The sequence below is a fragment of the Engystomops pustulosus genome, chromosome 3 (assembly GCF_040894005.1).
Source record: "Engystomops pustulosus chromosome 3, aEngPut4.maternal, whole genome shotgun sequence".
Lineage (NCBI taxonomy): Eukaryota > Metazoa > Chordata > Amphibia > Anura > Leptodactylidae > Engystomops > Engystomops pustulosus.
The window spans coordinates 5620842-5692620 of NC_092413.1; the positions used below are offsets into that span (position 1 = coordinate 5620842).

Here is a 71779-nt window from a genome sequence, read left to right on the forward strand (position 1 = left end):
ATACGATCACCCAGGAACAATACATAACACTGGCTGCAGAGAGCACAGAGCACAGCAGTGTGAGGTCTGATTACACCTCTCCAGGGACAATACATAACACTGGCTGCAGAGAGCGCAGAGCACAGCAGTGTGAGGTCTGATTACACCTCTCCAGGGACAGTACATAACACTGGCTGCAGAGAGCACAGAGCACAGCAGTGTGAGGTCTGATTACACATCTCTCCAGGAACAATACATAACACTGGCTGCAGAGAGCACAGAGCACAGCAGTGTGAGGAATGATTACACATCTCTCCAGGAACAATACATAACACTGGCTGCAGAGAGCACAGAGCACAGCAGTGTGAGGTCTGATTACACATCTCTCCAGGGACAATACATAACACTGGCTGCAGAGAGCGCAGAGCACAGCAGTGTGAGGTCTGATTACACATCTCTCCAGGGACAATACATAACACTGGCTGCAGAGAGCACAGAGCACAGCAGTGTGAGGTCTGATTACACATCTCTCCAGGGACAATACATAACACTGGCTGCAAAGAGCACAGAGCACAGCAGTGTGAGGTCTGATTACACATCTCTCCAGGGACAATACATAACACTGGCTGCAGAGAGCACAGAGCACAGCAGTGTGAGGTGTGATTACACATCTCTCTAGGGAAAATACATAACACTGGCTGCAGAGAGCACAGAGCACAGCAGTGTGAGGTCTGATTACACATCTTTCCAGGGACAATACATAACACTGGCTGCAGAGAGCACAGAGCACAGCAGTGTGAGGTCTGATTACACATCTCTCCAGGGACAATACATAACACTGGCTGCAGAGAGCACAGAGCACAGCAGTGTGAGGTCTGATTACACATCTCTCCAGGGACAATACATAACACTGGCTGCAGAGAGCACAGAGCACAGCAGTGTGAGGTCTGATTACACATCTCTCCAGGGAGAATACATAACACTGGCTGCAGAGAGCACAGAGCACAGCAGTGTGAGGTCTGATTACACATCTCTCCAGGGACAATACATAACACTGGCTGCAGAGAGCACAGAGCACAGCAGTGTGAGGTCTGATTACACATCTCTCCAGGGAGAATACTGGCTGCAGAGAGCACAGAGCACAGCAGTGTGAGGTCTGATTACACATCTCTCCAGGGACAGTACATAATACTGGCTGCAGAGAGCACAGAGCACAGCAGTGTGAGGTATAATTACACATCTCTCCAGGGACAATACATAACACTGGCTGCAGAGAGCACAGAGCACAGCAGTGTGAGGTCTGATTACACATCTCTCCAGGGACATTACATAACACTGGCTGCAGAGAGCACAGCAGTGTGAGGTCTGATTACACATCTCTCCAGGGACAATACATAACACTGGCTGCAGAGAGCACACAGCACAGCAGTGTGAGGTCTGATTACACATCTCTCCAGGGACAATACATAACACTGGTTGCAGAGAGCACAGAGCACAGCAGTGTGAGGTGTGATTACACATCTCTCCAGGGAGAATACATAACACTGGCTGCAGAGAGCACAGAGCACAGCAGTGTGAGGTCTGATTACACATCTCTCCAGGGACAATACATAACACTGGCTGCAGAGAGCACAGAGCACAGCAGTGTGAGGTCTGATTACACATCTCTCCAGGGACAATACATAACACTGGCTGCAGAGAGCACAGAGCACAGCAGTGTGAGGAATGATTACACATCTCTCCAGGGACAATACATAACACTGGCTGCAGAGAGCACAGAGCACAGCAGTGTGAGGTCTGATTACACATCTCTCCAGGGACAATACATAACACTGGCTGCAGAGAGCACAGAGCACAGCAGTGTGAGGTCTGATTACACATCTCTCCAGGGACAATACATAACACTGGCTGCACAGAGCACAGAGCACAGCAGTGTGAGGTCTGATTACACCTCTCTCCAGGGACAATACATAACACTGGCTGCAGAGAGCACAGAGCACAGCAGTGTGAGGTCTGATTACACATCTCTCCAGGGACAATACATAGCACTGGCTGCAGAGAGCACAGAGCACAGCAGTGTGAGGTCTGATTACACATGTCTCCAGGGACAATGCAGTCTGTAGGGTGACACTTAGTGATGGATTTGCTGTTTCTGTGACTGGTGCTAATTACTGGCAGAAATCTTCTCAGGTTGAATGCCTCTCTTATACATTGTACTGTATTTCTCCTGCTAGGCCTGCAGCCACCACCAGGGGGCGCTCACTGCATAGAGCAAACATTGGAACTTCCCTTCAAGCCAAATGTATGATATACAAGGAGGTGATGGCCTGGAAATCAAGACATCCTGGAGTGCGCCCCCTCTGGCAGGATCTGCTCTTCACTTAGCTTTTTATGCTTTGGTTTTCACAAAAAAGGCTTTACATTTATGCAAATTAACCTGAGGGGCTCCAGTTCTATAGGTGTTAATGGAACCTAGAGCTTCTCAGGATCATTTGCATAATTTTTAAAGCCTTTAAAAAAAAAAAAAACCAGGGCATAAGAAGCTTAAAGAAAACCAGATCCTGCCAGAGGGGGCGCACACCCGGATGCCAGTGCTGAGTTTACAACCCTTCATCCCCTGTGCCACCCCATCATAGCACCATAGATAGAATGTGGATTAAAGGCAATGTCACCTGCCTCTCCCAAAACCCCCCACAAGGTGTCCTCCCCCGTCCTGCTGCTCTGTAATAACACATGCCCCCCAGAACTTCTCCCAGGATGAGTTACAGGAGGCGATGAGTCCTCATACCCGGAGCCTCCATCACTGTCAGGAGCAGGACGAGCGGCCGAGGGGCGGGGCCATGGAGCGCGGGCGGGCGGATAGGGGCGGGGTAATGGGAAGGAGGCGGAGATTGGGAGCGGAGACAGGGCGTGGTTATGTATAGAGGCGGGGCTCCCGCGGCCGCCGCGGTCAGTGATTGCCGCTCTGAGGTGACGCTATGAGCTCCCCGTGCCCGCGCTGCCGCAAACCCGTCTACTTCGGTGAGTGACAGTGTGAACAGCGACCAATGCACCGGGGAAAGGGATGGAGCCGCTATATATACGCTGTGTATAACTGATAGTATGAGGTATATACTCTGTGTATAAGGGATGGGGATGTATATAACTGATAGTATGAGGTATATACTCTGTGTATAAGGGATGGGGATGTGTCTAACTGATAGTATGAGGTATATACTCTGTGTATAAGGGATGGGGATGTATATAACTGATAGTATGAGGTGTATAAGGGGTGGGGATGTATATGAGGGATAGTATGAGGTATATACTCTGTGTATAAGGGGTGGGGATGTATATAACTGATAGTATGAGGTATATACTCTGTGTATAAGGGGTGGGGATGTATATAACTGATAGTATGAGGTATATACTCTGTGTATAAGGGATGGGGATGTATATAAGGGATAGTGTGAGGTATATACTCTGTGTATAAGGGGTGGGGATGTATATGAGGGATAGTATGAGGTATATACTCTGTGTATAAGGGATGGGGATGTATATAACTGACAGTATGAGGTATATACTCTGTGTATAAGGAATAGTATGAGGTATATACTCTGTGTATAAGGGATGGGGATGTATATAAGGGATAGTATGAGGTATATACTCTGTGTATAAGGGATGGGGATGTATATGAGGGATAGTGTGAGGTATATACTCTGTGTATAAGGAATGGGGATGTATATAACTGATAGTATGAGGTGTATACTCTGTGTATAAGGGATGGGGATGTATATGAGTGATAGTATGAGGTATATACTCTGTGTATAAGGGATGGGGATGTATATGAGGGATAGTATGAGGTATATTCTCTGTGTATAAGGGATGGGGATGTATATAAGGGATAGTGTGAGGTATATACTCTGTGTATAAGGGATGGGGATGTATATAACGGATAGTATGAGGTATATACTCTGTGTATAAGGGATGGGGATGTATATGAGGGATAGTGTGAGGTATATACTCTGTGTATAAGGGATGGAGATGTATATAACGGATAGTATGAGGTATATACTCTGTGTATAAGGAATAGTATGAGGTATATACTCTGTGTATAAGGGATGGGGATTTATATGAGGGATAGTGTGAGGTATATACTCTGTGTATAAGGGATGGAGATGTATATAAGGGATAGTATGAGGTATATACTCTGTGTATAAGGGATAGTATGAGGTATATACGCTGTGTATAAGGAATAGTATGAGGTATATACGCTGTGTATAAGGAATAGTATGAGGTATATACGCTGTGTATAAGGAATGGGGATGTATATAAGGGATAGTATGAGGTATATACTCTGTGTATAAGGGATAGTATGAGGTATATACTCTGTGTATAAGGAATAGTATGAGGTATATACGCTGTGTATAAGGAATGGGGATGTATATAAGGGATAGTGTGAGGTATATACTCTGTGTATAAGGGATGGGGATGTATATAAGGGATAGTATGAGGTATATACTCTGTGTATAAGGAATAGTATGAGGTATATACTCTGTGTATAAGGGATGGGGATGTATATAAGGGATAGTATGAGGTATATACTCTGTGTATAAGGAATGGGGATGTATATAAGGGATAGTGTGAGGTATATACTCTGTGTATAAGGGATGGAGATGTATATAAGGGATAGTATGAGGTATATACTCTGTGTATAAGGAATGGGGATGTATATAAGGGATAGTGTGAGGTATATACTCTGTGTATAAGGGATGGGGATGTATATAACTGATAGTGTGAGGTATATACTCTGTGTATAAGGGATGGAGATGTATATAAGGGATAGTATGAGGTATATACTCTGTGTATAAGGGATGGGGATGTATATAACTGACAGTATGAGGTATATACTCTGTGTATAAGGGATGGGGATGTATATAAGGGATAGTATGAGGTATATACTCTGTGTATAAGGGATGGGGATGTATATAAGGGATAGTATGAGGTATATACTCTGTGTATAAGGGATGGGGATGTATATAAGGGATAGTATGAGGTATATACTCTGTGTATAAGGGATGGGGATGTATATAAGGGATAGTATGAGGTATATACTCTGTGTATAAGGGATGGGGATGTATATAAGGGATAGTATGAGGTATATACTCTGTGTATAAGGGATGGGGATGTATATAAGGGATAGTATGAGGTATATACTCTGTGTATAAGGGATGGGGATGTATATAAGGGATAGTATGAGGTATATACTCTGTGTATAAGGGATGGGGATGTATATAAGGGATAGTATGAGGTATATACTCTGTGTATAAGGGATGGGGATGTATATAAGGGATAGTATGAGGTATATACTCTGTGTATAAGGGATGGGGATGTATATAAGGGATAGTATGAGGTATATACTCTGTGTATAAGGGATGGGGATGTATATAAGGGATAGTATGAGGTATATACTCTGTGTATAAGGGATGGGGATGTATATAAGGGATAGTGTGAGGTATATACTCTGTGTATAAGGAATGGGGATGTATATAAGGGATAGTGTGAGGTATATACTCTGTGTATAAGGAATGGGGATGTATATAAGGGATAGTGTGAGGTATACACTCCCCGGCCACTTTATTAGGTACACCTGTCCAACTGCTCGTTAACACTTAATTTCTAATCAGCCAATCACATGGCGGCAGTGCATTTAGGCATGTAGACATGGTCAGGACAATCTCCTGCAGTTCTCCCGAGCATCAGTATGGGGAAGAAAGGTGATTTGTGGCCTGTGAACGTGGCATGGTTGTTGGTGCCAGAAGGGCTGGTCTGAGTATTTCAGAAACTGCTGATCTACTGGGATTTTCATGCACAACCATCTCTAGGGTTTACAGAGAATGGTCCGAAAAAGAAAAAACATCCAGTGAGCGGCAGTTCTGTGGGCGGAAATGCCTTGTTGATGCCAGAGGTCAGAGGAGAATGGGCAGACTGGTTCGAGCTGATAGAAAGGCAACAGTGACTCAAATCGCCACCCGTTACACCCAAGGTAGGCAGAAGAGCATCTCTGAACGCACAGTACATCCAACTTAGAGGCAGATGGGCTACAGCAGCAGAAGACCGCAGCGGGTGCCACTCCTTTCAGCTAAGAACAGGAAACTGAGGCTACAATTTGCACAAGCTCATCGAAATTGGACAGTAGAAGATTGGAAAAACGTTGCCTGGTCTGATGAGTCTCGATTTCTGCTGCGACATTCGGATGGTAGGGTCAGAATTTGGTACAACAACATGAAAGCATGGATCCATCCTGCCTTGTATCAGCGGCTCAGGCTGGTGGTGCTGGTGTCATGGATCCATCCTGCCTTGTATCAGCGGCTCAGGCTGGTGGTGGTGGTGTCATGGATCCATCCTGCCTTGTATCAGCGGCTCAGGCTGGTGGTGCTGGTGTCATGGATCCATCCTGCCTTGTATCAGCGGCTCAGGCTGGTGGTGGTGGTGTCATGGATCCATCCTGCCTTGTATCAGCGGGTCAGGCTGGTGGTGGTGGTGTCATGGATCCATCCTGCCTTGTATCAGCGGCTCAGGCTGGTGGTGCTGGTGTCATGGATCCATCCTGCCTTGTATCAGCGGCTCAGGCTGGTGGTGGTGGTGTCATGGATCCATCCTGCCTTGTATCAGCGGCTCAGGCTGGTGGTGCTGGTGTCATGGATCCATCCTGCCTTGTATCAGCGGCTCAGGCTGGTGGTGGTGGTGTCATGGATCCATCCTGCCTTGTATCAGCGGGTCAGGCTGGTGGTGGTGGTGTCATGGATCCATCCTGCCTTGTATCAGCGGGTCAGGCTGGTGGTGGTGGTGTCATGGATCCATCCTGCCTTGTATCAGCGGCTCAGGCTGGTGGTGGTGGTGTCATGGATCCATCCTGCCTTGTATCAGCGGGTCAGGCTGGTGGTGCTGGTGTCATGGATCCATCCTGCCTTGTATCAGCGGGTCAGGCTGGTGGTGGTGTCATGGATCCATCCTGCCATGTATCAGCGGCTCAGGCTGGTGGTGGTGGTGTCATGGATCCATCCTGCCTTGTATCAGCGGGTCAGGCTGGTGGTGGTGGTGTCATGGATCCATCCTGCCTTGTGTCAGCGGCTGAGGCTGGTGGTGCTGGTGTCATGGATCCATCCTGCCTTGTATCAGCGGCTCAGGCTGGTGGTGGTGGGGTCATGGATCCATCCTGCCTTGTATCAGCGGCTCAGGCTGGTGCTGGTGGTGTCATGGATCCATCCTGCCTTGTATCAGCGGCTCAGGCTGGTCGTGGTGGGGTCATGGATCCATCCTGCCTTGTATCAGCGGCTCAGGCTGGTGCTGGTGGTGTCATGGATCCATCCTGCCTTGTATCAGCGGGTCAGGCTGGTGGTGGTGGTGTCATGGATCCATCCTGCCTTGTATCAGCGGGTCAGGCTGGTGGTGCTGGTGTCATGGATCCATCCTGCCTTGTATCAGCGGCTCAGGCTGGTGGTGGTGGTGTCATGGATCCATCCTGCCTTGTATCAGCGGCTCAGGCTGGTGGTGGTGGTGTCATGGATCCATCCTGCCTTGTATCAGCGGGTCAGGCTGGTGGTGGTGGTGTCATGGATCCATCCTGCCTTGTATCAGCGGCTCAGGCTGGTGGTGGTGGTGTCATGGATCCATCCTGCCTTGTATCAGCGGCTCAGGCTGGTGGTGGTGGTGTCATGGATCCATCCTGCCTTGTATCAGCGGCTCAGGCTGGTGGTGGTGGTGTCATGGATCCATCCTGCCTTGTATCAGCGGGTCAGGCTGGTGGTGCTGGTGTCATGGATCCATCCTGCCTTGTATCAGCGGGTCAGGCTGGTGGTGGTGTCATGGATCCATCCTGCCATGTATCAGCGGCTCAGGCTGGTGGTGGTGGTGTCATGGATCCATCCTGCCTTGTATCAGCGGGTCAGGCTGGTGGTGGTGGTGTCATGGATCCATCCTGCCTTGTATCAGCGGCTGAGGCTGGTGGTGCTGGTGTCATGGATCCATCCTGCCTTGTATCAGCGGCTCAGGCTGGTGGTGGTGGGGTCATGGATCCATCCTGCCTTGTATCAGCGGCTCAGGCTGGTGCTGGTGGTGTCATGGATCCATCCTGCCTTGTATCAGCGGCTCAGGCTGGTCGTGGTGGGGTCATGGATCCATCCTGCCTTGTATCAGCGGCTCAGGCTGGTGCTGGTGGTGTCATGGATCCATCCTGCCTTGTATCAGCGGGTCAGGCTGGTGGTGGTGGTGTCATGGATCCATCCTGCCTTGTATCAGCGGGTCAGGCTGGTGGTGCTGGTGTCATGGATCCATCCTGCCTTGTATCAGCGGCTCAGGCTGGTGGTGGTGGTGTCATGGATCCATCCTGCCTTGTATCAGCGGCTCAGGCTGGTGGTGGTGGTGTCATGGATCCATCCTGCCTTGTATCACCGGTCAGGCTGGTGGTGGTGGTGTCATGGATCCATCCTGCCTTGTATCAGCGGCTCAGGCTGGTGGTGGTGGGGTCATGGATCCATCCTGCCTTGGATCAGCGGGTCAGGCTGGTGCTGGTGGTGTCATGGATCCATCCTGCCTTGTATCAGCGGGTCAGGCTGGTGGTGGTGGTGTCATGGATCCATCCTGCCTTGTATCAGCGGCTCAGGCTGGTGGTGCTGGTGTCATGGATCCATCCTGCCTTGTATCAGCGGCTCAGGCTGGTGGTGCTGGTGTCATGGATCCATCCTGCCTTGTATCAGCGGCTCAGGCTGGTGGTGCTGGTGTCATGGATCCATCCTGCCTTGTATCAGCGGCTCAGGCTGGTGGTGGTGGTGTCATGGATCCATCCTGCCTTGTATCAGCGGCTCAGGCTGGTGGTGGTGGTGTCATGGATCCATCCTGCCTTGTATCAGCGGGTCAGGCTGGTGGTGGTGGTGTCATGGATCCATCCTGCCTTGTATCAGCGGCTCAGGCTGGTGGTGGTGGGGTCATGGATCCATCCTGCCTTGTATCAGCGGGTCAGGCTGGTGGTGGTGGTGTCATGGGTCCATCCTGCCTTGTATCAGCGGGTCAGGCTGGTGCTGGTGGTGTCATGGATCCATCCTGCCTTGTATCAGCGGCTCAGGCTGGTGGTGGTGTCATGGATCCATCCTGCCTTGTATCAGCGGGTCAGGCTGGTGGTGGTGGTGTCATGGATCCATCCTGCCTTGTATCAGCGGCTCAGGCTGGTGGTGGTGGTGTCATGGATCCATCCTGCCTTGTATCAGCGGCTCAGGCTGGTGGTGGTGGTGTCATGGATCCATCCTGCCTTGTATCAGTGGGTCAGGCTGGTGGTGGTGGTGTCATGGATCCATCCTGCCTTGTATCAGCGGGTCAGGCTGGTGCTGGTGGTGTCATGGATCCATCCTGCCTTGTATCAGCGGCTCAGGCTGGTGCTGGTGGTGTCATGGATCCATCCTGCCTTGTATCAGCGGGTCAGGCTGGTGCTGGTGGTGTCATGGATCCATCCTGCCTTGTATCAGCGGCTCAGGCTGGTGGTGGTGGTGTCATGGATCCATCCTGCCTTGTATCAGCGGCTCAGGCTGGTGGTGCTGTTGTCATGGATCCATCCTGCCTTGTATCAGCGGCTCAGGCTGGTGGTGCTGGTGTCATGGATCCATCCTGCCTTGTATCAGCGGCTCAGGCTGGTGGTGCTGGTGTCATGGATCCGTCCTGCCTTGTATCAGCGGCTCAGGCTGGTGGTGCCGGTGTCATGGATCCATCCTGCCTTGTATCAGCGGGTCAGGCTGGTGGTGCCGGTGTCATGGATCCATCCTGCCTTGTATCAGCGGCTCAGGCTGGTGGTGCTGGTGTCATGGATCCATCCTACCTTGTATCAGCGGCTCAGGCTGGTGGTGGTGGTGTCATGGATCCATCCTGCCTTGTATCAGCGGGTCAGGCTGGTGGTGCTGGTGTCATGGATCCATCCTGCCTTGTATCAGCGGCTCAGGCTGGTAGTGGTGGTGTCATGGATCCATCCTGCCTTGTATCAGCGGGTCAGGCTGGTGGTGCTGGTGTCATGGATCCATCCTGCCTTGTATCAGCGGCTCAGGCTGGTGGTGGTGGTGTCATGGATCCATCCTGCCTTGTATCAGCGGGTCAGGCTGGTGGTGCTGGTGTCATGGATCCATCCTGCCTTGTATCAGCGGCTCAGGCTGGTGGTGCTGGTGCCATGGATCCATCCTGCCTTGTATCAGCGGCTCAGGCTGGTGGTGGTGGTGTCATGGATCCATCCTGCCTTGTATCAGCGGGTCAGGCTGGTGGTGGTGGTGTCATGGATCCATCCTGCCTTGTATCAGCGGCTCAGGCTGGTGGTGGTGGTGTCATGGATCCATCCTGCCTTGTATCAGCGGCTCAGGCTGGTGGTGCCGGTGTCATGGATCCATCCTGCCTTGTATCAGCGGCTCAGGCTGGTGGTGCTGGTGTCATGGATCCATCCTGCCTTGTATCAGCGGCTCAGGCTGGTGGTGGTGGTGTCATGGATCCATCCTGCCTTGTATCAGCGGCTCAGGCTGGTGGTGGTGGTGTCATGGATCCATCCTGCCTTGTATCAGCGGCTCAGGCTGGTGGTGGTGTCATGGATCCATCCTGCCTTGTATCAGCGGCTCAGGCTGGTGGTGGTGGTGTCATGGATCCATCCTGCCTTGTATCAGCGGCTCAGGCTGGTGGTGGTGGTGTCATGGATCCATCCTGCCTTGTATCAGCGGGTCAGGCTGGTGGTGCTGGTGTCATGGATCCATCCTGCCTTGTATCAGCGGGTCAGGCTGGTGGTGGGGGTGTCATGGATCCATCCTGCCTTGTATCAGCGGCTCAGGCTGGTGGTGCTGGTGTCATGGATCCATCCTGCCTTGTATCAGCGGCTCAGGCTGGTGGTGGTGGTGTCATGGATCCATCCTGCCTTGTATCAGCGGCTCAGGCTGGTGTCATGGATCCCTCCTGCCTTGTATCAGCGGCTCAGGCTGGTGGTGGTGTCATGGATCCATCCTGCCTTGTATCAGCGGCTCAGGCTGGTGGTGCTGGTGTCATGGATCCATCCTGCCTTGTATCAGCGGGTCAGGCTGGTGTCATGGATCCCTCCTGCCTTGTATCAGCGGCTCAGGCTGGTGGTGGTGTCATGGATCCATCCTGCCTTGTATCAGCGGCTCAGGCTGGTGGTGCTGGTGTCATGGATCCATCCTGCCTTGTATCAGCGGCTCAGGCTGGTGGTGGTGGTGTCATGGATCCATCCTGCCTTGTATCAGCGGCTCAGGCTGGTGTCATGGATCCCTCCTGCCTTGTATCAGCGGCTCAGGCTGGTGGTGGTGTCATGGATCCATCCTGCCTTGTATCAGCGGCTCAGGCTGGTGGTGCTGGTGTCATGGATCCATCCTGCCTTGTATCAGCGGCTCAGGCTGGTGTCATGGATCCCTCCTGCCTTGTATCAGCGGCTCAGGCTGGTGGTGGTGTCATGGATCCATCCTGCCTTGTATCAGCGGCTCAGGCTGGTGGTGCTGGTGTCATGGATCCATCCTGCCTTGTATCAGCGGGTCAGGCTGGTGGTGGTGTCATGGATCCATCCTGCCTTGTATCAGCGGCTCAGGCTGGTGGTGCTGGTGTCATGGATCCATCCTGCCTTGTATCAGCGGCTCAGGCTGGTGGTGGTGGTGTCATGGATCCATCCTGCCTTGTATCAGCGGGTCAGGCTGGTGGTGCTGGTGTCATGGATCCATCCTGCCTTGTATCAGCGGCTCAGGCTGGTGGTGGTGGTGTCATGGATCCATCCTGCCTTGTATCAGCGGCTCAGGCTGGTGCTGTCATGGATCCATCCTGCCTTGTATCAGCGGGTCAGGCTGGTGGTGCTGGTGTCATGGATCCATCCTGCCTTGTATCAGCGGGTCAGGCTGGTGGTGGTGTCATGGATCCATCCTGCCATGTATCAGCGGCTCAGGCTGGTGGTGCTGGTGTCATGGATCCATCCTGCCTTGTGTCAGCGGCTCAGGCTGGTGGTGGTGGTGTCATGCATCCATCCTGCCTTGTATCAGCGGCTCAGGCTGGTGGTGCTGGTGTCATGGATCCATCCTGCCTTGTATCAGCGGGTCAGGCTGGTGGTGGTGGTGTCATGGATCCATCCTGCCTTGTATCAGCGGGTCAGGCTGGTGGTGGTGTTGTCATGGATCCATCCTGCCTTGTATCAGCGGGTCAGGCTGGTGGTGGTGGTGTCATGGATCCATCCTGCCTTGTATCAGCGGCTCAGGCTGGTGGTGGTGGTGTCATGGATCCATCCTGCCTTGTATCAGCGTCTCAGGCTGGTGGTGGGGGTGTCATGGATCCATCCTGCCTTGTATCAGCGGCTCAGGCTGGTGGTGGTGGTGTCATGGATCCATCCTGCCTTGTATCAGCGGCTCAGGCTGGTGGTGGTGGTGTCATGGATCCACCCTGCCTTGTATCAGCGGCTCAGGCTGGTGGTGCTGGTGTCATGGATCCATCCTGCCTTGTATCAGCGGCTCAGGCTGGTGGTGGTGGTGTCATGGATCCATCCTGCCTTGTATCAGCGGCTCAGGCTGGTGGTGGTGTCATGGATCCATCCTGCCTTGTATCAGCGGCTCAGGCTGGTGGTGGTGTCATGGATCCATCCTGCCTTGTATCAGCGGGTCAGGCTGGTGGTGCTGGTGTCATGGATCCATCCTGCCTTGTATCAGCGGCTCAGGCTGGTGGTGCTGGTGTCATGGATCCATCCTGCCTTGTATCAGCGGCTCAGGCTGGTGCTGGTGTCATGGATCCATCCTGCCTTGTATCAGCGGCTCAGGCTGGTGCTGGTGTCATGGATCCATCCTGCCTTGTATCAGCGGGTCAGGCTGGTGGTGCTGGTGTCATGGATCCATCCTGCCTTGTATCAGCGGGTCAGGCTGGTGGTGGTGTTGTCATGGATCCATCCTGCCTTGTATCAGCGGGTCAGGCTGGTGGTGGTGGTGTCATGGATCCATCCTGCCTTGTATCAGCGGCTCAGGCTGGTGGTGGTGGTGTCATGGATCCATCCTGCCTTGTATCAGCGGCTCAGGCTGGTGGTGGTGGTGTCATGGATCCATCCTGCCTTGTATCAGCGGCTCAGGCTGGTGCTGGTGGTGTCATGGATCCATCCTGCCTTGTATCAGCGGGTCAGGCTGGTGCTGGTGGTGTCATGGATCCATCCTGCCTTGTATCAGCGGCTCAGGCTGGTGGTGGTGGTGTCATGGATCCATCCTGCCTTGTATCAGCGGCTCAGGCTGGTGGTGCTGTTGTCATGGATCCATCCTGCCTTGTATCAGCGGCTCAGGCTGGTGGTGCTGGTGTCATGGATCCATCCTGCCTTGTATCAGCGGCTCAGGCTGGTGGTGCTGGTGTCATGGATCCGTCCTGCCTTGTATCAGCGGCTCAGGCTGGTGGTGCCGGTGTCATGGATCCATCCTGCCTTGTATCAGCGGGTCAGGCTGGTGGTGCCGGTGTCATGGATCCATCCTGCCTTGTATCAGCGGCTCAGGCTGGTGGTGCTGGTGTCATGGATCCATCCTACCTTGTATCAGCGGCTCAGGCTGGTGGTGGTGGTGTCATGGATCCATCCTGCCTTGTATCAGCGGGTCAGGCTGGTGGTGCTGGTGTCATGGATCCATCCTGCCTTGTATCAGCGGCTCAGGCTGGTAGTGGTGGTGTCATGGATCCATCCTGCCTTGTATCAGCGGGTCAGGCTGGTGGTGCTGGTGTCATGGATCCATCCTGCCTTGTATCAGCGGCTCAGGCTGGTGGTGGTGGTGTCATGGATCCATCCTGCCTTGTATCAGCGGGTCAGGCTGGTGGTGCTGGTGTCATGGATCCATCCTGCCTTGTATCAGCGGCTCAGGCTGGTGGTGCTGGTGCCATGGATCCATCCTGCCTTGTATCAGCGGCTCAGGCTGGTGGTGGTGGTGTCATGGATCCATCCTGCCTTGTATCAGCGGGTCAGGCTGGTGGTGGTGGTGTCATGGATCCATCCTGCCTTGTATCAGCGGCTCAGGCTGGTGGTGGTGGTGTCATGGATCCATCCTGCCTTGTATCAGCGGCTCAGGCTGGTGGTGCCGGTGTCATGGATCCATCCTGCCTTGTATCAGCGGCTCAGGCTGGTGGTGCTGGTGTCATGGATCCATCCTGCCTTGTATCAGCGGCTCAGGCTGGTGGTGGTGGTGTCATGGATCCATCCTGCCTTGTATCAGCGGCTCAGGCTGGTGGTGGTGGTGTCATGGATCCATCCTGCCTTGTATCAGCGGCTCAGGCTGGTGGTGGTGTCATGGATCCATCCTGCCTTGTATCAGCGGCTCAGGCTGGTGGTGGTGGTGTCATGGATCCATCCTGCCTTGTATCAGCGGCTCAGGCTGGTGGTGGTGGTGTCATGGATCCATCCTGCCTTGTATCAGCGGGTCAGGCTGGTGGTGGTGGTGTCATGGATCCATCCTGCCTTGTATCAGCGGCTCAGGCTGGTGGTGCTGGTGTCATGGATCCATCCTGCCTTGTATCAGCGGGTCAGGCTGGTGGTGGGGGTGTCATGGATCCATCCTGCCTTGTATCAGCGGCTCAGGCTGGTGGTGCTGGTGTCATGGATCCATCCTGCCTTTTATCAGCGGCTCAGGCTGGTGGTGGTGGTGTCATGGATCCATCCTGCCTTGTATCAGCGGCTCAGGCTGGTGTCATGGATCCCTCCTGCCTTGTATCAGCGGCTCAGGCTGGTGGTGGTGTCATGGATCCATCCTGCCTTGTATCAGCGGCTCAGGCTGGTGGTGCTGGTGTCATGGATCCATCCTGCCTTGTATCAGCGGGTCAGGCTGGTGTCATGGATCCCTCCTGCCTTGTATCAGCGGCTCAGGCTGGTGGTGGTGTCATGGATCCATCCTGCCTTGTATCAGCGGCTCAGGCTGGTGGTGCTGGTGTCATGGATCCATCCTGCCTTGTATCAGCGGCTCAGGCTGGTGGTGGTGGTGTCATGGATCCATCCTGCCTTGTATCAGCGGCTCAGGCTGGTGTCATGGATCCCTCCTGCCTTGTATCAGCGGCTCAGGCTGGTGGTGGTGTCATGGATCCATCCTGCCTTGTATCAGCGGCTCAGGCTGGTGGTGCTGGTGTCATGGATCCATCCTGCCTTGTATCAGCGGCTCAGGCTGGTGTCATGGATCCCTCCTGCCTTGTATCAGCGGCTCAGGCTGGTGGTGGTGTCATGGATCCATCCTGCCTTGTATCAGCGGCTCAGGCTGGTGGTGCTGGTGTCATGGATCCATCCTGCCTTGTATCAGCGGGTCAGGCTGGTGGTGGTGTCATGGATCCATCCTGCCTTGTATCAGCGGCTCAGGCTGGTGGTGCTGGTGTCATGGATCCATCCTGCCTTGTATCAGCGGCTCAGGCTGGTGGTGGTGGTGTCATGGATCCATCCTGCCTTGTATCAGCGGGTCAGGCTGGTGGTGCTGGTGTCATGGATCCATCCTGCCTTGTATCAGCGGCTCAGGCTGGTGGTGGTGGTGTCATGGATCCATCCTGCCTTGTATCAGCGGCTCAGGCTGGTGCTGTCATGGATCCATCCTGCCTTGTATCAGCGGGTCAGGCTGGTGGTGCTGGTGTCATGCATCCATCCTGCCTTGTATCAGCGGCTCAGGCTGGTGGTGCTGGTGTCATGGATCCATCCTGCCTTGTATCAGCGGGTCAGGCTGGTGGTGGTGGTGTCATGGATCCATCCTGCCTTGTATCAGCGGGTCAGGCTGGTGGTGGTGTTGTCATGGATCCATCCTGCCTTGTATCAGCGGGTCAGGCTGGTGGTGGTGGTGTCATGGATCCATCCTGCCTTGTATCAGCGGCTCAGGCTGGTGGTGGTGGTGTCATGGATCCATCCTGCCTTGTATCAGCGTCTCAGGCTGGTGGTGGGGGTGTCATGGATCCATCCTGCCTTGTATCAGCGGCTCAGGCTGGTGGTGGTGGTGTCATGGATCCATCCTGCCTTGTATCAGCGGCTCAGGCTGGTGGTGGTGGTGTCATGGATCCACCCTGCCTTGTATCAGCGGCTCAGGCTGGTGGTGCTGGTGTCATGGATCCATCCTGCCTTGTATCAGCGGCTCAGGCTGGTGGTGGTGGTGTCATGGATCCATCCTGCCTTGTATCAGCGGCTCAGGCTGGTGGTGGTGTCATGGATCCATCCTGCCTTGTATCAGCGGCTCAGGCTGGTGGTGGTGTCATGGATCCATCCTGCCTTGTATCAGCGGGTCAGGCTGGTGGTGCTGGTGTCATGGATCCATCCTGCCTTGTATCAGCGGCTCAGGCTGGTGGTGCTGGTGTCATGGATCCATCCTGCCTTGTATCAGCGGCTCAGGCTGGTGCTGGTGTCATGGATCCATCCTGCCTTGTATCAGCGGCTCAGGCTGGTGCTGGTGTCATGGATCCATCCTGCCTTGTATCAGTGGGTCAGGCTGGTGGTGCTGGTGTCATGGATCCATCCTGCCTTGTATCAGCGGGTCAGGCTGGTGGTGGTGTTGTCATGGATCCATCCTGCCTTGTATCAGCGGGTCAGGCTGGTGGTGGTGGTGTCATGGATCCATCCTGCCTTGTATCAGCGGCTCAGGCTGGTGGTGGTGGTGTCATGGATCCATCCTGCCTTGTATCAGCGTCTCAGGCTGGTGGTGGGGGTGTCATGGATCCATCCTGCCTTGTATCAGCGGCTCAGGCTGGTGGTGGTGGTGTCATGGATCCATCCTGCCTTGTATCAGCGGGTCAGGCTGGTGGTGGTGGTGTCATGGATCCATCCTGCCTTGTATCAGCGGCTCAGGCTGGTGGTGGTGGTGTCATGGATCCATCCTGCCTTGTATCAGCGGCTCAGGCTGGTGGTGGTGGTGTCATGGATCCACCCTGCCTTGTATCAGCGGCTCAGGCTGGTGGTGCTGGTGTCATGGATCCATCCTGCCTTGTATCAGCGGGTCAGGCTGGTGGTGGTGGTGTCATGGATCCATCCTGCCTTGTATCAGCGGCTCAGGCTGGTGCTGGTGTCATGGATCCATCCTGCCTTGTATCAGCGGCTCAGGCTGGTGCTGGTGTCATGGATCCATCCTGCCTTGTATCAGCGGGTCAGGCTGGTGGTGCTGGTGTCATGGATCCATCCTGCCTTGTATCAGCGGGTCAGGCTGGTGGTGCTGGTGTCATGGATCCATCCTGCCTTGTATCAGCGGCTCAGGCTGGTGCTGGTGTCATGGATCCATCCTGCCTTGTATCAGCGGCTCAGGCTGGTGCTGGTGTCATGGATCCATCCTGCCTTGTATCAGCGGGTCAGGCTGGTGGTGCTGGTGTCATGGATCCATCCTGCCTTGTATCAGCGGGTCAGGCTGGTGGTGCTGGTGTCATGGATCCATCCTGCCTTGTATCAGCGGGTCAGGCTGGTGGTGGTGGTGTCATGGATCCATCCTGCCTTGTGTCAGCGGGTCAGGCTGGTGGTGGTGGTGTCATGGATCCATCCTGCCTTGTGTCAGCGGCTCAGGCTGGTGGTGGTGGTGTCATGGATCCATCCTGCCTTGTATCAGCGGGTCAGGCTGGTGGTGCTGGTGTCATGGATCCATCCTGCCTTGTATCAGCGGCTCAGGCTGGTGCTGGTGTCATGGATCCATCCTGCCTTGTATCAGCGGGTCAGGCTGGTGGTGGTGGTGTCATGGATCCATCCTGCCTTGTATCAGCGGCTCAGGCTGGTGGTGCTGGTGTCATGGATCCATCCTGCCTTGTATCAGCGGCTCAGGCTGGTGGTGGTGGTGTCATGGATCCATCCTGCCTTGTATCAGCGGGTCAGGCTGGTGGTGCTGGTGTCATGGATCCATCCTGCCTTGTATCAGCGGCTCAGGCTGGTGGTGGTGGTGTCATGGATCCATCCTGCCTTGTATCAGCGGGTCAGGCTGGTGGTGCTGGTGTCATGGATCCATCCTGCCTTGTATCAGCGGCTCAGGCTGGTGCTGGTGTCATGGATCCATCCTGCCTTGTATCAGCGGGTCAGGCTGGTGGTGCTGGTGTCATGGATCCATCCTGCCTTGTATCAGCGGGTCAGGCTGGTGGTGCTGGTGTCATGGATCCATCCTGCCTTGTATCAGCGGGTCAGGCTGGTGGTGGTGGTGTCATGGATCCATCCTGCCTTGTATCAGCGGGTCAGGCTGGTGGTGGTGGTGTCATGGATCCATCCTGCCTTGTATCAGCGGCTCAGGCTGGTGGTGCTGGTGTCATGGATCCATCCTGCCTTGTGTCAGCGGCTCAGGCTGGTGGTGCTGGTGTCATGGATCCATCCTGCCTTGTATCAGCGGGTCAGGCTGGTGGTGCTGGTGTCATGGATCCATCCTGCCTTGTATCAGCGGGTCAGGCTGGTGGTGCTGGTGTCATGGATCCATCCTGCCTTGTATCAGCGGGTCAGGCTGGTGGTGGTGGTGTCATGGATCCATCCTGCCTTGTATCAGCGGGTCAGGCTGGTGGTGGGGGTGTCATGGATCCATCCTGCCTTGTATCAGCGGGTCAGGCTGGTGCTGGTGGTGTCATGGATCCATCCTGCCTTGTATCAGCGGCTCAGGCTGGTGGTGGTGGTGTCATGGATCCATCCTGCCTTGTATCAGCGGCTCAGGCTGGTGGTGGTGGTGTCATGGATCCATCCTGCCTTGTATCAGCGGCTCAGGCTGGTGGTGGTGGTGTCATGGATCCATCCTGCCTTGTATCAGCGGCTCAGGCTGGTGGTGCTGGTGTCATGGATCCATCCTGCCTTGTGTCAGCGGCTCAGGCTGGTGGTGCTGGTGTCATGGATCCATCCTGCCTTGTGTCAGCGGCTCAGGCTGGTGGTGCTGGTGTCATGGATCCATCCTGCCTTGTATCAGCGGCTCAGGCTGGTGGTGGTGGTGTCATGGATCCATCCTGCCTTGTATCAGCGGCTCAGGCTGGTGGTGCTGGTGTCATGGATCCATCCTGCCTTGTATCAGCGGGTCAGGCTGGTGGTGGTGGTGTCATGGATCCATCCTGCCTTGTATCAGCGGGTCAGGCTGGTGGTGGTGGTGTCATGGATCCATCCTGCCTTGTATCAGCGGCTCAGGCTGGTGGTGCTGGTGTCATGGATCCATCCTGCCTTGTATCAGCGGCTCAGGCTGGTGGTGCTGGTGTCATGGATCCATCCTGCCTTGTATCAGCGGGTCAGGCTGGTGGTGGTGGTGTCATGGATCCATCCTGCCTTGTATCAGCGGGTCAGGCTGGTGCTGGTGGTGTCATGGATCCATCCTGCCTTGTATCAGCGGGTCAGGCTGGTGGTGGTGTCATGGATCCATCCTGCCTTGTATCAGCGGGTCAGGCTGGTGCTGGTGGTGTCATGGATCCATCCTGCCTTGTATCAGCGGGTCAGGCTGGTGCTGGTGGTGTCATGGATCCATCCTGCCTTGTATCAGCGGCTCAGGCTGGTGCTGGTGGTGTCATGGATCCATCCTGCCTTGTATCAGCGGCTCAGGCTGGTGCTGGTGGTGTCATGGATCCATCCTGCCTTGTATCAGCGGCTCAGGCTGGTGGTGGTGGTGTCATGGATCCATCCTGCCTTGTATCAGCGGCTCAGGCTGGTGGTGGTGGTGTCATGGATCCATCCTGCCTTGTATCAGCGGGTCAGGCTGGTGGTGCTGGTGTCATGGATCCATCCTGCCTTGTATCAGCGGGTCAGGCTGGTGGTGGTGGTGTCATGGATCCATCCTGCCTTGTATCAGCGGCTCAGGCTGGTGGTGGTGGTGTCATGGATCCATCCTGCCTTGTATCAGCGGCTCAGGCTGGTGGTGCTGGTGTCATGGATCCATCCTGCCTTGTATCAGCGGGTCAGGCTGGTGGTGGTGGTGTCATGGATCCATCCTGCCTTGTATCAGCGGCTCAGGCTGGTGGTGGTGGTGTCATGGATCCATCCTGCCTTGTATCAGCGGGTCAGGCTGGTGGTGGTGGTGTCATGGATCCATCCTGCCTTGTATCAGCGGGTCAGGCTGGTGGTGGTGGTGTCATGGATCCATCCTGCCTTGTATCAGCGGGTCAGGCTGGTGGTGGTGGTGTCATGGATCCATCCTGCCCTGTATCAGCGGGTCAGGCTGGTGGTGGTGGTGTCATGGATCCATCCTGCCTTGTATCAGCGGGTCAGGCTGGTGGTGGTGGTGTCATGGATCCATCCTGCCTTGTATCAGCGGCTCAGGCTGGTGGTGCTGGTGTCATGGATCCATCCTGCCTTGTATCAGCGGTTCAGGCTGGTGGTGGTGGTGTCATGGATCCATCCTGCCTTGTATCAGTGGGTCAGGCTGGTGGTGGTGGTGTCATGGATCCATCCTGCCTTGTATCAGCGGCTCAGGCTGGTGGTGGTGGTGTCATGGATCCATCCTGCCTTGTATCAGCGGGTCAGGCTGGTGGTGGTGGTGTCATGGATCCATCCTGCCTTGTATCAGCGGGTCAGGCTGGTGGTGCTGGTGTCATGGATCCATCCTGCCTTGTATCAGCGGCTCAGGCTGGTGGTGGTGGTGTCATGGATCCATCCTGCCTTGTATCAGCGGGTCAGGCTGGTGGTGCTGGTGTCATGGATCCATCCTGCCTTGTATCAGCGGCTCAGGCTGGTGGTGGTGGTGTCATGGATCCATCCTGCCTTGTATCAGCGGGTCAGGCTGGTGGTGGTGGTGTCATGGATCCATCCTGCCTTGTATCAGCGGGTCAGGCTGGTGGTGCTGGTGTCATGGATCCCTCCTGCCTTGTATCAGCGGGTCAGGCTGGTGGTGGTGGTGTCATGGATCCATCCTGCCTTGTATCAGCGGGTCAGGCTGGTGGTGGTGGTGTCATGGATCCCTCCTGCCTTGTATCAGCGGCTCAGGCTGGTGGTGGTGGTGTCATGGATCCATCCTGCCTTGTATCAGTGGGTCAGGCTGGTGGTGGTGGTGTCATGGATCCATCCTGCCTTGTATCAGCGGCTCAGGCTGGTGGTGGTGGTGTCATGGATCCATCCTGCCTTGTATCAGCGGGTCAGGCTGGTGGTGGTGGTGTCATGGATCCATCCTGCCTTGTATCAGCGGGTCAGGCTGGTGGTGCTGGTGTCATGGATCCATCCTGCCTTGTATCAGCGGCTCAGGCTGGTGGTGGTGGTGTCATGGTGTCTTTGGGCCCCTTGGTACAACGCCACAGCCTACCTGAGTATTGTTGCTGACCATGTCCATCCCTTTATGAGCACAATGTACCCTGTAACATCTGATGGCTACTTTCAGCAGGATAATGCGCCATGTCATAAAGCTGGAATCATCTCAGACTGGTTTCTTGAACATGACAATGAGGTCACTGGACACAAATGGCTCCACAGTCACCAGATCTCAATCCAATAGAGCATCTTTGGGATGTGGTGGAACGGGAGATTCGCATCATGGATGTGCAGCCGACAAATCTGCAGCAACTGTGTGATGCCATCATGTCACTATGGAGCAAAATCTCTGAGGAGCTTCCAGCACCTTGTTGTATCTATGCCACGAAGAATTGAGGCAGTTCTGAAGGCAAAAGGGGGTCCAACCCGTTACTAGCATGGTGGACCTAATAAAGTGGCCGGTGAGTGTATACTCTGTGTATAAGGGATGGAGATGTATATAAGGGATAGTATGAGGTATATTCTCTGTGTATAAGTGATGGGGATGTATATGAGGGATAGTATGAGGTATATACTCTGTGTATAAGGGATAGTATGAGGTATATACTCTGTGTATAAGGGATAGTATGAGGTATATACTCTGTGTATAAGGGATGGGGATGTATATAAGGGATAGTATGAGGTATATACTCTGTGTATAAGGGATGGGGATGTATATAAGGGATAGTATGAGGTATATACTCTGTGTATAAGGGATGGGGATGTATATAAGGGATAGTATGAGGTATATACTCTGTGTATAAGGGATGGGGATGTATATAAGGGATAGTATGAGGTATATACTCTGTGTATAAGGGATGGGGATGTATATAAGGGATAGTATGAGGTATATACTCTGTGTATAAGGGATGGGGATGTATATAAGGGATAGTATGGGGTATATACTCTGTGTATAAGGGATGGGGATGTATATAAAGATGTAGAGATGGGGATTATATATGTAGCGATAGTACAAGAAGAAAGTACGTGCACCTCGCCCTCTGGTAGGTCTCAATGACTCCAGGCACAGAGGAGTAGAATCAGCCGTGTGAATCCAGCACACCAGGAGTGCAATCGCGATGTCTGTTGGGACTGTGCTATATACAGCTATATGTGACTGTGTATATACAGGATGTAGCAGCTGTAGGTCCCGGTATATAGAGAATGTATTAGATACCTTATAGATTCCTGGGTCAGTACATGAAATGTATACAGAGAACTGTATATAAGCTATAGGGGACTGTATATGGAGGATGAGAATGTTTAGAGGCTGTGTATATGTGGAGGGTAGGTTATACTGATGCTATAGGTAATGGTATATAACGTGGAGGACGTATGGGACTGTATATAGGTTAGTGCACTATAAATACAATTTGGGACTGTATGAGGGGATGAAGGAGACAGTAAAATGTATATAGGACTGTATATAGAGTATATACAAGCTATAGGATGTACAGGGATGTCGGGCACCTATAGAACTATAGAATGCAGCATATGTGGTGTTTCGGTTGTGTGTGAGTTATAGGGGCTGCACAGGAGCTGGATATATGTATACTCTGTGCACCCGCGGCTCATGTGTCTCCTGTATATGTCACTGCCGTCCCCCAGTCTAGTGACTGCATGAGCCCTCTCCTCTGCTCTCTGTTATCAGCCGAGAAGGTCAGCTCCTTGGGCAAGAACTGGCACCGATTCTGCCTGAAATGTGAGCTCTGCAGCAAGGTCCTGTCAGCCGGTGGCCACGCAGAGGTAAGATCCCCCACGCCAGGTCTCCTACAGGGGCCCCTCTGCAGAGCGTCGCACCTGGCTTGTGTTCCCAGACTGTCACTGCCCCCCCCCCCCTCCCTTCTGTCAGACGTGTAGGGACCTGCAAGCTACAGGCCACGCACAGTATAGAAAATCATTATCCCAGGAGAAGACGCCACAACACCCCGGAGTGAGGGTCCTGATCACAAGAGCTTAAACTCTATGAGGAAATAGAGGACACAGGAGGAGTGAGGAACCTGATCACAAGAGCTTACACTCTATGAGGAGATAGAGAGGACACAGGAGGAGTGAGGGTCCTGAGCACAAGAGCTTACACTCTATGAGGAGATGGATAGGACACAGGAGGAGTGAGGGTCCTGATCACAAGAGCTTACGCTCTATGAGGAGATAGAGGAGACACAGGAGGAGTGAGGGTCCTGATCACAAGAGCTTACACTCTATGAGGAGATAGAGAGGACACAGGAGGAGTGAGGGCCCTGATCACAAGAGCTGACACTCTATGAGGAAATAGAGGACACAGGAGGAGTGAGGAACCTGATCACAAGAGCTTACACTCTATGAGGAGATAGAGAGGACACAGGAGGAGTGAGGGTCCTGATCACAAGAGCTTACACTCTATGAGGAGATAGAGAGGACACAGGAGGAGTGAGGGCCCTGATCACAAGAGCTGACACTCTATGAGGAAATAGAGGACACAGGAGGAGTGAGGAACCTGATCACAAGAGCTTACACTCTATGAGGAGATAGAGAGGACACAGGAGGAGTGAGGGTCCTGAGCACAAGAGCTTACACTCTATGAGGAGATAGATAGGACACAGGAGGAGTGAGGGTCCTGATCACAAGAGCTTACGCTCTATGAGGAGATAGGACACAGGAGGAGTGAGGGTCCTGATCACAAGAGCTTACGCTCTATGAGGAGATAGGGAGGACACAGGAGGAGTGAGGGCCCTGATCACAAGAGCTTACACTCTATGAGGGGGCGGTGTAGTTGTATCCGCACTGTGACTTCTGAGCTCTGCTACATCGCACTCTGCAGGTTTGGGGGGGGGGGGGGGCAGACACTGGGGTCTTGTTGGCTGCTCCCGGTGATGGAGGAAATTCCTCTCCTCAGGATCTTTCTGACAACTCAGGAAGGAACTTAAAAATAACCACGTCCCCCCCCCCCCCTCCTGGAATGTGGGAGAATGTGCGGCCGGGGGAGGGGAGCGGTGCCAGGGCTGGAGGGGGGTGCATGTGGCATTAGAAGGGACTGCACATAATTTTGTGGTCTGTCTCGGCGCCCGCAGACCCCTGCTCCCGGGTGATGGGGGGGGGGGGCGCAGTGTGGGGGGGGGGGGCGGGGATTATTATACAGGACGGTTCTGCTGCCGCTGACCTGATTCTCTGTGTCTCTGGGGGGGGAACATTGTCCGTGTGTAATGAGGCCTGAGAGCCCAGGAATGTGGAGGCAGCACCAGCACCCACTGGTCACACAGCCGAGTACACCACCTTCCCGGGTGCTCTGCAATGCGCTGGGCACTATCCCCCCACCCCCTTGGGTGCTCTGCAATGTGCTCGGCTCTGCCCCCCAACCCCCTTGGGTGCTCTGCAATGCGCTGGGCTCTGCCACCCACCCCCATGGGTGCTCTGAAATGCGCTGGGCACTATCCCCCCACCCCCTTGGGTGCTCTGCAATGCGCTGGGCTCTGCCCCCCACCCCCCTGGGTGCTCTGCAGTGCGCTGGGCTCTGCCCCCCCCCCACCCCCCTGGGTGCTCTGCAGTGCGCTGGGCTCTGCCCCCCCCCCCCCACCCCCCTGGGTGCTCTGCAGTGCGCTGGGCTCTGCCCCCCCCCCACCCCCCTGGGTGCTCTGCAGTGCGCTGAGCTCTGCCCCCCCCACCCCCTGGGTGCTCTGCAGTGCGCTGGGCTCTGCCCCCCCACCCCCCTGGGTGCTCTGCAGTGCGCTGGGCTCTGCCCCCCCACCCCCCTGGGTGCTCTGCAGTGCGCTGGGCTCTGCCCCCCCCACCCCCCTGGGTGCTCTGCAGTGCGCTGGGCTCTGCTCCCCCACCCCCCTGGGTGCTCTGCAGTGCGCTGGGCTCTGCCCCCCCCCCCACCCCCCTGGGTGCTCTGCAGTGCGCTGGGCTCTGCCCCCCCCACCCCCCTGGGTGCTCTGCAGTGCGCTGGGCTCTGCTCCCCCACCCCCCTGGGTGCTCTGCAGTGCGCTGGGCTCTGCCCCCCCCACCCCCCTGGGTGCTCTGCAGTGCGCTGGGCTCTGCCCCCCCCACCCCCTGGGTGCTCTGCAGTGCGCTGGGCTCTGCCCCCCCCACCCCCCTGGGTGCTCTGCAGTGCGCTGGGCTCTGCCCCCCCCACCCCCCTGGGTGCTCTGCAGTGCGCTGGGCTCTGCCCCCCCCACCCCCCTGGGTGCTCTGCAGTGCGCTGGGCTCTGCCCCCCCACCCCCCTGGGTGCTCTGCAGTGCGCTGGGCTCTGCCCCCCCACCCCCCTGGGTGCTCTGCAGTGCGCTGGGCTCTGCCCCCCCACCCCCCTGGGTGCTCTGCAGTGCGCTGGGCTCTGCCCCCCCACCCCCCTGGGTGCTCTGCAGTGCGCTGGGCTCTGCCCCCCCACCCCCCTGGGTGCTCTGCAGTGCGCTGGGCTCTGCCCCCCCACCCCCCTGGGTGCTCTGCAGTGCGCTGGGCACTACCAATCCTCCAACCCACCCCGCCCCCCCGGATGCTCTGCAATGGGCTGAGCACTACCTCCCAATCCCCCCCTTCCCCCTGGGTGCCCTACAATGCGCTGGCCTCTGCCCTCCTGGGTGCTCTGCACTGTGCCATGTCCTGCCCCCCCCCCAGCTGCTCTGCACTATCATCTCCCTGTGTGCATTTCATGCTCCTCTCTTTGTTTTTTCTCTCTCCTGCAGCACGATGGGCAGCCGTACTGTCATAAACCCTGCTACGCTGTGCTCTTTGGTCCTAAAGGTAAGTCTCCTCGCCCTGTGACTCCTGGCATCACCCAGGCTGGATATGGACCTCCGGAGGACTGGTGGCAACAATCTCCGGGGTCATGTAACTGCCTTAGGGGGGGCGGCACCTGATGACCCCAGGACTATCCTCCTTATCATCCGACTGCGCTGTCACATGGAAGGAATGCAGCGTTATCTCCTGCAGGGTGATGGGTGCTGCTTATTATAGACGCTGTCACCCGACATACACGGGTCTGCTGCCCTGGAATTCGCCTCACAAGGAGGAGAATAGGGTGATCTCTTAACCGGGAGCCCGGCCTGGCGCCTGCGTTCCCCGGGAGCCCGGCCTGGCGCCTGCGTTCCCCGGGAGCCCGGCCTGGCGCCTGCGTTCCCCGGGAGCCCGGCCTGGCGCCTGCGTTCCCCGGGAGCCCGGCCTGGCGCCTGCGTTCCCCGGGAGCCCGGCCTGGCGCCTGCGTTCCCCGGGAGCCCGGCCTGGCGCCTGCGTTCCCCGGGAGCCCGGCCTGGCGCCTGCGTTCCCCGGGAGCCCGGCCTGGCGCCTGCGTTCCCCGGGAGCCCGGCCTGGCGCCTGCGTTCCCCGGGAGCCCGGCCTGGCGCCTATTAATGCTGCGGGTGTGAGTTCCGGGCGTTCCGCCATCGCAGGCTGGAGACTGTTCTCACGCTTTTCTTTCCTCACGCCCTGGGCCGCGCCTCGTCTGATGTTTTATACTGTCTGGGAGCAGGTCCGGACATGCGGCTCCACATCGCACATTATCACCACAAGTGTCACACGCTCAGCACATTGCACACCTGAAATACTCTGTGCTGCTTCTTCTACCTGACAAGTCTAAACTTACTGACTCTTCTGCGGAAATACTCTGTGCTGCTGTGGCATCCAGGGAGGAAGGGGTGCACGCTGGTTACATCCTGACACTGCAGCTGTGTCCATAATGGGAGCAGGGGCCCGGCCTCCCCCTCTGTGTCCACAGCCGCGTCCTTCAGGTCTTTGCCCTTTGCTGATTCTCACAGAGGAACACAAACATTTGATGGGGGGGGAGTGAACCTTCTCCCAATTACTACTAAACTGACACTACGTTATTCATAGACTGAGCTTGTATGTCCCGTTCTGTGTATTCAGCTCCTCTGCAGATCAGGATGAATCCATGATGTCAGCAGAGGAATCCAACAAAATAAAAACTTGATCCTTTGTAACCAAAAATATACAGAAGGTCGCGAATCCCTCTAGTTTATACATAACATCCGTCCTAAAGAGGACCTCCACCTATCACAGGATGGGAAATGCTGTTAGTGGGATGGTAAGGGGTATTTATTGAAGGTGTGCAGTGGGGGCGTGTGCCCCGGGAGGGGGGGGTTTGTTTGGAGTGCAGAGGGGAGGTGCGCCTGGGGCTGGGGCCTAGAGTCCAGCCTGGCTCTCGCATGCACCGTATGTTTTGGTATGGGTTATGTGATGGGGACTCTATGTGAAACCCCAGGACCCGCCTCATGTTTTTGGGTCCCTTCATCCAGGTGTGAACATCGGAGGTGTTGGTTCTTACATCTATGATACGACTCCACGAGCACCGGAGAGACCACCCCTACCCGCCAGCTCCGCCCTCACAAACAGCAACCTATCAAGACCACCCAACAGAGGTTTGTATCTGACTGTAATCTATTGCTCTCTGTGATCAGACGCCTTCTTTACAATGATTGACTTTCTGCTTGTTTGCCGTCTCTTGCAGTTGTGGAGCCCGCACGCACATTTGCGGGGGAGACGGCGCTGTGCCCAGGATGCAGGAAACCCGTGTTCTTCGGTAAGCACCGGAAATGATGGGGGTTGGGATTCTCCTCTTTGACCCCCATCTCTGATCGCTGCTTGTCTTTACAGCTGAGAAGGTCATGTCTCTGGGCCGCAACTGGCACCGCCCGTGTCTGAGGTGTCAGCGGTGTAATAAGACCCTGACCTCTGGTGGCCACGCTGAGGTGAGGGAGGATAGAATTTGGGGGTTGTGTTGTGGTGTGTTTTGGGGTGTGTGACCTCTCTCTCCTCTTCCTGCAGCACGATGGTCTCCCATACTGCCATGTCCCCTGCTATGGTTACCTCTTTGGACCAAAGGGTGAGTGTCCTAACCCCTAGATGTAGAAAACAGAGCTGTGGCTCAAGAGCTTACACTCAACTTCTAACTAGTGACCTCTGCTTACAGGTGTGAACATCGGGGATGTGGGATGTTACGTGTACGACCCACGGACAGAGGATGAGACACAGTATGAGCAGTGACAAGGTGAGGAAACCCATTATACAGGATAGTATCACTGCTACCTGTCTCCTCCTGTGTAATATCACTGATATCTGGCTGATAATGTAATGGCGCAATGACACAACTTTTCTGTATATTTTACAGATTGTCTTGGACGTCGCCCTCTAGAGGTTGTCTTATCTTCTGCACTGCACTCAGGGCATCTTGTAGCTGGTTCCCAATTACCAGGCTGTGTCCCTGGTCATGGATGATGGGATAGTTGGGTGTATTATCCTCCGATGCTTATTTGCCTTATCCTACGCACCGTAGACCGTGGAGGCACGAGGTGTGGACGGTGCCTCAGTTATAACCCATAGACTTATATAGTCCTAGGAGCGTCACCTGGCTTTATTGTGTCACATGTAGACAGCACATACATAGATCACACACTGTGCACATTGTATGTATCACGCGTTTCGGGATGATTGGGGCCTCAGTAAAGTTTCGGTCCTCCCTGAGGCCTCCTGTGTTTTCGCGCTTTCCTTGTGGCTCATGACACAGACATTAGTATTTATGTTAAGATTATCATCTATTTCCACTGAAATGATAGAGCTGCTGGGGTGTATGGTATCATAAGAGTAGAGCAGGTTCCTCAGGGGCGGGGCTTCCTTGTTCATATTATGGACGAATATCTTATTTCCTGGGAACAGAGAAGAATCGGACAATGTATTAAGGTTTATTGATCAAAGTTCAGGGATGGGTCATCCCATAGACCACCACGAACAGGATGATGCTATACTAACCTTAGGAGTCTGCATCATCTGTGACTCTTTATTTCTTGGCATCATCCGTTGTTCTGGTCTTTGACCCGTTTAGTTCTACGTCATTGATGATCTCGGGCAGGGGAATGTTGAGAGTCTCGGGGAGGAGAGCGGCTGTCAATCCACAGATCAATGCCATACTACAGAACATCACCTGTGACAGAGGTGGCCAGAAGTCATCCAATAGTCTCGTCAGTGGAGCTAGCGAAACACCAATTCTCCCTAAAAACGCTGTGTAACCATTGCCTTTCTGTCTGGGGGGGGGACAAAGAGTAGAGAGGAAGGCAACAGGTGAGAACCCAAATGGAGAGTGACAAGAGTCCACCATGATCCTGGACATCCTATAGTGAAGTCAACACCAGACACCTTCCATTTCCTATTGAAGAACCTACCATGACCCCAGCCACCTTATGTAGAAGAAAGGTCTACTATGACCACAGTCATTTCCCATAGATGAAGAAGTCAACAACAGACACCTCACATGGATGAAGTGCCACTATAACCCCAGATAACTCATACAGAGGGTATGGAAAGTATTCAGACCTGTTTAAATGTTTCAATTGGCAAGATCAAAAATTAATGTGCCCGCTGCGCCTATCTTGACAGATTAGCAAACATATCTACATTTTGTTTCTATTAAACAATTTTAAAAAAATTAAGTATTCAGCCCCTTTCCTGTGACACTCATATTTATCTCACATGATGTCCATATCCTCCTTGAGATGTTTCTACACCTTCTTTGGAGTCCAGCTGTGTTTAATTAAACTGATTGGACTTGATGAGGAAAGGTGCACACCAGTCTATGTAAGACCTCACAGTGCAGGTCACAGCACATGAGAATCATGAGGTCTAATGAACTGCCCAAGGAGCTCAGAGACCGCATTGTGGCAAGGCGCAGTTCTGGCCAAGGTTACAATAGAATTTCTGCAGCACTCAAGGTTTCTAAGAGCACATTGGCCTCCATAATCCTTAAAAGGAAGAATTTGGGGACAACCACAACTCTTCCTCTCCCTTACTGTCCAACCAAACTAAGCAATCATGGGAGAAGAGCCTTGGTTAGAGGTAAAGAAGATCCCCAGGATCCCTGTGTCTGAGCCCCAGCGATGCAGTAGAGAGATGGTAGTCAGCTATAACTGCAGCCTCCAGCGGTCGGGGTTTTATGGCAGAGCCTGGAAGCTTCTCCTCAGTGTAAGACATATGAAAGCCGCATACAATGTGCAAAACACATGAAGGACCCCGGACTATGAGGAAAAAGATATCTGCTCTGATGAGATTGAACATTTTGGTGCCAATTTTAAGTGGTGGAGAAAACCAGGCGCCACTCATCACCTGCCAAATACAATCCCAGCATTGACACCTGGGGGGTAGCATCGTGCTATGGGGGGGACAGGACCACTGGTTGTAATGGAAGAAAAGATGAATGCGGCCAACTACAGAAATATCTTGGATGAGGACCTCTTCCAGATGCTCTGGTTCTCCGACTGGACCGATACCTTCCAAGACAATGACCCTATGCTCACAGCTAAAATCACACAGTAGAGGCTTCAGAACATCTCTGTGACCATTCCTGACCGGCCCAGCCAGAGCCCGGACCTAAACCCAATGGAGCATCTCTGAAGAGACTGGAAAATGGCTTCTACCAACGTTCACCATCCAACCTGAGGGACCTGGAGAGGATCTGCAAGGAAGAGGCCGAGGATCCCCAAATCCAGGGGTGAGGAACTTGTAGCATCTTCCCAAGAAGACTCCTGGCTGCGCAACTCCAAAGCTGCTTGTACTCAACACTGAGCAAAGGGGCTGAGTACTTATCACCACCAGGGGCGATTTCAAGTTTTCTGTTTCCATTTCTGTTTTTTTCTGGAAGGTTGTGGGCAGAGGGCACATTAAAGAGCAAAAAAATAACTTTTTTTGATTTTACCAATTGGCTGCAATGAAAAATTTAAAGGGGTCTGAATACTTTCCGTATTCCACTGCATAGATGAAGTGTCCACCATGACTCCAGGCCTCTGATATAGAAGGGTCCACCATCACCCTGGACATGCTATATTAAAGTCAACCCCAGACACCTGACACTTTATTGAAGAACCCACATTGACCCCAGACGTCTCTTATTTGGAGGAGTAGATGGATGAGGCGTTCACTATGACCCCAGAAACCTCAGATAGAGACATCATTTTAAACATCTTGTACGAAAAGTTCAACATGACCCTGGACATCCTGATCATCCATATTGAAGAAGTCGACACCAGACACCTCACATGGGTGAAGCCTCAGACGACTCCTATAGACCCCATGGAGTCTTTCTAAGTTTCACTAAGCATGGGGTGCCCTCTGGGGTACATTACCTGATGACTGTGGGGTACAGCTCTGCTGTGTACAGGATGATGACGGTAAATGCTGCCTCCGAGAAGCCTTTTCCAATGATGGCAATAGTGGTTCGAAGTGGCCATAATGCTGCAGAACAAAGCAGAGCGTGAATAAGGTGTCCTTAGAGGGCACTGGATAGAGGAAAGACCTGTAGATCTCACTGAGGCCTCCTAATGTCCATTATATATTCCTAAATGTATATACATGGTCATGATATATTCACTGCAGTAAATATGGCCAAATATGGGATTCTCACCCCTAGGGATGACCACGTTGACCCCTATGCAAGTTCCGGTCACAAGCAGGGTGAGGACCTGAGTCCTGCGACGGCCAATATAATCCAGCAGAAAGTAGATGCCCAACTTGGCGGGCACCTCAACCACGGCATACAGGAAGTGGGTAAGGAAGAGGTTCAGTCCAAAGCTGGAGATGTCCAGGCTGATCCCATAATAGGAGAAAGCTACGCCAAACCTGTGAGATCACAAAGACATTACCCTCAGGGGATTGTGTTACTCCTGGCATTTCTGAAGTGGCAGCAGACGGCAACATTGAAGGCAGCATAAAATGGGAAAATGTCATAGCGACGTGGTTGCACAGAGCAGGATATGTGGCAGGGTAAGAGAAGTTACAGTACAAATCAGGATAAATGTCTGCAGACAGCAGGATAAATACCACCACAAAGAGAGGGACTGGCTGCAAAAAGAAGGATAAATGTCCTACCAGAGAAGTGGCAGCACAGAGATGGATAAATGTCCCCCCCAGAAGAAGATAAATATCCCCCCCCCAGAAGAAGTGGAAGCACAGAGCAGGATAAATACCCCCCCCCCCCCCCCCAGAAGAAGTGGAAGCACAGAGCAGGATGAATTTCGCCACAGAACAGGTGAAGAGTGGCAGCACATAGAAGGATAATCAAAAGATCAAAGAAGTAAGAGTTGGAACACAGGTGGTGAACTGAGAGCAGAGGGCATGATAAGTGGGTGCACAGAACAATAGCTGGAGAAGCGGGATAGAGATGTCTTCTGCTCTGCTCACCACACCAGTCCTAAACACAGAGAGTTTTTGCGCAATGCTGGAGTCCGGAACAGGTCAATGTAGGAGAAGTTGGTGGTGGATGATCCCAATGACTCTGCCAGTCTCTGAATATTCTGTCAGATACAAAAGCCTATTATAATTAATGAAGACCATCGCATATATCCACCACCAAGGTGCTCACCCGACCACCTGCAGACTATCTCACCTCTTTATTCTTCCTGAAAAAATCCACTTTGTTTCCATTGATGGTGGCACATCGCACCAGCTCCTTCTCTGTTCTGTCAGCTAAGCCCTTAGTCAGCAACCAGCGAGGAGATTCAGAAATCCAACTGGTGAGGGAAGAGGAGGAATATAAACAATGAGAGGAAAGGAGGGAGAAAACGTAGAGAGGAAGAGACCCCAAGAAATGGAGGAAAGGGAGAAGAGGAACAGGAGGGAGAGAGAAGAGGAGAAAAGTGGAAGAAAAAATTGCAAGAGAACAGAGGCAGAGGATAAGAGAAGAAAGAAGGTAAACGAATAGAGAGGGAGGAAATGTACATGAAAGAGGAAGAGAGGAGCAAAGAGGACGGAGACGGGAGAGGCGGCAAGAGGACGGAGAAGGGCAAATAAAGATAAAAAGAGAGATGTCCTTGCGGCAAGTGTGTTTTGAAGGAAAACCTTACACCTGTGAGCATTTGGTGATCCTCCCCGTCCTCTTGAAAGTGCAAAAGGATTCACCCTCTGGTTGCAGGTTTTTGCCGACAATGAAAAAAGATTCAAACGATCCAGCACTTTTTTATGAAAAATTCTTGCTGCTTTATTAAATCATCAGGTGAATTGTTCCAGAACAAGTCAATTTTTTAGATCTCACATTATATGTAAATGAGAACACCAACAAGATTTTTTTATGCGAACAGCTGTCACCCAGCAAACACGATAAAAGCCATACCCATAGGAGAATATGTGAGAGCCAGGAGAAATTGTATAAATGATAACATCTTTTTTTGAACAGTGTGAAAAAATTGATAATAATTTAAGAAATAGAGGCTATAGAGATTGGATGTTAAAAAGGGCTAAAGCCTATATAAAAAATACAACTCAGTTTTCTAGGGGAAAAAAAGAAAAGCGGAAAACAGTAATTTGGTATTCTCCACACCTTATAGTAGTGAATACAAAAATATTTGTGAAATAATTAATAAGTACATTCCAATATTAAATAAGGACAGTGTTCTTATTAGAAATATCTTAAGCGAAGGTTTTCACTGTGTGGCAAGAAGAGAAAGATCTTTAGGGTCTATTTTGTCTCCTAGCTATTATAGCGATAAAAACTACCAGAAAAACAAAACCTGGCTATCAGCCAAGGGCTTTCATGCTTGTGGAGGCAGCAGGTGTAATATATGCCAATACACAGAGAAAAAGAAAAACTTCACTAGCGAGGAGAAAATATACAACGTTAGGTCTTGTATTAATTGTGACACCCGCTATATTGTCTATATCATAGAGTGTACAAGCTGCAATAAAAAAATATGTTGGCAGCGACATCATCAGCCTCTCTTTGGTTCCAATTTTGTTTTAAATACGACATTAGCAATAGTACATGTTAGCCATGATGAAGAGTTTTTTTTTTTACTTGAAACGCGTAGCTGGATACCCCTATGTGCTGATCAATTTTATATGATGATTTAATAAAGAAGCAAACATTTTTCATAAAAAGTGCTGGATCGTTTGAATCTTTTTTTATATCGTCTATAAAAAGAGAGATGGTAAAGTAGATGAAGAAGAGTTAAGAAAAATAGTGATAAGCAATAATCGATAAGTACATTGAGGAGAGAGGAAAGTGGAGAAAAGAAGAGGAAATACAAAATGAAAAAGGAGGAGGAAGGCAGAAATCGGGAAGAAGGAGAGGGAAAGAAAAAAGAAGGAAAAAGAAAGACTTTAGAAAATAGGGGAGAGATGAGGACATGGAAGGAAAGAGTGTAGAAAGGAAAAGTTGAGGATAAGGAAGAGAGAAGAAAGGAAGAAACCGAAGGGGAGAAGATTTGATGACCGGGAAGGAAAGAAGAGATGAGGACAGAGAAGGTAAGAGAAAGAGAAGAAGAGATGAGGACAGAGAAGGTAAGAGAAAGAGAAGAAGAGATGAGGACAGAGAAGGTAAGAGGAAGAGATGAGGACAGAGAAGGTAAGAGAAAGAGAAGAAGAGATGAGGACAGAGAAGGTAAGAGAAAGAGAAGAAGAGATGAGGACAGAGAAGGTAAGAGAAAGAGAAGAAGAGATGAGGACAGAGAAGGTAAGAGAAAGAGAAGAAGAGATGAGGACAGAGAAGGTAAGAGAAAGAGAAGAAGAGATGAGGACAGAGAAGGTAAGAGAAAGAGAAGAAGAGATGAGGACAGAGAAGGTAAGAGAAAGAGAAGAAGAGATGAGGACAGAGAAGGTAAGAGAAAGAGAAGAAGAGATGAGGACAGAGAAGGTAAGAGGAAGAGATGAGGACAGAGAAGGTAAGAGAAAGAGAAGAAGAGATGAGGACAGAGAAGGTAAGAGAAAGAGAAGAAGAGATGAGGACAGAGAAGGTAAGAGGAAGAGATGAGGACAGAGAAGGTAAGAGAAAGAGAAGAAGAGATGAGGACAGAGAAGGTAAGAGAAAGAGAAGAAGAGATGAGGACAGAGAAGGTAAGAGAAAGAGAAGAAGAGATGAGGACAGAGAAGGTAAGAGAAAGAGAAGAAGAGATGAGGACAGAGAAGGTAAGAGAAAGAGAAGAAGAGATGAGGACAGAGAAGGTAAGAGGAAGAGATGAGGACAGAGAAGGTAAGAGAAAGAGAAGAAGAGATGAGGACAGAGAAGGTAAGAGAAAGAGAAGAAGAGATGAGGACAGAGAAGGTAAGAGAAAGAGAAGAAGAGATGAGGACAGAGAAGGTAAGAGAAAGAGAAGAAGAGATGAGGACAGAGAAGGTAAGAGAAAGAGAAGAAGAGATGAGGACAGAGAAGGTAAGAGAAAGAGAAGAAGAGATGAGGACAGAGAAGGTAAGAGAAAGAGAAGAAGAGATGAGGACAGAGAAGGTAAGAGAAAGAGAAGAAGAGATGAGGACAGAGAAGGTAAGAGAAAGAGAAGAAGAGATGAGGACAGAGAAGGTAAGAGAAAGAGAAGAAGAGATGAGGACAGAGAAGGTAAGAGAAAGAGAAGAAGAGATGAGGACAGAGAAGGTAAGAGAAAGAGAAGAAGAGATGAGGACAGAGAAGGTAAGAGAAAGAGAAGAAGAGATGAGGACAGAGAAGGTAAGAGAAAGAGAAGAAGAGATGAGGACAGAGAAGGTAAGAGAAAGAGAAGAAGAGATGAGGACAGAGAAGGTAAGAGAAAGAGAAGAAGAGATGAGGACAGAGAAGGTAAGAGAAAGAGAAGAAGAGATGAGGACAGAGAAGGTAAGAGAAAGAGAAGAAGAGATGAGGACAGAGAAGGTAAGAGGAAGAGATGAGGACAGAGAAGGTAAGAGAAAGAGAAGAAGAGATGAGGACAGAGAAGGTAAGAGAAAGAGAAGAAGAGATGAGGACAGAGAAGGTAAGAGAAAGAGAAGAAGAGATGAGGACAGAGAAGGTAAGAGAAAGAGAAGAAGAGATGAGGACAGAGAAGGTAAGAGAAAGAGAAGAAGAGATGAGGACAGAGAAGGTAAGAGAAAGAGAAGAAGAGATGAGGACAGAGAAGGTAAGAGAAAGAGAAGAAGAGATGAGGACAGAGAAGGTAAGAGAAAGAGAAGAAGAGATGAGGACAGAGAAGGTAAGAGAAAGAGAAGAAGAGATGAGGACAGAGAAGGTAAGAGAAAGAGAAGAAGAGATGAGGACAGAGAAGGTAAGAGAAAGAGAAGAAGAGATGAGGACAGAGAAGGTAAGAGAAAGAGAAGAAGAGATGAGGACAGAGAAGGTAAGAGAAAGAGAAGAAGAGATGAGGACAGAGAAGGTAAGAGAAAGAGAAGAAGAGATGAGGACAGAGAAGGTAAGAGAAAGAGAAGAAGAGATGAGGACAGAGAAGGTAAGAGAAAGAGAAGAAGAGATGAGGACAGAGAAGGTAAGAGAAAGAGAAGAAGAGATGAGGACAGAGAAGGTAAGAGAAAGAGAAGAAGAGATGAGGACAGAGAAGGTAAGAGAAAGAGAAGAAGAGATGAGGACAGAGAAGGTAAGAGAAAGAGAAGAAGAGATGAGGACAGAGAAGAGAAAGAAAGAGAACTGGAGAAGAGGAGTCTACACATTTGAGGCTCAGGATCGTTAGGCCTCAGTCAGGTATATAGATCATCAGGAGGATCTTACCGGATGCTGATGATACCGAGGACACATGGAACCGTAATGGCCACCACCAGCCAGTGCCAGTCTCTGACCAGATAAGCAATCAGTGCCAGGAGGGCGCTTCCTACACTCCAGAAGACACTTGTAATGACCCCCGCCACCGTGCGGTGCTGCATTTCCACCCATTCCAAACCTGGGGACGAGACAAGAAGGTGTTATTATAGTCTCTACATTTATTTCATTGCTCCCTAGATGACTTCATAATGCTTGTCATCGTGTCCTTCCATCTATTCTATAATGATGAATCCCACCCACTTTATATTCTAAAGCAGAGACCCCAATGTCTTAGTCCAAGGTTTTTGTAAACTTTAGCCATTCTAATTCATTATTACTGGTATACTTAATGTTCCTGATATAGTGGCCTATGTCCCCAATTTCTTCTTATCTTGGAGCTGTGAGTGGTAAATGGTGGACTCTAATATCACATCATGAATAAAAACTCTACCCTGAGTGTTGTTAGAGCTGGGAGCCCCTCACAAGGTTTCTAGAATCTTACTTAGAGCCAAAACGGTCATGGTCAGTCCAGAGAGGGAGAATCCAGATAGCACCAGGCTGACAGCAAACATTGGGTATGATACGGACCCCGCGGAGAGGCTCCCGAACACCAGGGACAGGACCAGGGCTAGAAGCAGCATTGCTCTGCGACCGAACCTAAACCACAGCAAAACACAGTTATCTCCACGGTGGTATCATTCTATATGTGGGAGAACCCAGAGCCCTGAGATAAATGGAGATGCCTCCACCCTGACCTGGCCATGTCTATATATGTATGACCAGATATTTGGGACAACAGAATTCCCAAAATGAAGATCTATGGGCAAGGATGGACATGGCCCGAAGGGGAAAGGGGTTTCTAAATGGGATCTCTATAGTGGAGCAGTTTCTCTGGATCACAGTGTCCAGGTTGTCTTATAGAGTCAGTCAGTAGGCTTCTGCGGCTTCTGACATCTTTACAAGCCCGGACCACCATGGTTGTTATCATTCACCATGGCGGAACTGCTACTGTAGCGGCTGCTAAGGGGCCCACATATTGGAGGGAGATGGTTACACCTCCAACCGTCCTAGAGGTGACCTGCAAGGAAGGTGCCAAACAGTGGTGGGAGCTGGCTACACCTCCGATCGTCCTAGCGGTGACCTGCAAGGAAAGGGCTGCACAGTGGGGGGAGCTGGCTACACATCTGACTGTCCTCGAGGTGACCTGCAAGGAAGGTGCCAAACAGTGGTGGGAGCTGGCTACACCTCTGATCGTCCTACCGGTGACCTGCAAGGAAAGGGCCGCACAGTGGGGGGAGCTGGCTACACATCTGACTGTCCTCGACGTGACCTGCAAGGAAGGTGCCAAAAAGTGGTGGGAGCTGGCTACACCTCCGACCGTCCTAGCTGTGACCTGCAAGGAAAGGGCCGCACAGTGGTGGGAGCTGGCTACACCTCCGACCGTCCTAGCTGTGACCTGCAAGGAAAGGGCCGCACAGTGGAGGGAGCTGGTTACACATCTCACTGTCCCCGAGGTGACCTGCAAGGAAGGTGCCAAACGGTGGTGGGAGCTGGTTACACCTCCGATCGTCCTAGCGGTGACCTGCAAGGATAGGGCCGAAGAGTGGGGGGAGCTGGTTACACCTCCGACCGTCCTCGAAGTGACCTGCAAGGAAGGGTGGCAAGAGTGTTGAGGTATAAAGAAAGGGAGGAATTAGATAAGGGGCTACAGAAAGGGAAGTATTTTAATTAGATGGGAAACCAAAGAAGGGGTATTGACCGTGGTCAGGCGGACTACTTAGAGCGGGCATTATGGGTGCCAAAGACATGTGGGTGATATATTATGTGGGTCCCACTAGGGATTGGGGCCACAGTAGTTTGTCCATTTCATACCAAGAAAAGGGCTACACATTACATAGTGGCTGTGTCTGGTATTGCAGCTTCATCCCATTCATGTGACGTGGACTGAGCTGCAAATAAATTGAGTCTCAGACCCCACTGAGCGTATCATTCCAGGAAACCTGTTTAGCTCCTTCCCGTCCATAGGCCACCAAGGATGTTCATTCAGACAAATATATAATAATTTATATAGCGCCAACATATTTTTCGAGTGCTGCACAGATCTTGCCAAATCAGTTTCTGTCCCCATGGGGTATCTGTGGCTGTTCATTGGATTCCCCACCCATGTGTCTACTCACCTGTCAGACAGGTATCCAAAGACAACAGTCCCCACTGTCACCCCGATGAAGAAGAAGGTGGCCAGGATCTTGCTTAACCCTTTCCTCTCACACACCAGATCCCACTGTGTAACAGAGAAGGGGTTCACTTAATTATTGATGTTGGTGATGTCTCCGGCTAATGGCTACATAATGGTCAGCGGAATCTCCTTGCTGCTTTGTCTTTATAAATCCCCCATTACTAAGCTGCCTCCTTCTATAGTAATGTTATGTTACTACTCATACTTATACTCACTATATCTTTATAATGTTTACAATTTGAATATCTTCATAATGGCCCCTATATCCCTACAATACGCCCTCTGCCCCTATAATACACTTGGTATCCTTACATTACACCCCTGTACCCCTATATCATTGTGGCACACAGTGGGGTAACTAGAAGCTGATGGGCCCCAGTGCAAAGTCTGTGCCAGGCCCCCGACTATAATGTATGGATTTTAGAACTAGTCTTCTCATATGGGAAAGTGACACCTAACGGGCCCCCTAAGCCTCTTGGGCCCGGTTGCGACCGCGCCCTCTGCACCCCCTCAAGTTACGCCCCTGGTGGCACATTACATCCCCAGTGGTACCTGCCCTATCTCTATATTACAGGATTGCTCAGTATCTTCTTACCTGTGTGACGGTGGTGGAGAGGAAGGTGGTGTGGTCATAGTCCCAGCCCTGGTTACAGCTCTCCACCAAGGACTCATTCACCATCATCCCCTGGGATCTGTTGAGGAGTAGTTGAGGCTGAGGCTCGGAGAACATCTGACAGGAGCTGAAGGAGCCATCAGGTTCCTGGGGAATGTTGATGAGCAGAAGATCTTCCTGGCTGAGGTTGCCCGGGTTCCTGTGGTCGGGGATGGTGCAGTGATGTGGTGGTACGGCTGAGATGAAGATATGCTGCAAGAAATGGAGGGGAAGGATGATCCGAGGAATGCACAAGATCAGCAATGTGAGGACCTGGAATCTTCCAAATCCACCGGCTTCATGGAGCAAGTCATCAAAGCTCAGCTTTTCCGGATGAGCGATGGGAATGGGAGCCAGAGGCAGGAAATCCATGAAGAAGCCTTATCGAGGAAGGATCATGTAGAACGTTTTCATGGGCTCGGTGGTAGCCGGTCTACTGTGGGGTCAAGAGCTTCTCTACCTCCACCAGATCCAAGGCGACCAACACATTCCTGCGCAGATCCACATTCTTGGCCCTTCTTATAAGCCTCTTACTCCTAAGTACAGCGGAGGACTCAAGTCATGGAGAGGTGTGGAGATGACATTGCTGGCCACCCCCCGCCATCACACATCACATATAATTAGCCATAGATCTGTGATAATCATTTGGCCTCGGCTCTCCTTATACAAAGTCATTTGACAGGATTTGCACTTCGATTTCTTGGTTCTTCATGTAGTTTTTTTTTGAAGTGTGAGAGATTATAGATAATAAACCCCAAACACTCTGGACCTTTCACAACCTCCAATCACCTCTCCGCATCCTTTAATGGTTGGATGATTCAGATTTAGCTGGAAGTTTTTTTTGTCTGGCCCCCACCAAAACATAAAAAAGGCAATTTTATCATTGAAAAGAAGCTTAAAAATGAGCTGAAACCCATGTGACCTGGACAGATTTAAGAGACCAGAATTCCCTTTCATGTTTTTTATGACGGCATAAAGTACGTAAGAGGAATTGGTGAAGATCCGCATCCAGATTGTGTTACAGTCACCATGTAGCCCCCAGTTAGGGTGGGGGTCAGGACGGGATTGAAGCAGAATGTGTGGCAGCCTTTATATGAATTATGTGTAAAACCCCCAAAATACATAAACATAATATCAGATTATTGAAGCCAAAACGAAGCTGAGTGCATGTGATCTTTTCCTTCTAATTCGGCTTTCGGTCATGTTGCTGCTGAATGTGAAAAGTCGTTTCGGGATAATCACATCCCATTGCTATAAAAGCCAGGAGAAATCCTGACCTTAAAGGAACCTGTCAGCAGGAGCGACCATACAGACTACAGACAGACAGTGTTATGTATTGTTCCTGGAGAGATGTGTGATCAGACCTTTGTGTATGTTGTTAGTACCAGCAGGACTGTGATATATGGATACCCCTCCAAGTGAACAACGGGAGAGGGAGGGACAGATTGTTCTCACACTGCTGTGCTCTGTGCACTCTGCAGCCAGTGTTATGTATTGTCCCTGGAGAGATGTGTAATCAGACCTCACACTGCTGTGCTCTGTGCACTCTGCAGCCAGTGTTAGGTATTTTCCCTGGAGAGCTGGGTATCCATACCTTTGTGTTTGTAGCTAGTAAGAAGTGGATATTGAATCTGCCAGGATTGAAGTGATGATATTGAAGGAGTCAGTACAGAGGTGATTATATAGAACAGTGATGGTGAACCTTTTAGAGCCAGAGTGCCCAAAATACAACCAAAATCCACTCTCATGTTGCAAAGTGCCGACATGACTATTGAAGCAGTAACTTGTTCCTCACTGATGTATCACATGTTTCAATCATATTGCTATCCTGAGGACATCAATACAATAGAAAGAAGATGGAGAAATTTGGAATGTACCTTTCATCCAGGCAGCCAAGGATGTGTCGCTTTAAAATAGCACTGAGCATGGCACGTCCTCGCTGTCTTAGACCACAGTAGAAAGCCTTTAATCCTTTCTGGCAAAGAAACTGTGCTGGCGTGAAGGTTTGAGTGTCCACAGAAAGGGCTCTGAGTGCCACCACCGGCACCCGTGCCATAGGTTCGCCACCACTGATATAGAAGGTGTCAGGTCTGAGGAGCTGTTGTTGAAGGAGTCAGTATGGAGGTTATCATATAAAAGGTGGCCGGGCTTAGGAGATGATATAGAAGGAGTCAATGTTGAGGTGACTATATAGAAGGTACCAGGGCTGAGATGGAAGGTGTCAGTAGTGAGGAGATGATATAGAAGGAGCCAGGACTGATGGGCTGATAAAGAAGGTGCCATTACTGAGGAACTGATATAGTCAGCGTCAATACTGAGGAGCTGATATTGAAGGAGTCAGTATGGAAGTGATCATATAGAAGGTGCCAGGGCTAGTAACTGATATAGAAGGCACCAGGACTGAGAAGCTGATATTAAAGCAGTAAGTACTGGGGTGATTACACAGAAGGTGCCAGGACTGAGGAGTTGATAAAGAAGCTGCCAGGACTAAAGAACTGATATAGAAGATGCCACGACTGAGAAACTGATATTGAAGGTGCCAGGGCTGAAAAGCTGATATAGAAGGTGCCAGGGATGAGTATGGAAGGTGCCAGGGCTAAGGAGCTAATATATAAAATGTATCAGGACTGAGGAGATGATATAAATGGCACAGGGACTGAGGAGCTAATATAGAAGATGCCAGCACCAAGGAGATACTATAAAGGGTGCCAGGACTGAGGAGCTGAAATAGAGGGTGCCCAGTCTGAGGAGATGATTCCAAAGATGCCAGGGCTGAGGAGTTAGTAAAGAATGTGTCAGGACTGAAGAACTGATATGGAAGGTGCCAGGACTGAGGAGCTGATATGGAAGGTGCCAGGCCTGAGGAGCTGATAAAAAGGTGCCAGGACTGAGGAGCTGATATGGAAGGTGCCAGGACTAAGGGGCTGATATGGAAGGTGCCAGGACTAAGGGGCTGATATGGAAGGTGCCAGGACTAAGGGGCTGATATGGAAGGTGCCAGGACTGAGGAGCTGATATGGAAGGTGCCAGGACTGAGGGGCTGATATGGAAGGTGCCAGGACTGAGGAGCTGATATGGAAGGTGCCAGGACTAAGGGTCTGATAAAGAAGGTGCCAGGACTGAGGAGCTGATATGGAAGGTGCCAGGACTGAGGAGCTGATATGGAAGGTGCCAGGACTGAGGAGCTGATATGGAAGGTGCCAGGACTAAGGGGCTGATATGGAAGGTGCCAGGACTAAGGGGCTGATATGGAAGGTGCCAGGACTGAGGAGCTGATATGGAAGGTGCCAGGACTGAGGAGCTGATATGGAAGGTGCCAGGACTGAGGAGATGATATAGAAGGTGCCAGGACTGAGGAGATGATATAAAGGTGCCAGGACTAAGGGGCTGATATGGAAGGTGCCAGGACTGAGGAGCTGATATGGAAGGTGCTAGGACTGAGGAGCTGATAAAAAGGTGCCAGGACTGAGGAGCTGATATGGAAGGTGCCAGGACTAAGGGGCTGATATGGAAGGTGCCAGGACTGAAGAACTGATATGGAAGGTGCCAGGCCTGAGGAGCTGATATGGAAGGTGCCAGGCCTGAGGAGCTGATATGGAAGGTGCCAGGACTAAGGGGCTGATATGGAAGGTGCCAGGACTGAGGAGCTGATATGGAAGGTGCCAGGACTGAGGAGCTGATATGGAAGGTGCCTGGACTGAGGAGCTGATATGGAAGGTGCCTGGACTGAGGAGCTGATATTGAAGGAGTCAGTATGGAGGTGACCATATAGAGGATTCCAGGGATGAGGAGATTATATAGAAGTCGCCAGGGCTGAATAGCAGATATAGAAAAAGCCAGGGCTGAGTAGATGATAGAGAAGGTGCCAGTATTGAGATGATTGTATAGAAGGTGCAAGGACTGAGGTTACGATATATAGAAGGTGCTGGGAATGAGGAGCTCATATAGAAAGTGCCATTCCTGAGGTTATGATATAGAAGGTGCCACAACCAGGTAGCTGATATATATGGTGCCAGGACTGAGAATGTGCTAGGACTTAGGAACCCCTCAATACTTATATCTTCTTAGTTGGCTTCACTTACTGTGTGTGTCCGGACCAGGCTCACATGCCTCCATATTGTGAGTTTATACGTTACAGCATCATCCAATGGCCGACTATCAGCATCTTGTATAATCCATGGTTCTATATCAGGTCACGCTCCGTACATGACAGGAAGCTCGAATCACACCATGAAATCCACCATTTAAACTGCAGCACGTATGTGAGCACAAGACCCAACCAGCTGCTGCCCCCACCCCAGTGTCTCGTGTCCTCCAGAGAAGATGGAAGAACATGTCAGAGATTCAGTTTTGAACATTTCTGTGAATGGGTCTTCCACCCTCTTACAAAATCAAGAACTCATCACTCATGTTTCATTCTTATCACTTTGCCCCCATGAAGCAGGATCATACACTAGATCAGTGATGGCAAACCTTTTAAAGACCGAGTGCCCAAACTACAACAAAGACCCGCTTATTTATTGCAAAGTGCCAACACAATTTAATTTGTGATTTATACTCCCTTCTCTGTCACAGTTTTCATTGATACCAGCACCTGAGGTCACCAATAAAGCAGAAAATAGTCCCAGGTAGAGCTGTCACTTCTGTGCACAGCAAGTCCTGGGCTGTCTGGGACTGCAGGAAGATACCTGGAGTCATCTCTGGTGATGGCCTGAGTGCCGACAGAAAGGGCTCTGAGTGCCACCTCTGGCACCAGTGCCATAGGTTAGCCATCACTGCACTAGATGCATCTCTGACATCTGTAACCACAAAACAAGTGGCTCTCCACGATGTCCACAACCTTGCACCCTGGGCCTCTTTGTGAGATGGGTCACCATACACCATGTACATTTTGCTGGGTGTCTGTATGGGCTGTGATTGTGGGGTGTCATTAGGAACAATAACTTTAGGGGATCAAGAACCTGTGGAAGACATTGGTGTAAGATGTATTTATTTATTTTTACATTTAACTGGGTCACCACCATGAAATGTCCTGCATTACGTGGCGAGCGGTCAGTGAGGGAGGTGGTTGTTTTCTTGGGCAGGTGTTGGCTCTTCTTCCTGATCTTGATTAGAGTCTTGGGTCTGTTGGACTTGGCCGTTGCTGTACGTAGAGGTGTCTTCTCCTGTCACCCGTGGGGCAACAAAATCTCTGAAGAAAAAGAGGAAAATTACAAAAACCTTTACAGCATAAAGTGAGGAAACATTGACTGCATCCATTGGTGCGAGCCGGAGTCTCATCTGGCACACCATATTCTTGTAGACTGACATATCCCAACCTTGCGACATTGAAAATCACTCACTTAATCAGCATTCATAGACTATACAGAGTTGGTTTATGGTTGAACGTCCCAAGAAAAGTTCACTCCATGATATAAATATAATCTAGGGCAGAAGACCAAGGGTTTCCGATTCAGTTTGGTTGAGGATACTTTACCGGTTCAGCTCCACCTCCTGGATGGTTTCTCGTAACTGGATATTGGTGGTCTCGGTTAAGAAGAAAGCGGCCACTCCGCTTTCAACAGAGACATAAAGAGACATAAAGCTGAAGACCAACGAGGGCAGAGTAATCCAGAAGTCATCCAGGAGAATGACTAGAGGAGCCGCAGAGCTGCCCAGTCGGGTCATGAAGGAGCAGAAGCCTAGGCCAGTCTGTCTGTGGAAGCCAGAACATAACGTGTTAATGGAGGAGCCTAGGACAAACTTCTAACAACATCAACAACCGACATACGTCTTCTACAATGACATGGCTGCCAGGGTCACTAAAGCCACGCTGGCATTGTCTGAGCAGCTATATGTCACTCTGAAGAATATGGATAGTTACTGGGCCGGAGTAAGATTGAAAGAACATTGGAGGACAGTCTATTCTCCTGATCTATGGTTGTGTCTGCAGCTCACGTGACACATAGACAGGAAATCGTCCTACAATGTTTCCTCATGGTGGACGATGGGCATCCTTGGAGAACTTAATACCATAGACAATGCCAGGAATAAAATGGAGGTCACACACCTGAGGACGGTGGGATACAGCTCAGCCGTGAAGAGGAATGCTGTGGTAAACGCTGCTTCTGAGAAGCCTTTCCCCAGGATGGCCACCACCGAGCGCCAGTGTCCTGACACCAAAGAGGGCAGAGGTTAAAGCAATTGCAGTGAGGCATTTGATGATAGTGAGGGGTATATGGAGGGGGTAATACTAGTAAAGGTTGCTTGGGGCATGGAGGCATTGGGTTATATATGAGGTGATAGTAGTGAGGTTATCAGGGGTCATAGGGCATGTGGGGTATATATTTAGTAGGGTGATAGTAGTGAGGTTATCAGGGGGCATAGGGCACGGGAAGTATATATGTAGTGGGGTGATAGTAGTGAGGTTATCAGGGGTCATAGGGCATGTGGGGTATATATTTAGTAGGGTGATAGTAGTGAGGTTATCAGGGGGCATAGGGCACGGGAAGTATATATGTAGTGGGGTGATAGTAGTGAGGTTATCAGGGGTCATACGGCATGTGGTGTATATATTTAGTAGGGTGATAGTAGTGAGGTTATCAGGGGGCATAGGGCATGTGGAGTATATATGTGGTGGGGTGATAGTAGAGAAGTTACCTGGGGGCATGAGACAGGTAAGTCCTATGCACACTGCAGTGATAATAAGGGACCCCCCTTGGCATTGTTTGCGGCCGATGTGGTCCAGCAGCAGGTAAACGCCAATCTTTGCTGGGATCTCAATGGCTCCATAGATGAAGTGGGTGAGGAAAGGATTGAGGCTGAATCCGGTGATGTGGAAGCTGTTACCATAATAACTGAAGGCCACACCGAACCTGCGGAGAGACATCAGTTACCCACAAACACTTCCACCAGAGGGACTATTCTTGGTGTACACCTTCTCTCCTAGAAGATGTTTCTAGTATCAAGAAACACATTATCATCCGGAGCAATGATTCTCATGGTGCAGAAGGACTGGAGGACTGAGCAACGTGATGGACTGCAATGACACGAGACAAGTCTGATCGCACTGAGATCCAACCACCTGCTCTCCTCTACCATCTCCTTAGAAGGACCAGATAGTAGTAAAGAGACAGTCCAGATAAGACTGGAAACAAGAGACTGTGAAGATGAAAATGTGAAGAGGAGACTGTAAGAAAGAGATTTTGAAGAAGAAGAATACAGAGGATTCTTCTTGAGGAGATTGTGAGGAGGAGGTTATGAAGAAGAGACTTAATGGCTGATGGAGAATGTGCAAGGAAAAGACCATAAGGAGAAACCATGTTGTGAAGTCACAGAGAGAAGGAAATTGTGAAGAGACTATTTGGTGGTTATTGTGAGGATCAGGTTGTGAAGAGACTGTGTGGAGGAAATCCTATCCCTCAGTAGCATCTGAGAAGCCCGACCCGGTGTATCTAACCACAGTCCCCACAATTACCCGAATTTATCAGGATTTCCCCCTTTCTGAAACATTGCTCGCTCATTTAGTAACAAGGAACTCGGTATCCTATCTTCCCATGTTAATATGTTTTTACCTAACCAGGTGGGCTTTATCGCTTGCCGCAGGCCCCCGCGTAATGTTTATTATGTGGGCATTATAGCATTATTTACTAGGCTAATGTCCCATCATACTACTAGCTCTTGAAATACAATAGGCATTTGAAAGCTTATCATTGCCTTCCTGTCCAGGCCATGGGTTTCACACGACCATTTCTGAGAGCAAGCGTGAAGTTTGTTATATTCTCACCCTATGGCATATTTGAAAGTCCCTACTAATTCTCCATCTCCCATCCATAGATGCTGAGGGTCTAGGCAGGGATGCCCCCCTCTACTATCACATAAAAACCCCTTACTAATGCGCACAAGCCCCAATATTTCAGACGTGACACTCAGAAGTAAGGGAGATCGTGGACAACAAGCTTCTATCTTTGACAAAACCACTTACTACCCTCCATCATGTGCTGAATGTTTTTGCTATCCTTCAGGCCTATACACCCATACCTCTAAGTCTGAAGCCCCTTATTGTAATGTTTCTCTTCTCGTTTACAAATTGAATTTTCAGAGCAGTGACCACTTCCTTCCCTACTGAGGTAATAAGATCCATAACTAATTCTACACAGTAGTCAAGCGAAAATAAGTCCCATTGTTTCCTAATCTAATAAGTGATTTGAGGAGGTCCCTCTTATTGGTGGGACCATCCTTCCCTCTTATTGGTGGGACAATCCTTCTCTCTCATAAGTGGGACCATCCTTCCATCTCATGGGTGGGACCATCCTTCCCTCTCATGGGTGGGACAATCCTTCTCTCTCATGGGTGGCACCATCCTTCCCTCTCATGGGTGGGACCATCCTTCCCTCTCATGGGTGGGACCATCCTTTCATCTCATGGGTGGCACCATCCTTCCCTCTTATGGGTGGGACCATCCTTCCATCTCATGGGTGGGACCATCCTTCCATCTCATGGGTGGGACCATCCTTTCATCTCATGGGTGGCACCATCCTTCCCTCTTATGGGTGGGACCATTCTTTCATCTCATGGGTGGGACCATCCTTCCCTCTTATTGGTGGGACCATTCTTCCCTCTCATGGGTGGGACTATCCTTCCCTCTTATTGGTGGGACTACCCTTCCCTCTTATTGGTGGGACAATCCTTCCATCTCATGGCTGACACCATCCTTTCATCTCATGGGTGGCACCATCCTTCCCTCTTATGGGTGGGACCATTCTTTCATCTCATGGGTGGCACCATCCTTCCCTCTCATGGGTGGGACCATCCTTCCATCTCATGGGTGGAACCATCCTTCCCTCTTATGGGTGGGACCATTCTTTCATCTCATGGGTGGCACCATCCTTCCCTCTCATGGGTGGGACCATCCTTCCATCTCATGGGTGGGACCATCCTTCCATCTCATGGGTGGGACCATCCTTCCCTCTTATTGGTGGGACCATTCTTCCATCTTATGGGTGGGACTATCCTTCCCTCTTATTGGTGGGACACATACACACCATGAAGATGTTCACTTGTCCTATGATTCTTTATAATTTCCGCACTATGTCAGTCCCTCATCACACACCTCTGTTCACTCTACAGTCACCTCACATAGTGGGAATAATTGGAAACCGCTCTGGTCTGTCCGTCCTCCCTGAAAGCTCTCAGGTGGTCACCTCAACTACTCACCTCCAGTCTTTTTCTGGGGTCCCACATTGGAAGAGTTTGATTTTTGGTTAAACTACATTATCCTCTCCTTCTCGTCTATCTCTTTTTAGTATCTTTCCACCAGGTCTCACCTTGAGGGGTTTCCTATTTTGAAAACACTTGATAACTCAGGGTTGTCAATGACTTCTTCACAGGACCTGTATGGCCCCGTTGGGATTACCCTCTGAAGTCTCTCTTTGTTGTAGAGGATGCCAGGTTTCTGTGTCAGTCACCACATTTGGTGGACGGGGACCTGTCTTTTGGTTATGAGATTTTGGAAGAGTAGTCAAAGACTCGAGAACCGTGTGTCTACGACATCTTCATTCATCAGGCTTCACATTTGCTTCCCCCGCAATACGTTCTTATGGCCGCCTGGGTACAGATAGCATCTAAAAGGAGAACATCAATATTATAGTTCTCTGAGGTCACCACTGATGAGGATTAATGCTCCTCATTCGGACACTAGAAGCCACCATGAAAATGTTTGGTCTCGTGGATCTTTTATTGCTGTATCTCAGACTTGGCAGAGACTCTAATATCTCGGGCCGTCTGGTTCTGTTTCTAATATTACATATAATCTCTTGTAGGATTTCTATATCATCTCATATTATTTCTTTATTTTGTTCTTACAATGTTTGAGTTGATATTTTTACATTGTAATTCTGGTCATATTCTTTTAAGTTATATTGACATATATCACTGGTGAGACTTTTATTCTGTCCCTGTTACTTGATGTGAACAGAAGTCAGTGAGACTGGGAGGAGGACCTTGTAAAGTAGAGACTGTGAGGAGGACATTGTGTAGTAGAGACTGGGAGGAGGACATTGTGAAGTAGAGACTGTGAGGAAGAGACAGTGAGGAGGACATTGTAAAGTAGAGACTGTGAGGAAGAGACAGTGAGGAGGACATTGTAAAGTAGAGACTGTAAGGAGGACATTGTGAAGTATAGATGGTGAGGAGGTGGTGACCATAGGTCACTCTGGACTTGCTGCCCAGAAGCTGCAGACAGAGACCTCACCACCCTCTTCTCCCCACCACCCTCTGCTCCCCACCACCCTCTGCTCCCCACCAGCCTCTGCTCCCCACCACCCTCTGCTCCCCACCACCCTCTGCTCCTCTCCACCCTCTGCTCCCCACCACCCTCTGCTCCCCACCAACCTCTGCTCCTCACCACCCTCTGCTCCCCACCAGCCTCTGCTCCCCACCAGCCTCTGCTCCCTACCACCCTCTGCTCCTCACCACCCTCTGCTGCCCACCACCCTCTGCTCCCCACCAGCCTCTGCTCCCCACCACCCTCTGCTCCTCACCACTCTCTGCTCCCCACCAGCCTCTGCTCCTCACCACTCTCTGCTCCCCACCAGCCTCTGCTCCCCACCAGCCTCTGCTCCTCACCACCCTCTGCTCCTCACCACCCTCTGCTCCTCACCATCCTCTACTCCTCCCCACCCTCTGCTCCCCACCACCCTCTGCTCCCCACCACCCTCTGCTCCCCACCACCCTCTGCTCCCCACCACCCTCTGCTCCTCACCACCCTCTGCTCCCCACCACCCTCTGCTCCCCACCACCCTCTGCTCCCCACCACCCTCTGCTCCTCAACACCCTCTACTCCTCACCACCCTCTGCTCCCCACCACCCTCTGCTCCCCACCAGCCTCTGCTCCCCACCACCCTCTGCTCCTCACCACCCTCTGCTCCCCACCACCCTCTGCTCCCCACCAGCCTCTGCTCCCCACCACCCTCTGCTCCTCACCACCCTCTGCTCCCCACCACCCTCTGCTCCCCACCACCCTCTGCTCCTCACCACCCTCTGCTCCCCACCACCCTCTGCTCCCCACCACCCTCTGCTCCCCACCACCCTCTGCTCCCCACCACCCTCTGCTCCCCACCACCCTCTGCTCCTCACCACCCTCTGCTCCCCACCACCCTCTGCTCCCCACCACCCTCTGCTCCCCACCACCCTCTGCTCCCCACCACCCTCTGCTCCCCACCACCCTCTGCTCCCCACCACCCTCTGCTCCCCACCACCCTCTGCTCCCCACCACCATCATACACCCATTAAGTATATGCAGCCTTGGGGGTTGTCTTACCACATGATTGCCAGACACAGGGTGTTCTTCCTGAGCTGTCGGGTTCGCACCAGATCCCAGAAATTGTACTTCCTCCTCTCCACTGAGACCGTCTTCTGTAGGACCTGGATCATGGAGGAAATCTGATGAGTTTCCTTCACCCACTGCCCAACTTCCCCCACACCCTCTGCTACCCGCTGCTCGTGCTTTGTACTAAATTTATAATGGGTTGTTCTCCATGTTTTTTGACTCAACTGACAACTGGGCGTGTCTCCCCCTGCAGCTGCAGGTTTTATGCATTTTTTTAATCCAAAAAAGTTTCCCCCTGAGATTGATAACAAGTAACATGTCCTCTTATTACATCAGATCATGACCACATGGTGGGGGGAGATGAGCGGATCTATTCTTCCATGTGGAGATTTGGTCGAGTCTTTCATTATTACCACATAAACATAATCACGATTTTTTTTCTGAGTCACTTTGGAGGAATCTTGCAGATGACGTCAGCGCGGTATTGTTGGGTTTTGAAGATGAAAGCAGCAGCACCTGCGCCCTTATCAGACCCCTCATGCGTGGCCCTTCACACTGCCTTATATTGTGGGCCCTCATACCCCCTTTATATTGTGGTCCTTCATACCTATCGTCTTGTGGCCCATAATATTCCCTTTTATTGTGGCCCCCTCATTCCCTCTTACACGGTGGTCCTTCATACCCCCTTATATGATGTCCCCTCATACCCCATTATATTGTGGGCCCAAATACCCCCTTGGCTTGTGGCCCCTCTAATCTTTCATCTTCTCATATTGTGGCCTCTCATCTTGTGGCCCTTTAACCCCCTTATATTATGGGTCCTCATACCCCCTTTTATTGTGGCCCTTCATTCCCTTATCTTCTGGGCCCTCATTCCGCAATTATATGGTGGCCCCTTAAACCCCCTCTTCTTGTGGCCCTTCTCATCTCCTACTTATAGTGTGGCCCTTCACACCCCCTAATCTTGTGGTCCCCTTACACCCCCTTTTATGGTAGTTCCTCATACCCCCTTATATTATGGTCCTTCTTACCCCCTGAATTTGTGGGCCCCCATACCCCCTTATATTGTCCCCTTTCATTCCTCTGATCTTGTGGCCCCTCATCTCTTCCATCTTTCCTCCAGATGCAGCAGCTCTCTTCTCCTTACCTCCCCCTGTAGCTGTGACCTCCCAACTTTTCACGGAGAAAGGGACAAAATTGTGGCCACGCCCCTTATCGATTACATAAATTCACAATTAATCTTTTCCTTCAAATCTCCGGCTCTCCCCATAATCTGCCTTACAACCTGTTGTGGGGAGTTTTTCAACATTACACTTTTTCGCACTTTCAGACGCGTCAATACCCAAATCTACGTGCGTCTGCGTCACCTTGGGATTTTATATCACATTCATCCAGAGGCAAAACTAAGAAAATTGTAAAAAACTAACAAAATACAACAGGAGCTTTTCATTAAAAAAAAAATCAGTGTTTGGAGGACACATCATAAACCAAACTTCCTGGACAATTGTAGCACCAAATCGAAATGTTGTGAGTCAAACTGAATTTAATGAAAAATTTGGCAAAGCCTCAGTAAATCGGATTTCGGGCGATTCGCTCATCTCTAATGGAGAAATGTATCTGAACCTGTGGGAATCGATGTTAAAAATAGTTTTTATCACAACAGGAACATGTGAACAGAACCTAAAGCAACAGGAGCCTCCCCCGAACCCTTTCTATCAATTCCCACTCACATGAAGAAACACCACTAGGGGCGCTCTCTACACATGGCATCATACAGCCACTAGGTGACCAAAAAGATGCTATAAACAACAGTGAGTGCCCCCTAGTGGTGGCTGCAGGAAAACACTGTGCTTCTGCATTGTGAAGACGGAATCATTTCAAGAACAGCCTCTTATGTGGAGTATATATATATTTGGTATTACCTCTGGTGTAATCTTCTGGATGAACCCCGGCCTCCCGTTCATCTCTGCACATCTGGACAGGTACTTGTGAGCCGCAGCAGAGTCTTGTCTAGTGAGGAGCCAGCGAGCCGACTCTGGCACCCACCTATGGACAATGTAATGCAAATAAGTAAAAGGAATCCTACCATGCCCATGTAAGAGGAGTGACGCCGTGCCCATGTAAGAGGAGTGACGCCGTGCCCATGTAAGAGGAGTGACGCCGTGCCCGTGTAAGAAGAGTGTCGCCATGCCCATGTAAGAGGAGTGACGCCGTGCCCATGTAAGAGGAGTGTCGCCGTGCCCATGTAAGAAGAGTGACACCGTGCCCATGTAAGAGGAGTGACGCCGTGCCCATGTAAGAGGAGTGTCGCCGTGCCCATGTAAGAAGAGTGACACCGTGCCCATGTAAGAGGAGTGACGCCGTGCCCATGTAAGAGGAGTGACGCCGTGCCCATGTAAGAGGAGTGACGCCTTGCCCGTGTAAGAAGAGTGACGCCTTGCCCATGTAAGAGGAGTGACGCCGTGCCCGTGTAAGAGGAGTGACGCCATGCTCATGTAAGAGGAGTGACGCCGTGCCCATGTAAGAGGAGTGACGCCGTGCCCGTGTAAGAAGAGTGTCGCCATGCCCATGTAAGAAGAGTGACGCCGTGCCCATGTAAGAGGAGTGACGCCGTGCCCATGTAAGAGGAGTGACGCCGTGCCCATGTAAGAGGAGTGACGCCATGCTCATGTAAGAGGAGTGACGCCGTGCCCGTGTAAGAGGAGTGACGCCGTGCCCATGTAAGAGGAGTGACGCCGTGCCCATGTAAGAGGAGTGACGCCATGCTCGTGTAAGAGGAGTGACGCCGTGCCCGTGTAAGAGGAGTGACGCCATGCTCATGTAAGAGGAGTGACGCCGTGCCCATGTAAGAGGAGTGACGCCGTGCCCATGTAAGAGGAGTGACACCATGCTCATGTAAGAGGAGTGACGCCGTGCCCGTGTAAGAGGAGTGACGCCGTGCCCATGTAAGAGGAGTGACGCCGTGCCCGTGTAAGAGGAGTGACGCCGTGCCCATGTAAGAGGAGTGTCGCCGTGCCCATGTAAGAAGAGTGACACCGTGCCCATGTAAGAGGAGTGACGCCATGCTCGTGTAAGAGGAGTGACGCCGTGCCCGTGTAAGAGGAGTGACGCCGTGCCCGTGTAAGAGGAGTGACGCCCTGCCCGTGTAAGAGGAGTGACGCCGTGCCCATGTAAGAGGAGTGACGCCATGCTCATGTAAGAGGAGTGACGCCGTGCCCGTGTAAGAGGAGTGACGCCGTGCCCATGTAAGAGGAGTGACGCCGTGCCCATGTAAGAGGAGTGACGCCGTGCTCATGTAAGAGGAGTGACGCCGTGCCCATGTAAGAGGAGTGACGCCGTGCCCATGTAAGAGGAGTGACGCCGTGCCCATGTAAGAAGAGTGACGCCGTGCCCATGTAAGAAGAGTGACGCCGTGCCCATGTAAGAAGAGTGACGCCGTGCCCATGTAAGAAGAGTGACGCCGTGCCCATGTAAGAAGAGTGACGCCGTGCCCATGTAAGAAAAGTGACGCCGTGCCCATGTAAGAAAAGTGACGCCGTGCCCATGTAAGAGGAGTGACACCGTGCCCATGTAAGAGGAGTGACACCGTGCCCGTGTAAGAGGAGTGACGCCATGCCCGTGTAAGAGGAGTGACGCCGGGCCCGTGTAAGAGGAGTGACGCCGGGCCCGTGTAAGAGGAGTGACGCCGGGCCCGTGTAAGAGGAGTGACGCCGTGCTCATGTAAGAGGAGTGACGCCGTGCCCATGTAAGAGGAGTGACGCCGTGCCCATGTAAGAGGAGTGACGCCGTGCCCGTGTAAGAGGAGTGACGCCGTGCCCGTGTAAGAAGAGTGACGCCGTGCTCATGTAAGAAGAGTGACGCCATGCCCATGTAAGAGGAGTGACGCCGTGTCCATGTAATTGCGTCCCATGTTCATGGCTCATGTTTTGCCCATGTTTGGCCTCGAACACCCATTGCCCATATATTAACTCAATTACTCAGAAGATTCTCTATTTTCCTCTTCTCTATGACCGTATGTGCCACAGATCATGAGCACAGTAGTCTATATACCCACCACCATGTAGCAATAGCGAGTAGACAAGGTGCGGTGGTAGCCAGCAGGAGCCAGCGCCAGTCCCGTATCAGGTAAGCCAACAAGGCCAGGATCATGTACCCGGCTGTCCACGACATACTACTGATGGTGCCGCAGAATGTGCGATGGGAGACATCTGTCCACTCCAGGACTGCAGGGAGATATTAAGTTCTGGTTACTAGATTGATCTAGATTAAAACACAAGCTTCACCCCTCCTTTTATGACTACGACGACCAAGTAGGTTCATATAGTAATACAATGGAGAATTTATACAACTCTTCTGAAGCCACGGCCATTTCTCCTGTAGACTTTAAGGAACTGTCATGACTTAGGGTCTGGAGTAGAAAATGCACCATTCTCAAGTTCCTTATGGTACTACATGCTGAGTCTTATACACTGCAAATAAACCTACCCAAAGTAATGGAGATCAATGTCATCCCCATGAGACCCACACCGCAGATCAGCCGACAGATGGAGAACATGACGTAGGAGATGGAGAGGGCTGACATCACCCCGAACACTGTGCTCACCAGGAAGGAGACCAGAAGAATCTTCCTCCGTCCAAACCTAGAGGGATGCAACATCACAGAACCTAAGAGCAATGGACGTGGCAGAAATCTCTACTGACCAGAACGGCCCCAGCATCTCTGGATGGAGGTCATGGTTGTCCTTGTGCAAAACAATCTTCTGGCTAATCTAAACAAATGTCTCCTTGGATATCACTTTCTGCAGGAGCACAGATATTACATCATAAGGCAGTGGTAGTGACCCTACGGCACGGGTGCCTGAGGTGTCACTCAGCCCTTTCTGAGCTGTTAGGAGAATGTCCCAGGCTGCCCTTTTCTCCTCCACATTGTCAACCCCTGGCCCTTCACATTAGAGCTGCAGAGCAGCTTAAGCATCAGGGCCAGGAGGAGGTGGTATCAGCCCCTACTACCTCCTCACATGATGTCTAAATGAGTTATGTGAGGAGGGAGCATCGCACATCGTCTGGCCCCGACCCCTTCCCATGTCAGTCAGAACCCGGAAGAAGGGAAAGTGACTGCTGCGGGGGAACTAGGAAAGGTAAGAAATAGACAGGGGACCACAATAAGAGGAGGCTGGAGGACAGGGCATCATCGGAAGAGGCTGGTGGACAGGGTGCTTTAGGAGGATGCTGGAGGACAGGAGGAGACTGGAGGACAGGAGGAGGCTGGAGACAGGAGGAGGCTGGAGGACAGGGCGTTATTGGAAGAGGCTGGAGGACAGGGCGAAATCGGAAGAGGCTGGAGGACGGGGCTACAGGAGGAGGCTGGAGGACTTGGCGTTATCGGAAGAGGCTGGAGGACAGGAGGAGGCTGGAGGACAGGGCGATATAGGAAGAGGCTGTAGGACAGGGGGCTACAGGAGGAGGCTGGTGGACAGGAGGAGGCTGGAGGACAGGGCATTATCGGAAGAGGATGGTGGACAGGGAGCTACAGGAGGAGGCTGGAGGACAGGAGGCTACAGGAGGAAGCTGGAGGACAGGGCGTTATCGGAAGAGGCTGGTGGACAGGGAGCTACAGGAGGAGGCTGGAGGACAGGGAGCTACAGGAGGAGGCTGGAGGACAGGAGGCGGCTGGAAGACAGAAGGCCACAAGTAGAGGATCCTGGAGGACAGATGGTCACAAGTAGAGGATCCTGGAGGACAGATGGCCACAATATGAGGGAGGATGGCGGTCAGGAGGACACAATATGAGGGGGGTAGTGGAAAGGAGTCCACAATATGAGGGGGATAGAATACAGGGTGGCCATTAAAGTCCATGTTATAGTATGCTTGCGGTTGGGGCAATAGGCATGGTTAAGAAAAGAGGGGGGGGGCTTTTTGTCCCTCACTCTCTCACCCAAAAGTTGGGAGGTATGCTAGTGTCCACATCACATGACATCACAGTACAGGTGTCCGAAACACACAACATCATAGTGGGGCAACCACACGACATAAGAAATAGAAATTGGAATTGGCAGCTCACCTGTCTGAGAGAAACCCACAGATGAGAGACCCAATTGTGAGGCCCATGAAGAAGAAGGTGGCTGCTGCCTGGTTCATCCACTTCCTGTCACACACCAGATCCCACTGTGAGAGTCAGAGGACGAGTCTAACGTAAATGAATCCATCCTATAGATACATGTATGTCCAATCATTGACCACATGACATGGTCCTAAAAACCACAACTGCTGACCATGTGGTGCTGGTGCCTTCACATAAAGCTTTTTAGGAAAACGACTACTGCAAAGCCAGAAATGGGACCAGTGGGAACATGAAGAAAGAAGCATAAGTCCCACCACTTATAACTTCTGGCTTTGGCTTCAAAAACGGCAGGATTCTTCAATTCAAACATAAACTATTTGTGGAACGACCTAAAACGTGACAACCACTAATGACCACATTACATAAGACTGATGTGACAACTCCGGGACATGAATGAGACAGGATGGGGCATTTGGCCATGGATTTTATTTTGTTAGGTTTACTGTTTATGGGCCCACTGGCATCTGTCCTATGTCAACATTGTATGATTAGAAGTTGGACATAATGGAACAGCATCTTTTTCCAACCTTTTCTATAACAATACTATGGTATTTGCCATTACAGCACCCTTAGAAGGTCCTACCTGTGTGACCGTGGTGGAGAAGAAGGTGTCACTGTCATAGTCCCATCCCTGGTCACAGCTCTGAACCAGGGACCTGTTCACCATCATCTTCTGGGATCTGTTGAGGAGTAGTTGAGGTTGAGGCTCGGAGAACATCTTACAAGAGCTGAAGGAGCCATCAGGTTCTTGAGGAATGTTGGTGATAAGAAGGTCTTCCTTGCTGAGGTTTCCATGGTTGGGGAAGGTACAGTGATGGGGTGGCACAGCTGAGATAAAGATGTGTAGTAAAAAATGTAGGGGTAGGATGACTCTCGGAAGGCAGAGAATTATAAGTGTCAAAATCTGGAAATTCCCAAAAACTCCAACTTCTGAAAGAACATCCTCAAAGCGCATTCTGGAGAAGACGCGGATGACACCAGATGACTATGAGTGGGAACGGGAGGAAGAACAGACCCTGTCTAAGTGTCCTCAGATAGTGACTGGGTGTGTTTTTTGAGGTTTCCATCCTAATTTTTACTGACCGTCTTTAGCCTCGTGCGATAAACAACGATGAGACTTGTGGATCATAAGACATTGATCTAACAACACAACATGGACATTGTTCATTGAAGAGTTAATGGCACACGTTGCACCATGACCAATATCATCAAACTCCGGAAGCTTCAAGCCAAAATACAATGAAGCCTTCAATGAACATTCTGTTAGGGTCAAAAGGTTCAGGAGAATAAAGGGTCAATCTTTACAAATCAGGAAGGAAAATCCTAGCAGAAAATTTGGTGATATCCGAATTCCGACAATCGCCCAGTGTAGAGCATGATACTTCCCTGGTGGTGGAGGTGCCTGATACTAGGATCACTTCACTACTCAGCTCCTTTTACTGAATGGTGCCCCCACATGTTGTGAAGAATATTGCAACTCACCGTGCTGGAGGTCTACGTGATGTCACCAAATTACTGGAGACCTATGAGATGCCACCAATGTACTAAGGTCTCTGTGAAGTCGATGTGAGGTTACCACTGTATTTGGGTTCTGCACAATGTCACTACTAGCTTGGAGGTCCGCAAGATGTCCCCACTGTCATGTCTATGTACAATCAATCATTGAACAGTAGGTTTATTTGATGTCTCTATGGACCTGGATATCTGTGTGAGGTCAACACTGACTTAGAGGGCATATGTGAGATAAACCCTGTACATACCACCATACTAGAGGTCTACTGTATGTGATGTTACCACCATACTAGAGGTCTACTGTATGTGATGTTACCACCATACTAGAGGTCTACTGTATGAGATGTTACCACCATACTAGAGGTCTACTGTATGTGATGTAACCCCCATACTAGAGGTCTACTGTATGTGATGTTACCACCATACTAGAGGTCTACTGTATGTGATGTTACCACCATACTAGAGGTCTACTGTATGTGATGTTACCACCATACTAGAGGTCTACTGTATGTGATGTTACCACCATACTAGAGGTCTACTGTATGTGATGTTACCACCATACTAGAGGTCTACTGTATGTGATGTAACCACCATACTAGAGGTCTACTGTATGTGATGTTACCACCATACTAGAGGTCTACTGTATGTGATGTTACCACCATACTAGAGGACTACTGTATGTGATGTTACCACCATACTAGAGGTCTACTGTATGAGATGTTACCACCATACTAGAGGTCTACTGTATGTGATGTAACCCCCATACTAGAGGTCTACTGTATGTGATGTTACCACCATACTAGAGGTCTACTGTATGTGATGTTACCACCATACTAGAGGTCTACTGTATGAGATGTAACCACCATACTAGAGGTCTACTGTATGTGATGTTACCACCATACTAGAGGTCTACTGTATGAGATGTTACCACCATACTAGAGGTCTACTGTATGTGATGTAACCCCCATACTAGAGGTCTACTGTATGTGATGTTACCACCATACTAGAGGTCTACTGTATGTAATGTTACCACCATACTAGAGGTCTACTGTATGTGATGTTACCACCATACTAGAGGTCTACTGTATGTGATGTTACCACCATACTAGAGGTCTACTGTATGAGATGTTACCACCATACTAGAGGTCTACTGTATGTGATGTAACCCCCATACTAGAGGTCTACTGTATGTGATGTTACCACCATACTAGAGGTCTACTGTATGTGATGTTACCACCATACTAGAGGTCTACTGTATGTGATGTTACCACCATACTAGAGGTCTACTGTATGTGATGTTACCACCATACTAGAGGTCTACTGTATGAGATGTTACCACCATACTAGAGGTCTACTGTATGTGATGTAACCCCCATACTAGAGGTCTACTGTATGTGATGTTACCACCATACTAGAGGTCTACTGTATGTGATGTTACCACCATACTAGAGGTCTACTGTATGTGATGTTACCACCATACTAGAGGTCTACTGTATGTGATGTTACCACCATACTAGAGGTCTACTGTATGAGATGTTACCACCATACTAGAGGTCTACTGTATGTGATGTAACCCCCATACTAGAGGTCTACTGTATGTGATGTTACCACCATACTAGAGGTCTACTGTATGTAATGTTACCACCATACTAGAGGTCTACTGTATGTGATGTTACCACCATACTAGAGGTCTACTGTATGAGATGTTACCACCATACTAGAAGTCTCCTGTATGAGATGTTACCACCATACTAGAGGTCTACTGTATGTGATGTAACCCCCATACAAGAGGTCTACTGTATGTGATGTAACCACCATACTAGAGGTCTCCTGTATGTGATGTAACCACCATACTAGAGGTCTCCTATATCATGTGATGTTACCACCATAGAGGTCTTCTATATCATGTGATGTTACCACCATACTAGAGGTCTACTGTATGAGATGTTACCACCATACTAGAGGTCTACTGTATGAGATGTTACCACCATACTAGAGGTCTACTGTATGAGATGTTACCACCATACTAGAGGTCTACTGTATGTGATGTAACCCCCATACTAGAGGTCTACTGTATGTGATGTTACCACCATACTAGAGGTCTACTGTATGTTATATTACCACCATACTAGAGGTCTACTGTATGTGATGTAATCCCCATACTAGAGGTCTACTGTATGTGATGTAACCCCCATACTAGAGGTCTACTGTATGTGATGTAACCCCCATACTAGAGGTCTACTGTATGAGATGTAACCCCCATACTAGAGGTCTACTGTATGTGATGTAACCCCCATACTAGAGGTCTACTGTATGTGATGTTACCAACATACTAGAGGTCTACTGTATGAGATGTAACCACCATACTAGAGGTCTACTGTATGTGATGTAACCACCATACTAGAGGTCTACTGTATGTGATGTAACCCCCATACTAGAGGTCTACTGTATGTGATGTAACCCCCATACTAGAGGTCTACTGTATGTGATGTTACCACCATACTAGAGGTCTACTGTATGTGATGTAACCCCCATACTAGAGGTCTACTGTATGTGATGTAACCACCATACTAGAGGTCTACTGTATGAGATGTAACCACCATACTAGAGGTCTACTGTATGTGATGTTACCACCATACTAGAAGTCTACTGTATGTGATGTTACCACCATACTAGAGGTCTACTGTATGTGATGTTACCACCATACTAGAGGTCTACTGTATGTGATGTTACCACCATACTAGAGGTCTACTGTATGTGATGTAACCCCCATACTAGAGGTCTACTGTATGTGATGTTACCACCATACTAGAGGTCTACTGTATGTGATGTAACCCCCATACTAGAGGTCTACTGTATGTGATGTTACCACCATACTAGAGGTCTACTGTATGAGATGTTACCACCATACTAGAGGTCTACTGTATGTGATGTTACCACCATACTAGAGGTCTACTGTATGAGATGTAACCACCATACTAGAGGTCTACTGTATGTGATGTTACCACCATACTAGAGGTCTACTGTATGTGATGTTACCACCATACTAGAGGTCTACTGTATGAGATGTAACCCCCATACTAGAGGTCTACTGTATGAGATGTTACCACCATACTAGAGGTCTACTGTATGTGATGTTACCACCATACTAGAGGTCTACTGTATGTGATGTTACCACCATACTAGAGGTCTACTGTATGTGATGTTACCACCATACTAGAGGTCTACTGTATGTGATGTTACCACCATACTAGAGGTCTACTATATGTGATGTTGCCACCATACTAGAGGTCTACTGTATGTGATGTTACCACCATACTAGAGGTCTACTGTATGTAATGTAACCACCATACTAGAGGTCTACTGTATGAGATGTAACCACCATACTAGAGGTCTACTGTATGTGATGTTACCACCATACTAGAGGTCTACTGTATGTGATGTAACCCCCATACTAGAGGTCTACTGTATGAGATGTAACCACCATACTAGAGGTCTACTGTATGTGATGTTACCACCATACTAGAGGTCTACTGTATGTGATGTTACCACCATACTAGAGGTCTACTGTATGTGATGTTACCACCATACTAGAGGTCTACTGTATGTGATGTAACCCCCATACTACAGGTCTACTGTATGAGATGTTACCACCATACTAGAGGTCTACTGTATGTGATGTTACCACCATACTAGAGGTCTACTGTATGTGATGTTACCACCATACTAGAGGTCTACTGTATGTGATGTTACCACCATACTAGAGGTCTACTGTAAGTGATGTAACCCCCATACTAGAGGTCTACTGTATGAGATGTAACCACCATACTAGAGGTCTACTGTATGTGATGTTACCACCATACTAGAGGTCTACTGTATGTGATGTTACCACCATACTAGAGGTCTACTGTATGTGATGTAACCCCCATACTAGAGGTCTACTGTATGTGATGTAACCACCATACTAGAGGTCTACTGTATGTGATGTTACCACCATACTAGAGGTCTACTGTATGAGATGTAACCACCATACTACAGGTCTACTGTATGAGGTGTAACCACCATACTAGAGGTCTACTGTATGAGATGTTACCACCATACTAGAGGTCTACTGTATGTGATGTTACCACCATACTAGAGGTCTACTGTATGTGATGTTACCACCATACTAGAGGTCTACTGTATGAGATGTTACCACCATACTAGAGGTCTACTGTATGTGATGTTACCACCATCCTAGAGGTCTACTGTATGAGATGTAACCACCATACTAGAGGTCTACTGTATGTGATGTTACCACCATACTAGAGGTCTACTGTATGTGATGTAACCACCATACTAGAGGTCTACTGTATGTGATGTTACCCCCATACTAGAGGTCTACTGTATGTGATGTAACCACCATACTAGAGGTCTACTGTATGTGATGTTACCACCATACTAGAGGTCTACTGTATGTCATGTTACCACCATACTAGAGGACTACTGTATGAGATGTAACCACCATACTAGAGGTCTACTGTATGAGATGTTACCACCATACTAGAGGTCTACTGTATGTGATGTAACCACCATACTAGAGGTCTACTGTATGTGATGTTACCACCATACTAGAGGACTACTGTATGAGATGTAACCACCATACTAGAGGTCTACTATATGTGATGTCACCACAATACTAGAGGTCTACTGTATGTGATGTTACCACCATACTAGAGGACTACTGTATGAGATGTAACCACCATACTAGAGGTCTACTGTATGTGATGTTACCACCATCCTAGAGGTCTACTGTATGTGATGTAATCCCCATACTAGAGGTCTACTGTATCATGTGATGTTACCACCATACTAGAGGTCTACTGTATGAGATGTAACCACCATACTAGAGGTCTACTGTATGAGATGTTACCACCATACTAGAGGTCTACTGTATGAGATGTAACCACCATCCTAGAGGTCTACTGTATGTGATGTAATCCCCATACTAGAGGTCTACTGTATCATGTGATGTTACCACCATACTAGAGGTCTACTGTATGAGATGTAACCACCATACTAGAGGTCTACTGTATGAGATGTTACCACCATACTAGAGGTCTACTGTATGAGATGTAACCCCCATACTAGAGGTCTACTGTATGAGATGTTACCACCATACTGGAGGTCTACTGTATGTGATGTAACCACCATACTAGAGGTCTACTGTATGTGATGTTACCACCATACTAGAGGACTACTGTATGAGATGTAACCACCATACTAGAGGTCTACTATATGTGATGTTACCACAATACTAGAGGTCTACTGTATGTGATGTTACCACCATACTAGAGGACTACTGTATGAGATGTAACCACCATACTAGAGGTCTACTGTATGAGATGTTACCACCATACTAGAGGTCTACTGTATGAGATGTTACCACCATACTAGAGGTCTACTGTATGTAATGTAACCACCATACTAGAGGTCTACTGTATCATGTGATGTTACCACCATACTAGAGGTCTACTGTATGAGATGTAACCACCATACTAGAGGTCTACTGTATGAGATGTTACCACCATACTAGAGGTCTACTGTATGAGATGTAACCCCCATACTAGAGGTCTACTGTATGTGATGTTACCACCATACTAGAGGTCTACTGTATGAGATGTTACCACCATACTAGAGGTCTACTGTATGTGATGTAACCACCATACTAGAGGTCTACTGTATGTGATGTAACCCCCATACTAGAGGTCTACTGTATGAGATGTTACCACCATACTAGACGTCTACTGTATGTAATGTAACCACCATACTAGAGGTCTACGGTATGCGATGTTACCACCATACTAGAGGTCTACTGTATGAGATGTTACCACCATACTAGAGGTCTACTGTATGTGATGTTACCACCATACTAGATGTCTACTGTATGAGATGTTACCACCATAATAGAGGTCTACTGTATGAGATGTTACCACCATAATAGAGGTCTACTGTGTGAGATGTTACCACCATACTAGAGGTCTACTGTATGAGATGTTACCACCATACTAGAGGTCTACTGTATGTGATGTTACCACCGTACTAGATGTCTACTGTATGTGATGTTACCACCATACTAGAGGTCTACTGTATGAGATGTAACCACCATACTAGAGGTCTACTGTATGTGATGTTACCACCATACTAGAGGTCTACTGTATGTGATGTAACCACCATACTAGAGGTCTACTGTATGAGATGTTACCACCATACTAGAGGTCTACTGTATGTGATGTAACCACCATACTAGAGGTCTCCTGTATGTGATGTAACCACCATACTAGAGGTCTACTGTATGTGATGTAACCACCATACTAGAGGTCTACTGTATGTGATGTAACCACCATACTAGAGGTCTACTGTATGTGATGTTACCACCATACTAGAGGTCTACTGTATGTCATGTTACCACCATACTAGAGGACTACTGTATGAGATGTAACCACCATACTAGAGGTCTACTGTATGAGATGTTACCACCATACTAGAGGTCTACTGTATGTGATGTAACCACCATACTAGAGGTCTACTGTATGTGATGTTACCACCATACTAGAGGACTACTGTATGAGATGTAACCACCATACTAGAGGTCTACTATATGTGATGTTACCACCATACTAGAGGTCTACTGTATGTGATGTTACCACCATACTAGAAGACTACTGTATGAGATGTAACCACCATACTAGAGGTCTACTGTATGTGATGTTACCACCATCCTAGAGGTCTACTGTATGTGATGTAATCCCCATACTAGAGGTCTACTGTATCATGTGATGTTACCACCATACTAGAGGTCTACTGTATGAGATGTAACCACCATACTAGAGGTCTACTGTATGAGATGTTACCACCATACTAGAGGTCTACTGTATGAGATGTAACCCCCATACTAGAGGTCTACTGTATGAGATGTTACCACCATACTAGAGGTCTACTGTATGTGATGTAACCACCATACTAGAGGTCTACTGTATGTGATGTTACCACCATACTAGAGGACTACTGTATGAGATGTAACCACCATACTAGAGGTCTACTATATGTGATGTTACCACAATACTAGAGGTCTACTGTATGTGATGTTACCACCATACTAGAGGTCTACTGTATGTGATGTAACCACCATACTAGAGGTCTACTGTATGTGATGTAACCCCCATACTAGAGGTCTACTGTATGAGATGTTACCACCATACTAGACGTCTACTGTATGTAATGTAACCACCATACTAGAGGTCTACGGTATGTAATGTTACCAACATACTAGAGGTCTACTATATCATGTGATGTTACCACCATACTAGAGGTCTACTGTATGAGATGTTACCACCATACTAGAGGTCTACTGTATGAGATGTTACCACCATACTAGAGGTCTACTGTATGTGATGTTACCACCATACTAGATGTCTACTGTATGAGATGTTACCACCATAATAGAGATCTACTGTATGAGATGTTACCACCATACTAGAGGTCTACTGTATGAGATGTTACCACCATACTAGAGGTCTACTGTATGTGATGTTACCACCGTACTAGATGTCTACTGTATGAGATGTTACCACCATACTAGAGGTCTCCTGTATGTGATGTTACCACCATACTAGAGGTCTACTGTATGTGATGTAACCACCATACTAGAGGTCTCCTATATCATGTGATGTTACCACCATAGAGGTCTTCTATATCATGTGATGTAACCACCATACTAGAGGTCTACTGTATGTGATTTTACCACCATACTAGAGGTCTACTGTATGTGATGTAACCACCATACTAGAGGTCTACTGTATGTGATGTTACCACCATACTAGAGGACTACTGTATGAGATGTAACCACCATACTAGAGGTCTACTATATGTGATGTTACCACCATACTAGAGGTCTACTGTATGTGATGTTACCACCATACTAGAAGACTACTGTATGAGATGTAACCACCATACTAGAGGTCTACTGTATGTGATGTTACCACCATCCTAGAGGTCTACTGTATGTGATGTAATCCCCATACTAGAGGTCTACTGTATCATGTGATGTTACCACCATACTAGAGGTCTACTGTATGAGATGTAACCACCATACTAGAGGTCTACTGTATGAGATGTTGCCACCATACTAGAGGTCTACTGTATGAGATGTAACCCCCATACTAGAGGTCTACTGTATGAGATGTTACCACCATACTAGAGGTCTACTGTATGTGATGTAACCACCATACTAGAGGTCTACTGTATGTGATGTTACCACCATACTAGAGGACTACTGTATGAGATGTAACCACCATACTAGAGGTCTACTATATGTGATGTTACCACAATACTAGAGGTCTACTGTATGTGATGTTACCACCATACTAGAGGTCTACTGTATGTGATGTAACCACCATACTAGAGGTCTACTGTATGTGATGTAACCCCCATACTAGAGGTCTACTGTATGAGATGTTACCACCATACTAGACGTCTACTGTATGTAATGTAACCACCATACTAGAGGTCTACGGTATGTAATGTTACCAACATACTAGAGGTCTACTATATCATGTGATGTTACCACCATACTAGAGGTCTACTGTATGAGATGTTACCACCATACTAGAGGTCTACTGTATGAGATGTTACCACCATACTAGAGGTCTACTGTATGTGATGTTACCACCATACTAGATGTCTACTGTATGAGATGTTACCACCATAATAGAGATCTACTGTATGAGATGTTACCACCATACTAGAGGTCTACTGTATGAGATGTTACCACCATACTAGAGGTCTACTGTATGTGATGTTACCACCGTACTAGATGTCTACTGTATGAGATGTTACCACCATACTAGAGGTCTCCTGTATGTGATGTTACCACCATACTAGAGGTCTACTGTATGTGATGTAACCACCATACTAGAGGTCTCCTATATCATGTGATGTTACCACCATAGAGGTCTTCTATATCATGTGATGTAACCACCATACTAGAGGTCTACTGTATGTGATTTTACCACCATACTAGAGGTCTACTGTATGAGATGTTACCACCATACTAGAGGTCTACTGTATGTGATGTAACCACTATACTAGAGGTCTACTGTATGAGATGTTACCACCATTCTAGAGGTCTACTGTATGTGATGTTACCACCATACTAGAGGTCTACTGTATGTGATGTTACCACCATACTAGAGGTCTACTGTATGTGATGTTACCACCATACTAGAGGTCTACTGTATGTGATGTTACCACCATACTAGAGGTCTACTGTATCATGTGATGTTACCACCATACTAGAGGTCTACTGTATCATGTGATGTTACCACCATACTAGAGGTTTACTGTATGAGATGTTACCACCATACTAGAGGTCTACTGTATGTGATGTAACCCCCATACTAGAGGTCTACTGTATGTGATGTTACCACCATACTAGAGGTCTACTGTATGTGATGTTACCACCATACTAGAGGTCTACTGTATGAGATGTTACCACCATACTAGAGGTCTACTGTATGTGATGTTACCACCATACTAGAGGTCTACTATATGTGATGTTACCACCATACTAGAAGTCTACTGCATGAGATGTTACCACCATATTAGAGGTCTACTGCATGAGATGTTACCACCATACTTATGGTCTACTGTATCATGTGATGTTACCACCATACTAGAGGTTTACTGTATGAGATGTTACCACCATACTAGAGGTCTACTGTATGTGATGTTACCACCATACTAGAGGTCTACTGTATGTGATGTTACCACCATACTAGAGGTCTACTGTATGAGATGTTACCACCATACTTATGGTCTACTGTATCATGTGATGTTACCACCATACTAGAGGTTTACTGTATGAGATGTTACCACCATACTAGAGGTCTACTGTATGTGATGTTACCACCATACTAGAGGACTACTGTATGAGATGTTACCACCATACAAGAGGTCTACTGTATGAGATGTTACCACCATACTAGAGTTTTACTGTATGATATGTAACCATCATACTAGAGGTCTACTGTATGAGATGTTACCACCATACTAGAGGTCTACTGTATGTGATGTAACCCCCATACTAGAGGTCTACTGTATGAGATGGAACCACCATACTAGAGGTCTACTGTATGTAATGTTACCATCATACTAGAGGTCTACTGTATGAGATGGAACCACCATACTAGAGGTCTACTGTATGTAATGTTACCATCATACTAGAGGTCTACTGTATGAGATGTTATCACCATACTAGAGGTCTACTGTATGTGATGTTACCACCATACAAGAGATCTACTGTATGTAATGTAACCACCATACTAGAGGTCTACTTTATGAGATTTTACCACCATACTAGAGGTCTACTGTATGTGATGTTACCACCATACTAGAGGTCTACTGTATGTAATGTAACCACCATACTAGAGGTCTACTTTATGAGATGTTACCACCATACTAGAGGTCTACTGTGTGAGATGTTACCACCATACTAGAGGTCTACTATATGTGATGTAACCACCATACTAGAGGTCTACTGTATGTAATGTTACCATTATACTAGAGGTCTACTGTATGTGATGTAACCCCCATACTAGAGGTCTACTGTATGTGATGTAACCACCATACTAGAGGTCTACTGTATGTGATGTTACCACCATACTAGAGGTCTACTGTATGAGATGTTACCACCATACTAGAGGTATATTGTATGGGATGTTACCACCATACTAGAGGTCTACTGTATGAGATGTTACCACCATACTAGAGGTCTACTGTATGTAATGTTACCATTATACTAGAGGTCTACTGTATGTGATGTAACCCCCATACTAGAGGTCTACTGTATGTGATGTAACCACCATACTAGAGGTCTACTGTATGTGATGTTACCACCATACTAGAGGTCTACTGTATGAGATGTTACCACCATACTAGAGGTCTACTGTATGTGATGTTACCACCATACTAGAGGTCTACTGTATGAGATGTTACCACCATACTAGAGGTCTACTGTATGAGATGTTACCACCATACTAGAGGTCTACTGTATGTGATGTTACCACCATACTAGAGGTCTACTGTATGTGATGTAACCACCATACTAGAGGTCTACTGTATGAGATGTTACCACCATACTAGAGGTCTACTGTATGTGATGTTACCACCAAACTAGAAATCTATCGCATGTTATGTTACCAACATACCAGAGGTCTACTGTATGAGATGTTACCACCATACTAGAGGTCTACTGTATGTGATGTAACCACCATACCAGAGGTCTACTGTATGAGATGTAACCACCATACTAGAGGTCTACTGTATGTGATGTTACCACCATACTAGAGGTCTACTGTATGTGATGTTACCACCATACTAGAGGTCTACTGTATGAGATGTTACCACCATACTAGAGGTCTACTGTATGAGATGTAACCACCATACTAGAGGTCTACTGTATGTGATGTTACCACCATACTAGAGGTCTACTATATGTGATGTAACCCCCATACTAGAGGTCTACTGTATGAGATGTTACCACCATACTAGAGGTCTACTGTATACCCCATACTAGAGGTCTACTGTATGAGATGTTACCACCATACTAGAGGTCTGCTGTATGAGATGTAACCACCATACTAGAGGTCTACTGTATGAGATGTTACCACCATACTAGAGGTCTACTGTATGAGATGTTACCACCATACTAGAGGTCTACTGTATGTGATGTTACCACCATACTAGAGGTCTACTGTATGTGATGTTACCACCATACTAGAGGTCTACTGTATGAGATGTTACCACCATACTAGAGGTCTGCTGTATGAGATGTAACCACCATACTAGAGGTCTACTGTATGTGATGTTACCACCATACTAGAGGTCTACTATATGTGATGTAACCCCCATACTAGAGGTCTACTGTATGAGATGTTACCACCATACTAGAGGTCTACTGTATGTGATGTAACCCCCATACTAGAGGTCTACTATATGTGATGTAACCCCCATACTAGAGGTCTACTATATGTGATGTTACCACCATACTAGAGGTCTACTGTATGAGATGTTACCACCATACTAGAGGTCTACTGTATGTGATGTTACCACCATACTAGAGGTCTACTGTATGAGATGTTACCACCATACTAGAGGTCTACTGTATGAGATGTTACCACCATACTAGAGGTCTACTATATGTGATGTAACCCCCATACTAGAGGTCTACTATATGTGAAGTTACCACCATACTAGAGGTCTACTGTATGAGATGTTACCACCATACTAGAGGTCTACTGTATGAGATGTTACCACCATATTAGAGGTCTACTGTATGAGATGTTACCACCATACTAGAGGTCTACTGTATGTGATGTTACCACCATACTAGAGGTCTACTGTATGAGATGTTACCACCATACTAGAGGTCTACTGTATGAGATGTAACCACCATACTAGAGGTCTACTGTATGTGATGTTACCACCATACTAGAGGTCTACTGTATGTGATGTTACCACCATACTAGAGGTCTACTGTATGAGATGTTACCACCATACTAGAGGTCTACTGTATGAGATGTAACCACCATACTAGAGGTCTACTGTATGTGATGTTACCACCATACTAGAGGTCTACTGCATGTGATGTTACCACCATACTAGAGGTCTACTGTATGTGATGTTACCACCATACTAGAGGTCTACTGTATGTGATGTAACCCCCATACTAGAGGTCTACTGTATGAGATGTTACCACCATACTAGAGGTCTACTGTATGAGATGTTACCACCATACTAGAGGTCTACTGTATGAGATGTAACCACCATACTAGAGGTCTACTGTATGTGATGTTACCACCATACTAGAGGTCTACTGTATGTGATGTAACCACCATACTAGAGGTCTACTGTATGTGATGTTACCACCATACTAGAGGTCTACTGTATGTGATGTAACCACCATACTAGAGGTCTACTGTATGTGATGTAACCACCATACTAGAGGTCTACTGTATGTGATGTTACCACCAGACTAGAGGTCTGCTGTATGAGATGTAACCACCATACTAGAGGTCTACTGTATGTGATGTTACCACCATACTAGAGGTCTACTGTATGTGATGTTACCACCATACTAGAGGTCTACTGTATGTGATGTTACCACCATACTAGAGGTCTACTGTATGTGATGTTACCACCATACTAGAGGTCTACTGTATGTGATGTAACCACCATACTAGAGGTCTACTGTATGTGATGTTACCACCATACTAGAGGTCTACTATATGTGATGTTACCACCATACTAGAGGTC

At 49.4% G+C, this 71779-nt stretch overlaps 3 protein-coding genes across 4 annotated transcripts; 1 reads left to right on the forward strand and 2 right to left on the reverse strand.

The window, feature by feature from the left end:
* The first annotated feature begins 2861 nt into the window (after positions 1-2861).
* Positions 2862-28603, forward strand: CRIP3 (cysteine rich protein 3). The gene is made up of 9 exons (XM_072139835.1): positions 2862-3000; positions 22794-22888; positions 25802-25859; positions 27368-27490; positions 27580-27651; positions 27726-27820; positions 27897-27954; positions 28042-28119; positions 28240-28603. Exons 1-8 carry the CDS (start codon positions 2958-2960, stop codon positions 28113-28115), a joined length of 618 nt encoding a protein of 205 aa, XP_071995936.1. The 5' UTR covers positions 2862-2957; the 3' UTR covers positions 28116-28119; positions 28240-28603.
* Positions 28604-28636: 33 nt separating this feature from the next.
* On the reverse strand, positions 28637-40001 carry SLC22A7 (solute carrier family 22 member 7). 2 transcript variants are annotated; one of them, XM_072139833.1, is made up of 10 exons: positions 39429-39999; positions 38775-38878; positions 37100-37254; positions 36568-36736; positions 32500-32623; positions 32295-32407; positions 31519-31733; positions 31241-31349; positions 28878-29149; positions 28637-28774 (listed from the first exon to the last, which is right to left on the reverse strand). In XM_072139833.1, exons 1-9 carry the CDS (start codon positions 39855-39857, stop codon positions 28906-28908), a joined length of 1662 nt encoding a protein of 553 aa, XP_071995934.1. In that variant the 5' UTR covers positions 39858-39999; the 3' UTR covers positions 28637-28774; positions 28878-28905. The 2 variants fall into 2 exon arrangements, with proteins under 2 accessions (XP_071995934.1, XP_071995935.1); XM_072139834.1 differs by lacking the exon at positions 28637-28774 and having other exon boundaries at positions 28877-29149; positions 39429-40001.
* Positions 40002-44500: 4499 nt separating this feature from the next.
* On the reverse strand, positions 44501-57928 carry LOC140120397 (solute carrier family 22 member 7-like). Its single transcript, XM_072139452.1, has 10 exons — positions 57498-57928; positions 56855-56958; positions 55279-55433; positions 54848-55016; positions 52716-52839; positions 50785-50888; positions 46125-46339; positions 45535-45637; positions 44962-45180; positions 44501-44676 (listed from the first exon to the last, which is right to left on the reverse strand). Exons 1-10 carry the CDS (start codon positions 57867-57869, stop codon positions 44538-44540), a joined length of 1704 nt encoding a protein of 567 aa, XP_071995553.1. The 5' UTR covers positions 57870-57928; the 3' UTR covers positions 44501-44537.
* Positions 57929-71779: the final 13851 nt, after the last annotated feature.

Coding starts and splice junctions, on each gene's coding strand:
- CRIP3 (XM_072139835.1), top strand. CDS start 2,958: ATGAGCTCCCCGTGCCCGCGCTGCCGCAAACCCGTCTACTTCG. Junction 22,889..25,801: donor CAGCCGGTGGCCACGCAGAG/GTAAGATCCCCC, acceptor TCTCTCCTGCAG/CACGATGGGCAGCCGTACTG. Junction 27,821..27,896: donor CCTCTGGTGGCCACGCTGAG/GTGAGGGAGGAT, acceptor CTCTTCCTGCAG/CACGATGGTCTCCCATACTG.
- SLC22A7 (XM_072139833.1), bottom strand. CDS start 39,857: ATGGATTTCCTGCCTCTGGCTCCCATTCCCATCGCTCATCCGGAAAAG. Junction 38,879..39,428: donor TCTCCACCACCGTCACACAG/GTAAGAAGATAC, acceptor TCTGTTACACAG/TGGGATCTGGTGTGTGAGAG. Junction 31,734..32,294: donor CTGTGTTTAGGACTGGTGTG/GTGAGCAGAGCA, acceptor GTGATCTCACAG/GTTTGGCGTAGCTTTCTCCT.
- LOC140120397 (XM_072139452.1), bottom strand. CDS start 57,869: ATGCGCTTTGAGGATGTTCTTTCAGAAGTTGGAGTTTTTGGGAATTTC. Junction 56,959..57,497: donor TCTCCACCACGGTCACACAG/GTAGGACCTTCT, acceptor TGACTCTCACAG/TGGGATCTGGTGTGTGACAG. Junction 52,840..54,847: donor CTCGCTATTGCTACATGGTG/GTGGGTATATAG, acceptor CATTGTCCATAG/GTGGGTGCCAGAGTCGGCTC.